We start from the raw sequence: 60948 nt of genomic DNA, 5'->3' as shown, positions 1-60948 counted from the left end.
GAGAAGAGAAAAGTGCGATTTTGAGACTTAAAGACGGCTAGGAGGGCGATTTCTTCAAACTTCTATCAGTTCATGCATGTTTTAATTTCTATATTGATTATGCTATTTGTAAACTCAATTATGAGTAGCTAAATCTCTTAGAGATTAGGTCTGAGATGATTCTGTGTAACCTTAATTGAAACATGTTGCTGTGAAACTCTATCTATTAAAGACGGAAACAGTTATGGTGATAAATTAGCCAATTATATGTTTTATGTAATTTTATTTGGTCGGACATTGCTCCTCGTTGCATTAAGGATGACTTTTTTGTAACATGAATGGGCTTCCTTTCTTTAGATTTCATGAGTGTTAGCGTTGTCTTATACCTTTGAATTTTCATGATAAGATTTTTAACGTGACAATTGTTGTCGTTCCTATTTGTTATCTTGGGTTTTTTATCTATTCCCCCAAACTTTATTTATCATACTCTTTTATATTAATAGTATTAATTAAGGTGCTAGTTGCACTCTAATTTTCGTAAAAAAAGTTAAACTTATAAATATGAAGATGGTTTAGTGTCTAAGGTAGAAATTAAGGAGAGAAGTAACGAATGTGGTCTCAAATTTAATTTACACCTTTATAAACAAACAAATTGACATACTAGTGTTCCTAAATGAAGTAGAACAAATAATTTAACAACTAATTTCTGATATTGTCTATTTTTAAAAAAAAAAAAAACTATCGTTGGTTAAAAAAGAAACAAATTCAAACTTACTTTTATTTAAATAAAAAAATGTAAATAAAATTTAAAACATAAAATGAAGGTACTAGTGTACTAAGACCTGCTGCTCCTTACTCTACTAGTTTGATACTATTTGGCCAAAACTTACTTTCTGTTAGGTATTTTTCTTTTTATATTTTGTGCAAGCAAACTGCAAAGTCTAAACAGTTAACAAAAGACACCGATTGAGATATTGACCAATTTTTTTTATTTTTTTTTATATGAGACATTGATCAATCATCAATACTAATCTCACAATGCCACCCCCCCCCCCCCCCCCCCCCCCCCCCCCCCCCCCCCCCCCCCCCAACCATTTGATTTGCATTGTTATTGTTATTATTACTCAATCCCAACCAAAACTGCGTAGTTCCAATGCTACTCAATCCCAACCATTCAACAAATGCACAATCCGTGCCTCACATACTCTAGCCAATCATAAATTAACAAACCTTTGTTATAAATTCTTAGCATTAGTTGTTATATCTTCAAGCAAAAAATACAACTAGTTCCATGAGTTAGGGCTCTTCCTCTTTCACCTTATTTCCTCATGAGATCAATCAATATCCTTACCTTCACCTTATATATATATATATATATATATATATATATATTTGAACATTGTAGTGGAGATTACTACCAACCAGAACTAAACTATAGTTCATATATTTGATCACTATTGTTAAAATTCCACAAAGAGAGGTACCTTTTGAACCTTCTACTCATTTGTGTGTTTATTGCTTAAGTTCTTAATTTATTTATTTGTTTTTGTTGTTATGTTTTAGAGTGTGGCCTGAGTTGAACGCTATCTCAGTTAACAATAGTAAGTTGAATAAAGATTAGCAAGATCGTACTTAAACTAACAACTAGAGAGGTTCTTAAGAGGGAAACCAAAATAGCTTTAGATGGAGACTAATAAAAAACAACAGCAAAAGGTGTCCATAAACTTTTTTCTCCCTGATCTCCCCAACCTCTTCCTTTAGAATATGGATTTACTGTGGTCCTTGAAATCCCACAATTGTGGTCCTTGATATACAAATTTTTATACTTCTCACACGATATTGTATCTTCTCCCTCTTATTTTTCATGATTTTTTTTTTCTTTTCCAAATCCAACTTATCTCTTTCATTTTAAAGCCTAAAATTGTGTCCTCGTGAGCTTAGCTCAGTTGGTAAGGACAATGCATAATGTAAGCAAGGTTTGAGGTTCGAACCCCGGACACCACAAAAAAAAGCCTAAAATTGTAAAACTTTAGCAAAATTATCAAATTTCCATATCTAAAGACCTGAGGTAACAAGCACTGGTGCTGGAAACTAGTTTACCCCCTTCAGAATTTCATTCAAATAAAAATGCTTGCGATAAATCTATATCTAAAAGGAAAGGGGCATGGATATGGATTTGTTGCAATCATTGAATTCTCAAGTTTTTACATTCAACCCTGTCTGTTTTATCATCCAAGTTCTTCATCGTATCGAAATCAAGCAACCCTTTCCCATACAAGTTTTTTCTTTCGTCACATAGCATTCTACCTGTTTTTTTTTCTAATAAACATAGTATTCTATCTTCTCTCCTATTTGTTCATGTTTTTTTTCATTAACATTGCACGAGGAAGAAGAGAAATTTGTATGTCAAGTATGGGTTGTTATCAAAAGACACCGATTGAGATAATTTTTTTTTAGGGAAGACAATTATTAAGATACCGACTAGCTTTTTTACTTTTGATATAAGCATTTGACCAGTGATCAATGTTGCATTTTGTACTAATGAGCCAAAGTCTCACTAATTTGATTTGCATTGTTCTCATGTTACTAAGTCCCAACCATTCGATTTCTTCAAAAAAAAAAAATCCCAACCATTCAACAAAAGCACTATTCGTGCCTCACTTACTCTTAGGAATGACAATGCGGATCAACCTGATCGATTTATGATCGCCCTGCTATTAGTCCGTCATAAACGGGGTGAGATGGGGTGGTCTACCTTGAGGTTGTGAGCTCAAACATAAACCCAACCCCGTTAAGAGGCGGGTTGGCCCGTCAAACTTTTTTTTTAAATCCTTTTTTTGTGACAAATATCACTAAAAAAAATATAATATCATTATACAAAGTAATTTTTTATTTTTTTCATAATTATTTTATTCTCATTCTAATCTCACTTAAAAGAAAAACAATTGTCTAATAAAGAATTCTTTAATTGTTTTTAGGAAAAACAACTTAAAAAGTGGGTCATTGTTATTTATTAGTACGATAAAAAAAAATATTTTTAATGAGCATACGGGCCATCCCGCCACGGCCCGCTTTTTCAGCGGGCTAAATTGGATGGGCCAACTATAGGAGATGGGCTCAAAACCTCAACCCAACACGCATAAAATGACAAGTTAAACGGGTCAGTCCGACGGATCAGACCAATTTTGTCATCCCTACTTGCTCTAGCCAATCATAAATTAACAAACCATTGCTTTATAAATTCTTATAGTCGATTGTTATATATTTGAACAGAAGTACCTTTTGAGCTGCTCACCTCCCTCTCTCATTTGTGAGTTTCTTGCCTTTGTAAACATAAGCTTCTTCTACGTGTTGTTCTTATTTTGTTCATTTTGCCTTTCTTTTTAATTTACTTATTTATTTATTTTTGTTGTTGTTATGGAGTGTGGCTTGAGACGTTGAACACTATCTCAGCAAACAAAAGTGAGTTGAATAAAGATTAGCAAGTTTATACTTAAACAAAACTAGTAACAAAGTCATCAACAACAACGTCCTAAGGAGATTTTCTCTCAAAATTAGAACAAAATACCTAGAGAAATTCTTGAGAAAGCGAAGAGGGATAAAAAAAATAGCATTATTAGGTGAGACCAACAAAAACGGTAGCAAAAGGTGATGATAAACTTTTTTTTTTCTCCCTTATCTCCTTTAAAAGATAAACTTTTCATAATCATTTTATTCCCATTCTAATCTCACTACAATATTATTGTCGATGAAGTTACGTGGTTGTTGCAGTCACCCAAAACTGTTAGTTCAATTCATTTTAGTTCCACATTTTAACACATCATTCTAAAATGTAAATGTTTCTTCTTCCTCACAAAATATTGTATCTTCTCCTTCTTAATTTTCATGATTTTTCGTTCAAATCCAACTTAAAATGCACTTGGAAACTGGTTTACCCCCTTCAAAATTTCATTAAAACAAAAAAAATGGGACAATGATATAAAATAGACCATAAAAAATTTACACGACGCATGAAATGAAAGAGATAACTTATATTTGATTTTAAAATGAAAAAAAAGCACCATAAAAATAAGATATATAGAATACTATGCGAGAGGAAAAAAGAAAAAAATGTATTCCTTTTGTCCCAAATTATAAGTCGTATTGGACAAATATTTGTCCCAGTTATAAGTCGTTTTATAATACGAATGAAAAAATAATGTTATTTTTCTTATTATACCCTTAATTATTTAATATTTTTTCTACTTTCAATTCTTCAATTTAACTTTCCAATATTATTAATGAAGGATAATTTTATAAATTACTCATAGTTTCTTTTTCCCGTACACAATTGATTATATTTCTTAATCTATGTGAAATAGTCAAAACGACTTATAATTTTGGATGGAAGGAGGATATTAAACTGTTGATTTGAGAAGATGTGAAACTTTGGAAGAATAAAAACTAAGTTGGTGATTGTAGTAACCGGATACTAGCGACCACAATAAATCTATATATGAAAGTAAGAGATTTGGATTTGTTGCAGTTACAGTTTCAGGTTGTTATGGTTACCCAAATGACTATTGTTTTTTTGACTTTTAATGTTTCTAGAAACACATGAAAATGACTAAAAAATTCAGCAGTAGTTAACTACCGCGGATTTTCTAGTTATAAGCCAGCGGTAGTATTTTCAATGTGTTGTTAGGAAGTTTTTCATGTTAGAAAAGCAATTTTCAAGTGAAATTTGTCTATTCAATTCACCCGAAGATCCACATCATCTCAAAATCAATCAACGTTCTAACATAAAAAAAACAAAAACTTCTTCGTCGCATAGTATTCTAGCTTATCTCTTATTTTTCATGGTTTTTTTTTCTTTCTTTAATACTATATGTGGAAGAAGAAATTTTGTGTATTTCTATGTGTGAGTTGTTTCTTGAGATGAAATGTTAAACTCCGGAGCTTTGGATGAATTAAACATCAAATTTGGCTAACTGCGACAACTACAGTAAATCTATATCCTTTCCTTTCTTCATTTTGTTATGAGGAGTGTTATTTGAACAACCATTTGGTGGACAACTTATGGGACAACCATAATTTACAAAGAAAAAGTAGGTATTGGCACGAAATCAAAGCAATAGACAGATAAAGTAAAAAATAATGTGAGTATGAGAGAGAAAGTTGTCGCAAAAGTTGTCAAAAAATTGATGTTCAAATATTATTTCTCTTTTGTTACTATGATGTCTTTGAAACGACCACACACCCACCCCTTGTTTATCTATCTCTTAATATTATTATTTTTTGACAAAACTTCTCTCTTAGGGCCTGTTTGTTTTGGGTGATACTTGAAGAAAAGATTGAGGAAAGGATAGAAAGTGGAAGGATTGGCAATCTTTCCATAGTTTGGAAGTTCCTTAAAATGGGAAGGAAAGATTCTGATGACTGGGTCCCACACAAAAAAAGTTTCAGCTCTATGTTGGATGGAAAGTGTAGAGAAGACACTGTTTAGAGCAAAATTACATAAAAGACCTATATATGCAAATGATTTTCAATGTTATATTAAAGTATATTAAATTAAAATTAAAATACGCTATGTGATGAAGTAACTTGTTACAGTTGCGTTCTATCAAAATAAAGTAAATGTATGATTATGTAGTTTTATTTTATTAATAAAATTACAATTTTAAATCACTTATATATCACTTTCTTATAGGGATATTTTAGTCATTTTATTAAATATAAATCTTTCTTTCCTTCCACTTTCACTCATACCAAACAACTAAAAAATCATCCCACTTTCTATTCACTTCCTTTCCTTTAACAATCTTTCCTCTTACTATCTTTCCTGTCACTTTCTTTGATCTTCCAAACATACCCTTAATGACATTTGCTTTAGTCTTAGGGTTGTCACTCATGATTTTGATTTCCATTATTTTTTTTCATTCTTCAATTATTTACATTTAAAAAAAAGTAATTGAATGAGTTTTGTAAGATAATGTTAAGATTAAGAATCTTTAGATATTCCTTTAATTGAACAACTTCATGTCCTTGTGAGCTTAGCTCAGTCGGTATGGACAATGCAAAAAATATGCAAGGTCCGGGGTTTGAACCCCGGCCACCACCAGAAAAAAATTGAACAACTTCCGAGATTGATTGTTATTACAACTAGAGTATTCAACTTCCTAGGCTAGTGCTTACTAAATAAGCATTCAATGCATTTATAGTAAAACCATTATAAATACAAGGTGTGTGATCTCATTGTACACAGAGAATTTACAGAGCTCACATATTTTAACATGGTATCAGAGCTGATTCTGATTCTGTGTCATTTCTCTGAGCTTCAGCGACATTTTCCACCGGCAACACCACATATTAGTAGTGTTTTGTTCATATGGATGTGTTTATCATTGTGCTCATTGCTTTCGGTGACCTTCACAACCTTTCCGTTGTGCAAATACCAGCTGCCAGAGGTTTTTAACTATCACTGTATTCACCCCTTCTAGGTCTAGTGACCTTCACACCCTTTCTTGTTGTGCAAATACTAGCTGCCACTTTTCCGGTGCGTCTCAACACCAAGCTCCACCACCATAGCGCAGCGTAATCCTTTGACGTGCACGATGACTATTTCTCCGCTGCCATCTTCCGATGAATGCGCCTCCACACACTGTTTTTCCCCTGTGCGTGAGCCCCACTGTCGCCAAATCAACATGTAAAAGTGGGGGTCCAACTATCTGACTAATGGTTTCCAGATCTAGCCATCACATGTCCCTCTTTGCCATATTCAGAGGTGTTTTTCATCATTTGGTGACTCGATGACTATATTCACACAAATGATTATCAATGGTGCATTCTCTTCCCGTTGATGATCACTTGATGGTGAGTTTTAATTTGTTGTAACAAGCTTGTTCATGTATGCTCTAACTTGAGGAGGAGTGTTAAATTTAAGAATCTTTAGATATTCCTTCAACTATGCAACTTCCTATGTTGATTGTTATTACCATTATAAATAGAAAGTGTGTGATCTCATTATACTCTGAGAATTTACGAAGTTCACATATTTTTACATATACTTTTACATATTGTCAACAAAAACAACTTACTTTTACATATTTAATTTTTGTTAACAGGTCTCCATTTTTTCAATTTGGGTTTAATTCCTTGTCAACAATTTTTTAAAACCTTTTAAACCAAAATAAGGTCATGCAATTTAGTCCCAATGTTAATTTCGATGAGCTAGTTTAACTTCTTAAAAGAAAAGGTTATGCAATTTAGTGGTGTGCAATTTCGCAAGACACACCAAAAAGTTGTGCTTTTTTTTTTTTTGGAAGGGAGGAAATGTGAAAACATATTTTCCTTCATTGTGATTTGACTTTTAAGGTGTGGTCAACTTGATTCGGTTGGTCGGCTGGGATCTTCTGTGAGGAGGGATCAAACTTTGATCTATCTGCCGCGAACATGGTTTTGTTGTGTCGTCCGTTGATAGTCTTTCTCCATCGGCAGGTGGGTGGTGTACATGTACGTTCTCCGATGCCCAAGTCAATAGGGGTTCAAGAGTGTGCTACTATAATAAAAGTAAGAAGGGTCAAGGCTAAGCCTGGGTAAATAGTTGCCAAGTAGGGCTTGGGTATCAACCCTCATCCTGCCAGCTGTGTCTGAGGGTACAGATGTGAGAAACTCTCACCTTGATGATGCAACTCTCGTTTTGTATAGGCGTGATCAACTCTCAGACCAATGAGCAACTCTCGCCCCGAACCATAATCAAATAACTATTTAAAAGGAATTTGTGGTTAATACATTATTTGCACTATCTAATACATTCCTTGCATATAATCGACTTTTAACTAAAAATATGGTTTTAGAGACCAATTGTTCGTAACGTATAGGGTTACCCAATGTTTTCTTTGTTTAAAAAACTTTGGTAACCACTTCATTATTTTTATTTATTTTTTAGTATAATTGAGGATATTTAGAGAGGCCAAGTCTAACATAGTTTATGTAACAGGAAAGTAGAAGTCTATTAGCTTATTTTAAATAGTAGTTTTATCTTATGTCAGTTTACTATTTTAACTTTAATGGTTGTATCCTTCAAAAAAAAAAAAAATTTAATGGTTGTATTTAAGTTTGTCTTTGTGCCTCATATGAAATCAATCAATACTATATCACATAATTATTTTCTTCTTTCTAAAACTCTCATTCAATACTATTTTCACATAATTTCTCTTATGTATTGAATTCTATTCTAAATTATTAGAATCTCTGGAGTCTTGAATTTTATCCGTCCATCCTTAAAATCTTATTTTCACGTCTCAGTTTGTTGAGTAAATTTTTTAACTTTGTCTCATTCACTTCTCTTTTGCTTTCTTTTATTGCATCACAATTAATTTTGTGGCCGTCATGTTGATCATCAAGTAATCACATAGAGAAGGATTAAAAAATTAACAACGATAAAACCATTATTCAAAATGTTACAATGCATCTAACACCTCTCTTATACTCGCACACTTCACTTCACAACAGTCAAAACACAACTCAGATTCCATTTTAGAAAGTTTGACCAATCTCAAAACCAACGAATGTTGTCGACTATGGCACGTCAAAACAACAGTTACATGTGTTCAATGAAATAATTTATCCGAATAAATATGCAAGTTGCTAATATATTCTTTTTTATATATTCAATGAAATGTTTAATCTGAGAAATAATTTATAAATTGCACCAAATGTTCAAGCGCACACAATAGAACAACCAGGTTATACATCTATGAAGAAAACAGGTGGATCTAGATAGCTAGCTGCAATCATGTCATCGAATGTTGTCAAATAAGTATAATATTTATTCATATTTTTTAATCATGTTATAGGTGTTAGTAAACATGATATCCATGGAATGAATGTCAAAGAATCTTTCTATTGATAATAAAAGTGAATATTACAAATGATAAGAGATACTTTCTAACGAGGTGGTTACAACTATATATACTACTATATGACTAATGCTAACTTGTAACTAATCTATATCTCTAATAACATGTACAAATTATCCAAATGCTGCGCTGAGACAACATACTTGATTGGAAAATTCTCAAGACTTAAATCAACATGATTTTTTTTCCAATTATAAAACTAAATTTAAACTTGATTGGAAAAAAAAAATTAACTTGACATATATTTAAGATTTTGGGGGACGTAAATACGTGTTTCTTCTCATTTAACTAATTTAAACTTATAAATAGGTTGGTTTAATTTATGGTTGGAATGTGATTCCATGATCATTGATAATGCGTTTGATAACTTATCATTGGAGCCCTGACAAATTTAGAACCGGTGGTTAAATTGTTTGAATTTCATCAAAAGGTTTCAATGTAGAGTTTCTTAGATTTTTTAAGATGGAAACAATTATGCTGATATATTAGCTAATTATATGTTTCAGTGTAATGATTTTATTTGGTCGGACTTTGCTCCTCATTGCATTAGGGATGACTTTTCTACAACACGAATGAGCTTTCTTTCTTTAGATTTCGTTGAGTGTTACCGTTGTCTTGTCCCTTTAAATTTTCATAATAGAGTTTTCTCACATTTTTAAAGACGGAAACAGTTATGCGGATAAATTAGTCAATTATATGTTTCAATTTAATGATTTTATTTGGTCGGACTTTGCTCCTCATTGCATTAGGGATGACTTTTCTGCAACACAAATGAGCTTTCTTTCTTTGAATTTCGTTGAGTGTTACCATTGTCTTATCCCTTTAAATTTTCATGATAGGGTATTTTAGGAGACAATTGTTCTTGTTCCTATTTGATATCTTCAGTTTTATCTAGTCCCCCAAATGTTATTTATCATGCTCTTTTATATTAATAATATTAATTAAGGTGCTAGTTGCCTTCTAATTTTTGCTAGAAAAAAAAATTAAACTTCTAAATATAAAGTATAACAACTAATTTGATTTCTAATATTGTCTACTTCAAAAAATACATATACTAACGTTTGTTAAAAAAAATCTAATTTAAACTTACTTTTATTTAAATAAAAAATGTAATTAAAATTTAAAATATATAAAATCAGAGAAGTTGGGTGTACTTAAAAAAATATAATTTAAACTTATTTAAATAAAAAATGTAAATAAAATTTAAAATATATAAAATCAGAGAAGGTAGTTGTACTAAGACCTGCTGCTCTCTACTTTGATATTTGGCCAAAACTTACTTTTTGTTTGGTATTTTGATTTTTCTATTTTGTGCAAGCAAACTGCAAAGGCTAAACACTTGACAAAAGACACGGTTGAGACAATGACCAGTTTTCATCAATAGTACATTTTGTACTAATCACACAATGCTTCACTCCCACCATTTGATTTGCATTGTTCTCATGCTGCTCAATCCTAACCATTCAACAAAAGCACTGTCCATGCCTCACTTTACGCTAGCCAATCATAAATCAACAAACCCCTTGTTATAAATTCTTAGCATTGGTTTTTATATCTTCAAGCAAAAAATGCTACTAGTTCCATGAGTTAGGGCTCTTCCTCTTTCACCTTTTTTCCTCATGAGATCAATCAATTTCCTTACCTTCACCTTATATATTTGAACATTTTAGAGAAGATTAATACCAACCAGAATTGAATTAGAGTTCATATCTTTTGAACCTTCTACTGCTCACCTCACTTTCTCGTTTGTGAGTTCAATGCTTTTGTAAACATAAGCTTCTTCATCTTTGTTTTCTTCTTATTTCGTTCGTTTTCCTTTCTTTTCAGTATATTTATTTGGCTTAATTGTAGTTTTAGTTTCCTAAATTTACTATTTTGCGAAATTGATCTCTTATTTTATAATTTGACATTTTTAATATTTTAATAAAATATTTGGTCTAAAATATATGATGATATAATATGTTTTAAATGAAATTTTTTTAGAGATATTTCTTTCAATTTCATTGTTGTGGAACTTTTCTCTTCCCCATATCATATACTACCTAATTTAAAATATATTATATCATCAATTTTATGTTCAAAAATATTATTAAATGACCAAAACTTTCAGATTTTAAAATAGAATGGTGAAGGTAGAAGACCAAAATTACAAATAAATAAACCTATTTATTTTTGTTGTTGTAATGTTTTAGAGTGTAGCCTAGGTTGACTATTATCTCATTTAACAATAGTGAGTTGAATAAAGATTAGCAGGATTATACTTAAACTAAAACTGGTGATAAACTCATCAACAACAATCTAAATAGATTTTCTCTATAAAAAAAAATAACAACGTACCTAGAGAGATTCTTGAGAAAAGAAGAGAGACAAAAAAATAGCATTGGAAAGAGACTAATAAAAACGGTAGCAACAGATGACGATGACCTTGTTTGTCTGCCCAACCTCTTCCATTTAGGAAATGGATTTATCCTGTTGTCGTTGATCATGCATTTGTTGCAAGCATTCAAAGTTGTTCTTTCGGTTCATCCAAAAACAACCCACCTTTTTAAATATAAATTGTTCTTCTTCCTCACACAATATTGTAATTCTCCCTTTTATTTTTAATTATTATTGTTTTTTCAAATCCAAATTATATCTTTCTTTTAATGCAGAAATTGCAAAACCTTGACAAATTTATAAAATTTATATCTCAAATGACCTAAGGTAACATACACTTGTGTTTGAAACTGGTTTGGCCCATTCAGAATTTCATTCTGACAAAAATGCTACAAAAAAATTGTCCATGGGAAATTAGTTTTTATATGGAAATAGTAAAATTCAATGGAGATACGAAAAATGGTATTTGAGATGAAATTCTGAAGGTCTTTATCTGAATGAACCAAACCAGGTTACATTACTGGTGCATGTTTCTATAAGTCTTTTGAGATAGTAATTTTGTTAAGGTTTTCCAAATTTAGGCTTTAAAATGAAAATGTAAGTTGGATTCGCAAAAACAATCATGAAAAATAAGAGGGAGAAAATAAATTATTGTGTAAGGAAGAAGGAGAATTTGTATGTAAAGCATGAGTGTGGGTTGTTTTTGAGATGACATGTTAAAATGTGGAGCTTTAGATGAATTAAAAGGTTGCATACCGTAAATTCACGTCCCATCCTTTCTCTATTTTCTTTCTAATATGCATCTGAAACGTCCCCACACCCACCACTTGTTTGTTTCTCCGTTAATCATGTTTTCTTTAGTCTTATCATTTCATTTCTATTATTTTTTGCTATTATTTGTTTATTTATTTAATTGTAACTTTTTTATAAAACATTGGGTAAGTTGTAAGATACCAACTTACTTTACAATATTTATATTTTGTTTTATGGGAGTAACTCCACTCCACTTTTACCCTTTCTTAGAATTTGAGTTTAACTCATTTCTCAACAATTTTTTATTGAGTTAAATAAGCTCTTAATTTCTTTAAATATAGTGAATTTCGTTTCTTATTGAGTTAAATAACCTCTTAATCCCTATAAATATAGTGAATTTCGTTTTTAGTCCTCGTAAAAAAAATGTCATATTTGAGTCCCTACAAAAAATTTAACACGTAGTTTTAGTCCCTATTAAATTAAAAGTTGTTTAATCATAATTAAATTTTTGAATGATTTTTTATAGACATGTTAATTAAGAACATTCTAAAAAACACTTTTTCCCAAAAATTTGAAGTTTTTAACATGTAAAGAATTAAATATGAATTTTCTCAAACCCCAAAATTTCATGATAAAAGTAGTGAAAATTTGGATATAGAAATCATATTTTGAACTTATTTTTTGTGGATGAACTTTTTATAATGTTCTAAACAAGTCTAAAAAAATTCATTTAAAAAGTTAAAAGTTTAAGGATAATTAAACAAATTTGAATTCAACAGAGACCAAAACTACATGTTTGAAAGTTATATAGGGAAATAAACATGACAATTTGTTTTATGAGGACTAAAACTGAAATTTGTTGTATTTATAGGGATTAAAAACTTATTTAACCCCTTTTAGTAAGAACAAATAAAATCAAATAAATTTTAAAAGGAGTTAACTGATTTTTTCATCCTCAAATAAAAAGTTTTTTTTTTTTTTACAAAAACAAAACGATATTCATTCATTCAAATCGATGGATTACATCATTTAACACCGCTAAAAATGTAAAGGATGAATCTGCGAACAAACTCACAGCATCCAAGTTAATAGCATATAACGGCATAATGCCTACAAAAATATATGATAAAATAAAAGTGACCGGAATACCCATGCCTTCGGAACTGCAACGTTGATGTCCAAATCTTTGATTGAATAATTGATCTTTCAATGTAAATCAAATGAACACCGCAACAAAACGGAAAATCAAACAATGCCGCACAAGACGACGAACAACACACCACCACACTCAGATGACGAAATCACAAAGAAAAAACCTAGATCTATGTGAAAATCACTTATTTAAATTGAAATAGAGAGAAAAAGATGAAGAGTGATGATTTCATGTCAAAAATTGACCCAAAATCACCCCTCAAATATAATGTATTTATTAATAAGGAAAAATGAATATGGTTCAAGAGACAATTTTTTCCCAACACCCAATGTTTTCTTTATTTACAAATCTTTGGTAACCACTTCATTATCTTTTAGTAGACGTCCAATTTTAAGCTGCTATAATTGAGAATATCTAGAAAGTCAAATCTAACATAGTTTGTGTTCATATTCGTGGTAAATACCCGTTAACATTTTTGTTTATACATCCTGCAGTAACATCGGCCATTTTTATTTCAAATTGGAAGAATTTTGTGGCATTTATATTGATCATCAAAGAAATCACAAAGACGAGATTAAAAAATCAACAATAAACACAACTCAGACTTCATTTAGAAAGTTCGACCAATCTCAAAACCAACGAACATTGTCAACTATAGCACGTCAAAACAACGGTCACACACGTTCAATGAAATAATGTATCTGAATAGATATGCAAGTTGCTAATATATTCAATGAAATGCTTAATCTGAAAAATATTTAATTACATAAGAATTGTGCAATACCATTGCACCAAATGTTCAATTTCTACGGAAATTTAGAAAAACACACTACTAACAAGCCACACAATTTCAAAATCTATGATTAAATTTCTGTTTGTCTTGCCCAAAAATTCTTGAACTTAACCATTCTTTCATAAGCAACAGGACGGCCCTTAAGCCATTGATAATGCATACAAGTACCAACAAATAGAGGTACATTCAACAGAACCTCCACAGTTACATAAGAAGTGATTTTTTGATAACAAATATGTTGTCGAACACCGTATAAACATACGGTTTTGTGTTTTTTGTTTATCTTCTTTGTCTTTTCCAGACATGTCGACAGTTGTGTACAATTAACAGTACTCTAATACAAACAATGTTGAACAAGTTTCCGGCCTTCACACACTTTTGATGAATATTTGTACACACGGTAGCTTTGTTTATATAATAATCGACCCTCCGAACCCAATTGAGAAAATTAATTTAATATAACCATAGCAAATTATGTTCCTTTCATCTGAATGTATGGAAATACCTGTACTGTGAGCTATCAAATCAAGAAATCGTTCATATTTTGTTTATTCTTATTGATTAAAGCATAAGCATCACTGTATATAGCCACGGCATTTGACAAGACTGCCAAAACTATCATAAAGATGGACAAAATCTTGTCTGTTTTGGTTGCTATGTTGTGTCGATCCCTGTACAAAAAGAAAATGCTTAGTGATAATTGTTGAGTTGATTATCAGAAAAACATGAACACAAAATCTTCTACAAAACAACTTAAGGGAGCAATAACTAAGTATCTTAGAAATCTTAAACCATTATTTAGTGAAACATTTAGTAAGTGTTTGTTTCAAACACCATAATAGATTCAAACTATAAAGCAAAATCCATTTTAGAATGAAATGAATTCGGTGATCAAACTTACTTTAGAGTGATTGCAGCTGGAAATATGAATCCTAAACAAACAGCAGCAGTTGCTCCAGTGAACTGGAAAAGATCCCAAATGCTAGGTATGAAATTTGCTCCCATGTAGATAATGCCGACAAGCGCAATAGTAATTGACGCAAATCTGAAGTTATCAACAACCAAAGGCCTTCTTGATGAGGTAAATATCAGACCATCTATGTTAACCCTCAATGCATAGAAAACTACAGGAAATACAAGTACGAGATGCGCAGCATAGCTAAAACGAACAGCATCATTGAGTGCAGAACCAAAAGGAATTCCAAGATTAGTATCGAAATTGGCAAGAACGTCAGAAAGAGTATCGTCACCAAATAGGAGGAACCCAAAGAAGCTTGTCAGTAAGTAAACTGAAGAGCATAGAGTAAGGGAAGAACGCACGACCCCATGCATCCATGAGGAATCCTCCAGTTCATTATCTATGTTGTGAACTGCAAATAAAGAGCGCACACAATTGAACCACCAGGTTATACATCTATGACGCAAACAGGTGGATATAGATAGCTAACTATAATCATGTTATCCAATGTTGTCAATCTCAGATGATGGAAAATAGCACCCCTATAGCTACTATTTGACCACACTATGTAAGTACTGATAGCATAGCGCGGAAAAATAGCAATTTACTCAAATTCTGCTATGTTATAGCACTGCTATAGCCGCTAGATGCCAGTGTTTATCAGTACTTGGGAATCAGCTTGAAATTTATTCAACCACATCAAACAACCAAGCCTAAACCGCAAAATGTAGGTAATCATTTTGGATTAATAAATTTTAGTGTTCCCAGTTCGGACGACTGGTACACAACCAGAAATAAACAAAATAATTTGAAAAGAGTGGTCAGAAGTCCTTGAACTTTTTAATGCAAATCAATAACCAATTCAGAGTTACGGAAGTTATTAAGCATAAGGGTGTTAAAACGAGAGAAATTAGTTCTAGACAAAGGTCAGAAAATTTTTCTTACCATTGTAGTGACAGATGTAAGCAGTCACCAGCACAGGAACTACAGTGAATAGATCGAAAACTGAAGCTGCGTCTGTAATGACCGGGAAGAGTCTGGGCATCCCAATGCCACCACTTATAATCTTGATGATTGAGATCCCTACGGCAATGATAAGGAAAACAACTGCTAATCCAACTGATAATGCAGATGTGAATCTCAATGAATCTGCAACAACCACGGAGAATGAGTACCGGTATTGGTATAGGCAGTGTACAGGTGTGCCACAAAACATCTAAAACTAAGGTACAAAAACATAAACAATAAGTATCCAAATCCTAATATAAATACTATTTTCAATGTTCTAATTCAAGTAAGCAAAAACACTTGAACACAAGTAGAAGTTTGTTTCAATTTGTAACAAAACCAAACAACCTAGCAACAAAACTCGATTGTAAAGATAGACCAATTTATACTTCAGTGATAAGCTATGGAGCACTGACAGTGTTTCAGTCATCTTCCTATCACTATCGTCTAATTTATAACCAGTAACTCGTAATTTTATAAGTGAGACAACTACTAAAATAGTTCTATTTTTCACATCAACTAATACAAGAAAAGCACAACCACTCACCAATTTGCTTAAAGCTGACCAGAGGTGCAAACACAGCGAGTGTTGTAAAAGTAAGCACAAATGTACGCCCAGTCCACCAGTGGACACCAAACCATCCTTCAAGGATACCAGAATGGTGAATTCCACTTGACGTTGTTCCAGAAACCACATCACCTACAATATGATCAAACCAAAATTGAGTTATAGAACCTTAAGTTCTTGTCTAAAGAGACTTATGGCTAATCAACGAGTGCATGTTTGGATTAGTGATGAGTTTAACGGAAGAGAAATGATATTTGTACAACCATTTTATGACAACTTTTGTACAACTTTCTCTCTCATACTCACATGATGTACTTATCCTCTCTCTTCCTTTTTCTCTCTATTGTTTTTGACCAATGAGAAGAAAGGGAAGTAAGGTTGTCAAAAAAGTTGTCATCAAATGGTTGTCAAAATATCATTACTCTTAACGGAATCTCAGTAGGCCACTGTGATTTTGGCAAAATTTACACTTTGTATCTCTAACAAAATCACAGGTTACCGTGATTTCACCAAACTGATCATTCGTCCAAACCAATGAAACACTGACACAGACACCAAATACCACATTGAAGTAATTGAATGTAATCACATGTAACGGTGTCGTGTCAGAGTCAGTCAACACATGTAAAACACCAATCACACCATCAATCTGAAGCGTCATTTCTCTATAGATCCAAACATACACGAAAACCAAACTAATGATAATAGTAAAATTAAATTTTTAAGTACTAGACTTTTAAGAATATGGTCTTTACCAATAATAATCATGTAGACAATAAGAACACCAACGTTATTGATAACAACACATATCTCTAAAAGTGCTTTTCCATATCTCCCAAAGGCATCCCCCATAAGACTTCCATAGGAAGAAAGATTCCCTGCCCTTGAAAACCTGAGCATGAATTCAACTGACTTCTCTGTCAAAAATGCTGTCAGGACTATAGCAATAAGACCAGGCACCATCCCTAACTTCTTCACACAAGCAGGCAAGCCCATGATCCCAGCACCGATAACTGTTGTCGATAAATTGAAAACAGCTCCAGAAAATGAAGCTCCATTAAATTCATGTAACTCGACATCGGTTTCTTGAGACTTAGGTAACAAAGGCGCATTCTCGCCCACAACCTCCTTGTTCTTCCTTGTTTTCTTCTTCTTCTCAGGTGCAATAGTTTCAATTGTCATTTTCAGCTTTCAAGTTTTCTCTCTCAAAATTTCAAATCAGCTTCTTGAAACTGTCAAAAAAGAACACATACTCATTTCTCAAGTTGAAGAAAAGATTCAAACTTTGGAATAAAAACAAAATTTAAAGCATGATACTAAATGAAAGTTCAATAAAGACAAAAACTATGTTGTATCGTAATTTAGAACATAAAAATATCTATCAAAATAAGCACTGAATCATACAAATCCAAATAGATTTTGTTGGTTGAGTTTAAAGAATCTTACAAAAGTGGAACTAAAAAACCAAATGAAGGAAAAACATAATAATGGCACAGCACAAAGTGGGTGGTGAATATTGATTATTGATAGATATTATTTCAATTCTCTTTATTTTTTGTGAGAATTAGGTGCAAATTTTTGTTTGTAAAGTCAATCAAATAGTCCAACATGTTGGGAGAGTTGACATGACATCATGTCTGTCCCAGAATTCAGGTTTGATTCCTAGTGTCGTCAATTCGGAGGGTAGCCCAACCCTAGTAAAAAAATACTACATGTCCGCTGACGATTTGATGATTAGTCTCATAGCAGGTTCAAGAAGCCGTGAGGATACAATGGAGCACGTACACAAACACAACATAAATACTTAATTGTTGACATTGATAATTTGAAAAAATAATATAATTCAATGTAACCACATGTGTCAGTGTCAAACACTGACATATGCTGGACTTCAAAAAACACATTTTCAATCAAAAGTGTCGGTGTTATATGCTTATCAAAAATCAGAATTAGATGGGCTAACAACAAAATATCAATAGAGAGAGAAACACACATACACACACTAATGATTGAAATTGATGTAACATAAACTACTACTACTTTTTTTTGTTATTCTAATGATGTAACGTAAAGTACTTACTCATCAAATAATATTTTTTTTTTGGGTGAATATTGAAAATAAGGGTTTGCATTATTGGATCCATCAAAGATTCAAGTTGTTACAAAAATATCATAAAAACAAGTCATAAGATTCACGTTTCATTATTAAAATTCATGTCACTTTCAAGGATGAGATGGCAAAGTTGAGTAATAATAACAAAAGCACTTTCATGTCTTATATTTGTGGCATAAAATGCAGGCACATTAAATGAAATGAACAAAGGAAAATGAAATCAACATAATCATGATAATTGGAGTAATTTTAATTTTAATTGCAATGTAATTCGTTAATTAGTAACGAAGAAACCAAACCTGTTTTGTATGGAGCCAAACAGTTGCAGAACAGAACAAGCATGAACGAGCGAGTGCAACGAATACGTTACCATTTTCCTACTTGAAATTGTTGTAAGGATTTGTGCACTGGTCTTTTTTGGGAATAAATTCATGCATTGATCTAATCCATTTTATTTTAGTAAAATTACTCACTTTATTAAAACATTATTACTATCTACAATGTTTAATACTACTATTGATTTGCTAAAAAAGGAAAAGTTTAATTTTGATCCTATTCATGAAAAGTTTAAAAAAAGTTACAACATGGCAATGCTGACAATGACAAGGAAGGTTTTGGTTCGGTTGATAAGGATTAAGTAGTTGACTCATCCACGAGTCGTGAGTTTAACTCGCATCGTTCATACGAGGACCTTTTTTGAAATGTGATTTGTAAGTACTTTATATCGCTTTTTTTAAGTCTCCAACAATGTAGTCGGTCCTAGTTTATTTTCTCTTGATCCTTTCAAGTGGTCGTATGGACATGCGTGAATTTCAGCTGTTCAAATACCCTTGATCGTATGTGATAGCACAAACAAGTGGTTGAGATCAGCACAAGTCGAGCGGCGTGACAAAAAGGGTTCGAGAAGATTTGGGTCTCTAGGTTTTCCCTTTAATTTTCTTCATTTAGAAAGTGTGTTTGGATCATTTTTTTGACAAAGTCGCCCTTCTTCATCTTGTTTCCCCTAATTTTACACAGAAGTAGATTTTTTTTTTTTTGTAATTTTGTCGTCTTGTCGTAGTTTTGTTCGTCATCTTAGTGTGATGTCGTATGATTTCTCGTCGTAGTGTGGTGTTTGTTTGATTCAAATTGATAAATCAACTTCAAACAATTACTTACGCATTCAATTAAATAATTAGATCTATGCTAACTTTACATATAAATTAGTTGCATACTTGTCCGCCTTAGCTCACCAATGTTTTAGCCCTGTTCATCCTAAAAAAAAATGATATTTTCTGATTTTGATTATAAGCAAAAATAAGTAATTTCACAATTATTGAATAAACCATCAAATTGGTTCATTTCCTTGTAATTCATTTTTAAATTAGTCATTGACTATATTAATATTTCAAACTATTTATTATCTTTTACAAAATTTTCTCAATTAAGTATATATTTTATATTTTTGACAATAACAAAGATATATTAATAAAAGCTAGAGACTAAGGGTTTCTAGCTTTAATATTTTTGTCCATTGAGAAGAAATTGTGAATAGAGAAGTTAAGAAGAGAGAAATTGAGGAGAGATGAGCAACATGTCCTGTTTGGAAGGAGAAGTAAGGAAGAGAGAAAATAATATGTGGGTCCCATCAAAAGATTCTTTCTCCTCATTGAAGTGAAGAAAATATATTGTGATTTTACAAACTTTGCCTTCATTGGAAAATGTGCAACTTTAAACATTGCATTTTTTGTGTAAAAAAAGTCAATGTGCAAATAGAGAGATAGGGGGTATTTTGATACTTTCAGGAATAATCAACACTTCTCTCTTATATTTCTCTTATATCTCTCTTATATCAAACAATACATCAAATCTACCATATTTCTCACATATTTTTCTCTTCTCAAACTCTCTCTGACCTAATTCTCTCTTAACATCTTCTGTCCTAAACCAAACACACCCTAAGAGTGATTTAGAGTCCAGATAATATATTTTACATTCATTTCAAAGTGAATCTGAATCATATCGTCTCTTAATTCCCTCACTCTAAACTGAACTTGCAATTTCACATTCACAAACAAAATCAATCAAATTTCAATTCCAAATTCAAAGAAGAAACAACAACAACAATAATCGAAAATCACATTAATGGCCACAAACCCGTTATTTCGGTGTCCTTTTGCGGTGCAGCTTTGGGATTGGCTAGGTTCAAAGTTGCGACGTGTTATAAATGTTACATCCGTTTCCACCTTGCTCTCTCGTATTCCTTCCCCTTGTTCATCTTAGGTTTAAGATTTGTATAATGCAGCAATTATTCACACTTTGCATTCATTATGTGGTGAGAAATATTTTAAGATTTTCTTCTGACAAGGTGTCTATGCATGCTGCGAAGATTAAAATTTCGTATTCGACTACTTTGAGTGGTAACACTTCTATTGGCCATTGTTTGCACTCTGACACTTGGCTTTTAGAGGACTTCATCATTTCTCCGCATTATCGCCGCTTTAAAGATATCTTCACTATTTTTTTGGAATCCTTCATCGGCTCCTTGGATTAAGGTCAATACAGATGGATCAATGGTGGGTTTTCATGCAGCTTGCGATGGTATTTTCAAGGACAACAGAGGTACCTTGTTGGGGATTTTTGCTAGCAATCTAGGTCCTTTTTGGTTTTTGAATTGGAAATTATTTGGCATATCTTAGCATTGGAGCATTCGACTCAAAAGGGGTGGTCGAATGTTTGGTTGGAAAGCGACTCCAATAGTGCTTTACCGGCATTTAAGAATGCGTCAGGTATATGTTGTTAATTGTTATATCTCATATTTTTCCATGAAGGCAATGATTGTGTTGATAAGGTAGCGAATCATGGACACATGGTTCAAGGTGCTTGGTGGTCGGATTCTTTAACAGAGTTTATACGGGAGCCTTTCTTTAGAGACGTTGGCCTACATATAGATTTCCCTAGTTTTATTTTAGTCTTTCTTTTTTCTTGGAGGGTCTAGCCCGCTTCAGGGGGATTCTCAAGAGTGCCTACTTAGTTAGGATGTTTGAGAATTTTCTGGATGCCAATGAGATAAAAATTACAACTTATAAACATTAATATAAAAAGTAATAAATAACGACAAGTAGTGACATATGTTACCATGTTACTATTCATCATAATCATTACAACATGTACAGTATGTATCAAAGTTTATAAACATTATCTTGCTACATTTTGGTTTCGATGTGGGATTATTTTAAAGCCTCTTTCCTAGCTTCTTTAAGATTTACCGAAGTCAAATGCTGCCTAAAAGTTGATATGATAAAAAATAGGGACGGTAATGTCGATGTAAAGAGAAATGTGAACTCAAATATGTCATTGAATATAATTTCCCCAGTCGGGTCAACCAGCTGCAGTCTTCTTGTCAATGGATCAATCTAAATATTTAAATAACATAAATGCATTTCTTTTATAACTTTACAATGAGAAGAGACAATAGTTATATGATCAACCAGCACAATGTTGCTCTAATTATTATGTTCATGACATGAAAACTTGGTGTGGAAAGAGATAACTGCAGTTTGTGGTTCTAAAATGTGTTTTTCTCTTTATATCAAATTAACATTTCTTATGCTTTTTGTTAGGTCTTCGTTAACACGTATATTAATTATGAAACAGAGAACCTCGATTCATAATTATGTTCGGAAAGAGTTACAAACTTGAATTAAAAAGAAATATTTTACTATGAAATTATGGTTCATTATGCGTCAATTTTACAAAATTTCTATCAATCTCAAATTCCGCAAAGTAGTGTTGTGCTGCCAAATTCTGCATAGTGTTGATATTTCTTTACATATGTACTGTCGAATTCGGCAGATGCAAAAGGGTTCTATGATACAAAATAAATGGGACATATATCTCCTTCAAATACAACTCGAGTGTTCCTTTAAATGGAGCTCCAAATTATACCTAATGGAAGATGGAAGCACTAATGGTCAAAGACACTTAAAAGCCACCTAATATCATTTCCAAGAACAGTGTCATTAACATCACATGCACAATATAATATAAGCAATAGCATCCTTCTTATTTGAATTTGGAAGTGGCAAGGTGGGAGTAGATGAGGAATGATGAATCAGGACACTGTAATGGTTGAGTTTTAGGCTGCCTTCATTACACATGTCTTATGTCTCTCACCTTTTCTTGAATAACAAGATACCTGAAATTCAAATCATGCATTGCCCCAGTAACATACAAGCAGACCAATATATTTGATTAATCTTCCGATGAAATAGGAATCATTTGCCAGTTAAAGTACAAAACTATAATCCGTTTAGTGTTGAAGTGATTACAAATTTTGTAAATGTATAATAAACAATACTCTTTGGCCAAAATAAATAATAAACTAGGCTTTCTACTCCAAAAGGTTTGCACTTTAAGCTTCTACCAACGTGAATGATCGTAGAGCTTAAAGTCTTAAACTTAACTATTAATTGTTTGTCGTTAATATCTTTTGAGTCAAGATAAGAAAAATATATATATATAAATTTTTAAGTTCAGAGAGCATTTTGCACATAAGTGCAAAATTTCAAGGGGTATCTGCTCATAATCGTTAAAAAAAATCCAAATTTAAAAGGAAAAAAACCAATTTTTTTAAATAAAAAAAAATTTGAAAAAAATTACCACGTGACGTGACGTGACACGTCAGACAAGCGGCGGTGCCACGTAGACAGACAACTGCTACGTCATGTTGACTAACAGAGGAATTTGACAAAGGATGTAAATTAATTAACATTATACAATTTCAAGGGTAATTGACGAAACTTACAATTTCAGATAATAATTGCTACTTTACCTTACAAAATACATTAATTTCAAAGAGTTAACTAACATACTGAAGGTTGGTTGGGTCTTTACACATTTGCATTCATTTCACAGTGAATCTGAATCATATCGTGGGGTTCACTCACACTCTAAACTGAACCTTCAATCTCACCTTCACAAACAAAATCAATTAAATTTCAATTTCAAAGAACTACAATAATCGAAAAGTGCTTATTCATTAATGGCCACAAACACAAAAGAAACGATTCCAAGAAAAAAGCACTTCTCAACATTATTCCCACTTCTCTCCCTTCTCACATTCACTTCAATCTTCTTCCTCCTCTCCCAAATCCGCAACCCTTCTTCTTCTTCATCCTCCTCCTCTTCCATCAAAGCCTTCTCTTCAATCCACAATTTCCAAATCAAAAACAACAACCGTCACGATTCGTGTGATTACTCTAATGGAAAATGGATCTACGACGAATCACGCGTTTCGCGATACGATGAAACGTGTAAGGAGATTTTTAAGGGATGGAATTGTATAAAGGGGAATAAAAAGAATGGTGGTGATGTTGTTAAGTGGAGGTGGAAAGGGAAGGGATGTGATGGGGTTGAGCAGTTTGATGTTGTTAGGTTTTTGACCAGTCATGCACATTCCAGCATTGGTAACATTCTCTTTTTCTATCTCTCTTTGTTGAAATCTATATATCAATTAGTGCATGTTTGGTTATGTAGTAGCAATAATTGATTTTGAATGATTTGATTTATGGTATGTTTGTTAGTGATTATTAAAAAAAAGTGATTTTGATACTCAATAGTTTAGAGAATTGTGTTTTGTATTTTGAATAAAATTACTTTTGAAAAAAAATTAGTTATCAAAAATGATTTTCTGCACAAGTTACTAAACCAGCTTCTAAAGAGGTTTGTTTTTAGATTTTTTTTCCAATTTTTTGATGATATGTAAGACACTGATGAAAGCTTCTAAAAATGATAATGTGGTTTAAAGAAAGTAACTTTTTCACTATAAAAGCTGTAAAAAAACAGGATTAGTAAAATTGATTATGGTGAGTTGAATGTAATATGGTTTATCTTTGGAAACATTTATGTAAAAGTGACTAACAATAAAAATCAGTTCTAGAATTAGAAGCTCCACGTTCTAGCTTCATGTTAGAATCAATTATGAAGGCAAAATAAATTCTACTTGAGAACAACTAAAAACATATTGTAACCAATTTTACACCTCAAATCAATTTTTGCACATGCAAAAGTCGAACTGAACTTACAGTTCAGTTTAAAAGTGGGTCTATGTGTTACATAACATCGACACATGTGATCACATTCAATCACTTTTATATTTTTGAAGTGTAATTAGACTTTCGGTACTCGAAAGTGTAAGGGTCGAGCAATTTATCTGGTCAATTTAGTGCATCAATTAAACTATCTCTTTTAATCAACATCCTTCATCATCAATAAAAAAAAAACCTACATATTGACTTGAATAGTCTCTTGTTGAATCAAGCTAGGCATAAGTCTTTAAAATCGTGGTGCTAAATTTGGAAAAATGACTAAATCAACTGACTTTGTTCAATTTAAGGGACTAAGTTACTATTTTGGGAATTTGCTGGACTAAAATTGAGCAATCCTTAGTATGCTGATTTACTCTGTTCAAATTACAAAGACTAATATGCTGATTTACTCTTTTTAAGTTATTATTAGTGTTTATGTGTCAATATCGGTGTCGTGTCCTGTTTTATTGTTGGTGTTTCATAGGTTGAAATCAAAATCAAAGATGTGTGCTTTTTGGTATATTTAATAATGGGTGTGTTTCAGTAATGCAGGTTTTGTTGGGGACTCACTCAATAGGAACATGTTTGTATCACTTTTCTGCACTCTAAGGAGCAGTATCTCTGATGGACAAGTTAAGAAATGGAGACCTGCTGGCGCTGACCGTGGATTTACCTTTCTGACTTACAATCTTACTATTGCTTATCACCGTACTAATCTTCTCGCACGTTATGGTAGGTAAGCTAAGCCAAGATTGCTTGCTGTTTTGTTATTCTTATGATTAATGTGAGGGCCTCCACTAAGTATGTTCTATGCATGCTGCTTTTATATATGGTTTCAGAATTTTCATCCATTTTATAAATTTCTCCACTAAGTATATGTAGTGATACTGTTGTTTGTTACACGTTATTGGCTTATTTGTGGTTCTTATTCTTCTGTTTGATTGATTGCAGATGGTCAGCCAGTGAGAATGGCGGTGCCTTAGAATCACTTGGATTCAAAGAGGGCTATAGAGTTGACGTTGATGTTCCGGATAATACATGGGCACAAGCTGCAAGTTTCCACGATATTCTAATTTTTAACACTGGGCACTGGTAGGTAATACTAGAGTGTTTGTATAATATGTCAATGTGTCATGTTTTGTACTTGGCTCCTTCCTTTCTAGTCATCGATGTTGGAAATTACAAATATAATGGGTGGGACACGAGTTCCCTAGGATTTGGTTTGATTGGAATGTCTTCTCGTGTGTATGTTTACATGAATTTTGATTGTCATTATAGGTTTAAATATCTATCACTTGCTGGTTTCAATGGTCCCCTTGATTGTTCTGATTTATTACAAATCAATGCAAATAATGTCTTTCATTGCTCTGCTTGCTAGTTATTTTCCTTTGTTTGAATTGATGTCAGAGTTGTTATTCAACAATTTGAGAAAACTTGAGTTGTGTGATGATTTGGTTTAACCACACAGATAATGTCTTTTGCGGCATATAATATCCTATTCTAAGTTAATGTTTGTAGCTGTTTGTTGCAGAATTTTGAGAAAATTTACCAGAAGAATTTAATTTGGTTAATATGATTCTGTTTGATTCATATTAACAGGTGGTGGGCCCCTTCAAAATTTGACCCTGTGAAGTCACCTATGCTTTTCTTCAAGAAGGGTCAGCCAGTAATCCCTCCGTTACGTCCAGATCAAGGCCTGGATATGGTTTTAGAGCACATGGTAATGTCTTCTCTTTCTATTCCTCTTAATAGGAACTAACTTATAAATTGTTACCAATAGCTCTGAAGTTTACCTGAGACTTGAAAGATTAACAACTACCTAGGTATCATGCTGATCAACCTCATAGTTTTTTCATTGGATCTACTGAATTTTGCGCATTTGGTTCCATTATGACTGTTTCATTGCAATGTATGAAAATAATAACAAGCACAAGCCAGGGGTCTAAAGTTCATATGCGATTGCAACTGGTCTTAAGTTTCCAAACCTAACCAATTCAAAATTGAAAATACTTAAATGCTTATGTATGCCAAACTGAACTGAACTGTGCTCGAACAGAACCAAACTTTTAGCAAACTGTTTACCCTTGAAAAATACTGAAAATCTGATTTTTTTTTTCTTCAATATTTCACCCTTAAACCAAAGTGTGTGCATCTTGAACTGAACTGTTTGCAAACTCTTTACCTTGAAAAATGCTGAAAAGACAAATTTAGAATATTTATTTTGTAAACTGTATTAGAAACACCATTTCAGTTCAAAAACTAACACAGTTCGGTTCTTTGTAGTGTGGTTCGGTTTAGCAGTTAAGTTTGGTTGTTAGGTTTTTTGAACAGTTCCATTTGTAGTTAATAGCTTCATTAAAAGAGGGTTTTGTAGGTCTCAATCATGATACATACGGCTTGTTTATTGAATAATGTTAGGTATCAAGTGGTATTGATAGGGTAACTGGTGATACAGTCAGTTATTTTAATATATAGTTATTTAGGAGCAGTTAGCATTTTGTATAATATGCAGTATTTGTATTGATTAGGAGCGGTTACAGGCAGTTTATGCCCTTAGTTTGTATAAATAAGGCCATTTGGTCACAACAGTAGGGAGAATTCAGAATTATTCAATTAGGAACCTTATTGGTTTTGGGCAGAGAGAGAGAAATATTTCTTCTCTGAGGAGCTTTTGCTCTAGGATTACAGAGGCATAATCTTCTGTAATATTTTCTTTTCAATCTATAATACTATTTCTTTTGTTTCTCTTTAATTCTGGTTCCTATCAAATAACATCTATAGATGACCACTTTATATGATACAAATAGAGGAAGGTTGCACAGAGTATAAATATTGGTCAAGGTCATCTTCCTTTTCAACCAATCAACACACATTTGGGAATTATTTTGAGCATTAGGATTAAAACAAAATATTTTGCAAAACAATGAACATCTAAATTGAGCAGTTTTTCAATTCTGTACATCAGTATTCTGAAACTGTTCGGATAAAATAATTGAACTTTTAAGTTGAGCAATTATTTCTGGGAAACTTATCGTGATTATGATACTCCTAAAACATAAATTTGATAATAATTTCTCAAATGCCACTATGAAATTACAACTAATTGAAGTAGGTATATTGATTGGTCGTTGGTCTACTTTCTGCACGTGTTAATATGATAAGTGGTTTCTTCACAGATACCATATGTAGAGGAAAGAGCACGACCAGGTGCAATCAAGTTTTTTCGTACTCAATCACCCAGGCATTTTGAGGGAGGGGACTGGGATCAAGGTGGTTCCTGTCAAAGGGATCGACCTTTATCGGCACAACAGGTAGGTCCGTTTTAGTTATTAATTATTTTTTCCAAGTATTTCTCATACTAGAACTGTTATCCAAAGAGTGACATGTGAATCCTATTGTAAATCGGATTGATCTGTTTTCTCATTGCAGTGACCTTAAATTCAAGCCCCTGTTTATTTTGTTGCTAAATTGTTGAATGAGCTGACTTTGGAAGTTTGTTGCCCTTTTAGGTTGAAAAACTTTTCTCCGTGAAGAATAACGGGACAAACGTAGAGGTTCGATTGGTCAATGAACACCTCGATAAGGCTCTTAAAGGATCCAATTTCATTGTTTTGAACATCACTTACTTGAGTGAGTTCAGGGCTGATGCTCATCCTGCTTCTGCCGGAGGAAAAAAACACGATGATTGCATGCACTGGTGCTTACCTGGAATTACAGATACATGGAATGACTTATTTGTAGAGCATCTAAATAGTATCAAACATAGGAGTTGATAAAGTGGTCACTTGTGCTAAATAGACAAAAAATTGTACTGTCCAAGTGAATTTTTTTCTGTAGAACTTCTTGTTTAATTGGGTTTTGCAGAGGGTTTTGTTGGGTTAGGTGTAACAAAAATATATAGGTATAGTTTATTGTTTGTCTTAGATTTACACATTTTATGGTACCTTTGTTCAATTTATGTTAATTTTTTCATGTGTCTTTGTCCCATCTGCATGTTCATTTTTTTATTGTTAATGTTAATTCTCTATATACTTCCTCAATGAGAGACCATAAACTGATGATGTAAATAATTTTACACCGCCATTCAATGAGACCATCATTTTTACATGTTCATACCAATTTCAATATAGCTTTATACAAGTGGAATGATGTGGCAAAATGGTGGTTTTTTATTGGATGTTCGTATAAAAATGTTTTACTTATAGAAAGCTAGCGTGTAAACTACCAATCATTTCTTTGTTCACTTCCATTAAATGGTTTAGTAATAACAGAATTACGATAACAAGACCTTCATCATAATCGTACAATCTGCAATTGGATCTAATAGAAGAGATTTGACTCTACAACTTGATGAACAAAAGTTTAAAAGTTTAAATTCTAGCTTGGAGAGTTGCCCACATTGAATTTAAAGAAAAAAAGGATAGTTGTTTAATTAAGGCTAAAATATGGTATTGGTCCCTGCAAAATAGGCCAGTTTTGGTTTTAGTCCCTGCAATTTTTTTTTGGGGAATTAGTCACTTTAGTCCCTGAATGGGGAACGATTCGTCAATTTAGTCCCTGAATGCAGATAATATGCAAAACAGTCCCTGCATGGTCAATTTCAGGGACTAAAGTGACTAACGAAGTCTACATTCAGGGACTAAATTGACTAACGGATTCTGCATTCAGGGACTAAATTGACTAACAAAGTCTACATTCAGGGACTATTTTGCAATTTATCTGCATTCAGGGACTAAATTGACGAATCGCTCCCCATTCAGGGACTAAAGTGACTAATTCCCCATTTTTTTTTTATAGTTTTTGGTCCCTGCAAAAATAGGCCAGTTTTGGTTTTAGTCCCTGCAATTATTTTTTATAGTTTTTGGTCCCTGCAAAAATTTTTGTTTTTGGAAATAGCCCCTGACCCCAGTTATGTGATGATTTGTCACTTTTATAAATTTAAAAATAATTATTGTATCTGTATTATTATTATTTTTTAATTAAAAAATAATTATTGCTATATAAATTATAAAAAATAATATTCTTTTTATTAAGTAAGCACATATGCCACATATGCACAAAAGTGACAAATCATCACATAATTGGGGTTAGGGACTATTTCCAAAAACAAAAATTTTGCAGGGACCAAAAACTATAAATTTTTTTTTTGCAGGGACTAAAACCAAAACTGGCCTATTTTTGCAGGGACCAAAAACTATAAAAAAATTTTGCAGGGACTAAAACCAAAACTAACCTATTTTGCAGGAACCAATACCATATTTTAGCCTTTAATTAAAGACAAATGTTAACTTGTGCCCTCAAGGGCACATGTTAAAGAACTTATTATAGAAATATACGTATTAAAAGCCGTGCAGTAAACTTCTTAAAAGTTAAATTATCATGCTTTCCAATGCAAAGTTGCTCATTTTGGTTTCCTTAACATGTGCCCTTAGGGCACAAGTTAACATGACCCTTAATTAAATTATACGTGTACAATTAATTCACTATCAATAGTATATATATAAAGTAAGGTTTTTTATGCCACATGTCACTTCCACATTCATTCTCAATATTTTTATTATTTTTTCTATTTTATTTAACATAAATATCTCAACAAACTTTTGATCTTATGCACTCAGTATTTTTTATCTCAACAAACTACACATCAATCAATCAATCAATAATATATATATAAAGTAAGGTTTTTTATGCCACATGTCACTTCCACATTCATTCTCAATATTTTTATTATTTTTTCTATTTTATTTAACATAAATATCTCAACAAACTTCTTTTGATCTTATGCACTCAGTATTTTTTATCTCAACAAACTACACATCAATCAATCAATCTATAGTATATATATAAAGTAAGGTTTTTTATGCCACATGTCACTTCCACATTCATTCTCAATATTTTTATTATTTTTTCTATTTTATTTAACATAAATATCTCAACAAACTTCTTTTGATCTTATGCACTCAGTATTTTTTATCTCAACAAACTACACATCAATCAATCAATCAATAGTATATATATAAAGTAAGGTTTTTTATGCCACATGTCACTTCCACATTCATTCTCAATATTTTTATTATTTTTTCTATTTTATTTAACATAAATATCTCAACAAACTTTTGATCTTATGCACTCAGTATTTTTTATCTCAACAAACTACACATCAATCAATCAATCAATAGTATATATATAAAGTAAGGTTTTTTATGCCACATGTCACTTCCACATTCATTCTCAATATTTTTATTATTTTTTCTATTTTATTTAACATAAATATCTCAACAAACTTTTGATCTTATGCACTCAGTATTTTTTATCTCAACAAACTACACATCAATCAATCAATCAATAGTATATATATAAAGTAAGGTTTTTTATGCCACATGTCACTTCCACATTCATTCTCAATATTTTTATTATTTTTTCTATTTTTAAAAACCAATATTTTATTTAACAAAAATCGGGTTTTCGGGTTACTTGATCGGATTGCTCCGAAACATCCCCAGAAAATCAGAAAAAATTCAAGGACCATGACTCCCGTAGAAGGGACTTCTTACGGGACTCCGCCCCTCAAAATCCAAAATTCCATGTTTAGACCCATTTTTCATTTTTATTAATTTTTCATATTCTCAGAAAAATCCGAAAAAATTTCCATTAGTTTTATTTGATTTTTAGAATTTTTTGGTACTATTTTCTATATTTTTATGATTTTATTTGACAGGTTTTTAGCATTTTTTACTTAGTTTTTTGTTGTTTTTAAAAGGAAAACTCAAAACTATTGAAATGTGAGAGAGTCTGATGGCTGATTATACATAAGAATTGTCCGTATTATAAAATCCGAAATAGTAAACATGAATCCAAATTTTAAAATCCGGAATGCACAAGGGCATTTTTAGAAATTTTACAGGGCGCGGGAGAAGGCAATAGGGCGGGAAAGTAATAGTCCATGTTTAAAGGACCCAAAACTATTACCACTTGGACTAATTCATTATTGATTTTGTTACACTTTTTATTCTTGCATTGGACATTCATCTCATCATTTATATTTATTTTTAATTTTTTTTGAAATATTTATATTTATTTTTATGATATTATTATAATTGTAAATTTAAATAAATTCAATCTAATATACTGACACGTGTATTCGTGCACACAAACTTATAAAACTTATTTAATATCTAACCCGGGCAACGCCGGATATCTAAACTAGTATAAAAAAAAAAAAAAGACGTGTACAATTAATTCAAAAAAGAGGATAATTCTAATTGATGTGTAATAAATTACAACTTATTTCTTTGACTTTGACTTCAAAAAAAAACTTCTTTCTTCGACTTCAGATTTTCTTTTCTTTTTATTTAATCTTTTTTTTAATGCAAGATGGTCAAATCTATTTAATCTATTATTCAGTGTACACGTGTACAATAATGATTGGTATATAATTTTTTACCAAACACCAAATCTATATTTCCAATTAATTAAACATCAGATATAAATTAACAATTACATACGCTAATTAAAATTTATAATAAATTATATACCTAAATAAATTATAGTACATGAATCTGTCTAATTTAATTAACATAGTGCATGAATCTCTCTAATTTATGACTTTTTCGGTAACTTTTGTAAAACATCATTTTCATAATAATTTGAATAAACATATATGTATTTCATGTTTATCACTGATTATTTTTATTTAATTAGTTTACATGATTATTTTTAGAGTAAATAACACTCCATCCCCCATCTCTCCTCAAAGAAGCTTGAAGTACATTCACTTTACTTCCGTAATATTATTTTTATTTCTAATAATCTAGCAAAAAAAATCTAACACTCGTCGAAGAAAAATAACACTGCAGGTCCAATTTATATAATGAAAGTTTGAATGCATATTTTTCTCTATTTTTTATTCACAATATCATTAACATATAGTTTTAAACCTATTATAAAATATGAAACAACACAAAATAAAATTTAAAATATGTGAAAAATTAATAAAGTCGATAAATTATGGTTAAATCAAAAGTAAATTTTATGTTCTAAATTATAAAATTAATAACAAAATAATTAAATTAAATCATCATTGATATTTAAATCATTAAGAAATTAATTTATTTTTCATAAATGGTGGTTCAAAATTATTATATAACATAAAATATTTATTTATGACAAAATAGATTAAAGTGTAGTATATATTTAATTATTAAGGGAGAGATTTGTAATTCAAGCATCTCGGAGTATGAATTTTACATATTAAGGGTGGAGAGTGTATATTATAACATAAGAGGGGAGGGGAGTGTAATTCAAACTTCTTTGAAGAGAAGGAAATAATAATTTATTTTTTGTTTCTATTTTGCCTTTAGTTCACATCTTCTTTGAAATCAAGAACATAGTAGTATGGGCCTAAATAATAGACCACGTTGATGTAAGGTCGTAAAATTGGATGTCTGTTTGATATATAGTTAAACTGATTTGAGTTAAAAGTTTAAACAGTTGGAGGTCATCGGTTTCAAACCCAAACGAATGAGTAAATATTAATCTAAAAATAATTACCAACATTTGCCATTAAAATTATTAGACTTATTTTTTCGTTTATTGAAATTGTATTTAGAAAATTAATCAACTCGTGATAAGCCACCATAAGCTTGAGACGTTTCACCGCACTAATTTATATAAGTTCATCTTTACTCCGTTTAGGTTTTATTTATTTACCCAAATTCAATACATAGATGTGACATGTAGCAAATGCTTATACTTACCTTTAACCTTTTAATTCAATCCCTTAGATTTTTCGAGAAAAAGAAAATTATTATTAATAATTATTATTAATAACGGCAACACATTAATGCTGATTTTACAACTTTTATTTTAAATTCATCCTCTAAGGTTACAAACTCAATCTCTTACCATTGAGCTAAAACCTCGACAACAATATCGATAACTTACTAATTATTTTTTGGGAATTTGGCAACGACTCTTACCATCTGTATATACACAATTAATACAACATGAGCAAATGTGCTTATTCTGAGGAAGATTTTGACAAGTACATCTCTGAGTCATGGCGCTTGCTCCATATTTTGCATTGAATACATCAAAACATGTAAGCAATGGAAAGGTACCTTGATCCATATGTAGCTTTGAGGGTGGAGATTCATGGCATTGTCCACTCAATGTCATACTTTGGTGACAAAAATGGATGAGATCATCCTTTTGAATCACACCTACAACATTATAGACATAGAAATATAAATATCAAATTATTTCACAACTCATTTTAATTGAGAACATGGATTTAATTTGACACGCATTTGTAGTGTAAACATATTTTACATTGTCAATCAGTCATAACCGTTATATTATTCGAAACAAATGGTTGTAATCTGCCGACACTATAGAAAAATTTATTCATGCAAATTAAAGCAGTTCAAATACTAAAATTAATAATAAGATGTGATAGAGTTACCAGATCCATAGTTGAGGCTGAAAAGAGCAAATAAAATTCCAACAGTTAAGAAAATGCTTCCTCCTTGCTTCATCATGATGATATTCTAAAATGAAACCCTAAAGGTGTTGGGACAATGTGAAAAATGAGTAATTACAAACACACACATACCCTCATATATATATATATATATATATATATATATATATATATATATATATATATATATATATATATATATGTATGTATGTATATGCATCACTGATAATCACTATATTAATTAATTGATTAAGGTCAAAATTAAAATATCTTTTGTGATTTTTTATTTGTTTATTTGCTTAAGGACAGTGTGAAAATAAAATAACAACTATTTTTTAATGGGAATATATATATATATATATATATATATATATATATATATATATATATATATATATATATATATATATATATAGACACACACATATACACTAGAGTAAGTTAATCCTGAAATTTATCTCTATTAGTGTGTTAGAAGTCAACAGAATAATATAAAAAAATAAATACTAATTTATCTCTATATAATATAATGTAAAATACAAAAAAGCAAAAAAGGAATTGGTTATTAAATTAAAACACGATTAATAATAAATGGATTCAAACTATGTTATTGAAAAAAAATTATTATTCAAATTTTAAAATTTAATTTAAAGTTTTAAAAACATTAAATATATTTTTCTTGAAATGGTAGTCTTTTTTTTTTTTTTAAATGGTAGTTTTGTCATATCTTCATTTATCTTCTTTTTTTGCCAAATAGCCTCATGGTTAGATTCACACATTGAGTGTGGAGAAATGAGAAACATGAGGTTTGAACCTTGACCATTGCAAATGAAAAATAATTGAATATAATATATATTTTCATGTCATGTGCGCACCAAGCACAAGAATCAATAAAATAATGATATTCTATTTCTTATATAGTGTGCACCAAATACTTAATAGGATAAATGAATATAGTGTCACTACCTTATTTTTATTTAAGTCCTTATCATATGATGTCTCTATCTTAGCATGCATACCAAATAGACCCTAAATAGATAAATAAAATCTTCTCTTGAAAATTTGAAGGATTTAATTATAATTTGAAGGATTTACTTTGATGATGTGGCTCCTTTTTTCTTTGCCAAATCAAATGCTTACTAGGATGTATGTGTAGGTTTTTTTTAATGACAAATATTAATATTTTAGTTTTGTTTTCCTGCTTGTGATTACTTGAATCATCCTGACCTTTAACTTACTAACTCTTTTAATCTTGTAACTCAGACGGATCAAAATACGGATGTCCACATAGACGAAGGACTAATATGAACGATATTTTGGTAAACTAAAAGGTTCTTCAAATAATATAAAAACTATTGAGAGATTGCATGATGCCTATTTAAAGGCTAACAAACTTTTTTTTTTTTTTTATAGAAATTTAAGGTGAGAAAAAGATGTCTCGGTCTAAAATAAAAAAAAGACATTAAAACTCAAAGAACACTTACAAATATGTTTATACTTACCTTTCTAAAAATACTAGCAGAGCTCAAACCGGGACCTCAAAAGTTCAAAGCATATCTTTTTACCTTTGGACCTTAAAGTTTTTAAGCTTATACGCTTCTATCAAATAGAAGCAATTTGAACCTGTTAGTAGTAACATAGTTTTCTCCTAATGATCATAATAGCACCGTCCACGGGAACTTTAAATTCACCAAGTATCAAAACTTGAATATTGACTCACGTTTTATATGCATATTCTAATATGTATTAGTCTGTAGATCTCTGCTCAATTTATACATTGTATTTTTATTTTATTTTTTTGTCAAGTAATCTAGCTGCTATGAATTTATATTTTTTAATGTGAACAAGTGGAGAGTCGGGGTTTGAACTCCGACTATTGCATATATTATACAATGTTCCTATCAACTGAGTTAAGTTCAAGAGGATATTGTTTGTAATTTTAGTGCTAGCAAAAATACAATATAAATATTCCACTTAAAAAAGTTATATTTGATTAATTAAATTCTCTGATTAGTTACCAAATAATAAAATTATTTCTTTAAGTAGAAATTAGAATACTTGTTTGTGTGCGACTCTAGATTCATTATAAATCGGTAATTAATAATCTTTTAATCAAAATAGACGTCTTTCAACACTCTTTAACGTCCAGATAGCAAGAAGTAATATTAACCACTAGAAGGGTTATATAATATATTTTTTCGTTATTAGAGCTATGGTCAACTCTTGAGTATGATATTATTGTCAAACTCTAATAAGTTAACTCATTTCTTCTTTCATTAAATTTCTTAGGCTAGGGTTTTCATTTTTTTATAGAGCTCAAACTCATTACAGGAAGTTGGCGGATGCCATCTTTATTAACCATTAACTAGCACCCAAAGGTATTAGGTGTTCAAAATTAAAATAAAATAAATAACTTTTTCATTACTATGATAATCTCAGGTCAAAGAAAAAACCTCTTATGGAGAATTTTCTATTGACAATTTAAAGTAATATTGACTATTAAAATATCTCAATTGAATCAGTTCAATGATCATATCAACGTAGATCTCAAGTGAATCAGTTCAATGATCATATCAACATTTTTTTTGAGAGAAATGATCATATCAACATATGTGTCATCTGTATATGTAATTTAATAAACAAGATCAATTAATCTTTATCTAATAAAGATAATATCACATATATATTGATCTATTCGGATTATTGATGTCCTACTCACAATAATCCTATGATCAAGAACAATTTAGATTAAAATAATAAAAGATATATTTCTCATTATCATAATATATGTCATGATAACAAGTCTACAATTTATTTTTATTTATTTTTGTCAAGCACAAGTCTACAATTTAAATTAAGGACTTTATCAAATTAACTATTTAACTAAACAGTAAATATATGATAATGAAAATCAATACTTTATTGAATCTAAAATTGATTGCATGATTGATTGGATCGCGGACATACTAATTAACTATTATTGAGTGAAATAAAAACTATTGAGTGAAGGCTATTATTGTCCTTTTAATGTAATTACTTAATGAAATATTACAAGATCCACTATACTTAAATATTAATTTATCAAATATTACAAGGTCCACTATATTTAAATATTGGGTCCTGTTAACCGGTGCCCCCGGGGCACGGGTTAAGGAATCCAAAAAAGGAAAATTTGAATTGAAAATAACATTTTTTTTGACTTTTGAAAAGTTGATTACACAATTTTCAATACAAAAACTACTATATTTGTTTCCTTAACCAGTGCCCCGGGGGCACTGGTTAACATTTCCCTTAAATATTTAACAATTATAGTGTACCAACTAACAAAACATATATTCCTAGGATTTTTTGTACAGGTAAAGAAAGTCTTTCGTCCAAAAAAAAAGTCCTTGCTCAAAACTTTACATAAAAGAGAGAAATATACATGAAGCATATTTTGTGTAACTTGTAAGATATAGGGCACAACATATAAATATCATCTAAATTAAATTAAGCATATGATATTTGACATCAAAAGTGTACTGTCTACAATTACACAGCTACAAAACTGTCATCCAAGTATCTAAGTGGCCTATGTACAATACAATCTCTATCCTAGAGCAAAGAATATATACAACACATAGCAAATAGAATTATACAATTATGGGTTACCGATATTTGCGACAAAAGGGACCAACTTTTTCTGGTCTTTTCTCTTGCCTAGTGCACTTCTGTCCAACACCCGGCCAAGAAACAGACGAGTATTCTGCAAACTTACCTCTCTCTGCGACTCATTTGAGACACCGTGACCTGGTGTGGAAACTGGGACCAGTCCTGAACCCATACCATACTGCAAGGGACCGCTGCGAGCTTTGAATGAGGTTTGTGGAGCAAGCAACTTTTCTTCAATTGCACTGATTCCATTCTCAAATGACCCAACATCGTGTGGATGAGAACCGGTCATCGAGCTGCAACTTTGTAGAAGGGCTTCTAACACACTTAGTGCCTCCCAACACAAAGTGCTTTCCACCAATTGGGATACAATTGCATAGATATGTGGACTTTGGGCAGCATCCATTGGAGTGTGCTGGAGGAGAGCCTTAAGCATAAGCAGAATGACGCGTTGATACTCAACCGGTCCCTTTTCAAGCAGCTTTAACAAGTGCCCAAATGCCAAAGTCGAATGTTTTGGAAACCATTCATTGCATAGTAGTGGTGAAACACAAGCAAGGAAATTGTCAATGCTCTTGATCTCACCTCGGGAGTAAATCATAAATACAGTTGCTAATTCATCCAAGGATTTTGCTCGGCACCAAATTGCGATATTGGAAGCAACAGAGCAAGCCTTTTGATATTGATGTTGGAGCGGAGAAGCAGGACCTATCACTGGGTCTTTGCTGAGTTGAAGACAGAGCCAAGGGAGTAACCCTATAATGTGCATCAGGAGTCTTGTTTCAGCATCACCAAATATAGAATCACAAGAATGCACTGTGATACGGGAAAGGACATCAATAGAGACACTGTGACTGACACTTGACAAAAGTCCTTTACTAACAAGAGGTTGCACCCCTTCAAATGCTGGCAAACTCCCCTCTTGTAAGGGTTCATAGCCACTTTTAGATTCTGTGCGTTGAAATTCTCCTATATAATTGGCATCAAGTTCATCCCTAGGCATACTTGAAAGGAGCACATTTTCTGTTGTGCGATCACGGAAAGATAATCGGTCAATCACTTGAGAGAAGAGCTCCAGAACCTGACGGTAGACATGGACAAAATCTGTGTGCATCATAGCAACACAGCCCCAAAATAGCTGAGGATAGAGTATCACCTTCTCTGGCTCCATATTCTCCACCATAACTTGCAATGTCATTAAAATTTCCATAACAAATCCTAAAACTTGGGGTACTGGATTTCCTAGACATCTATGGAGACACCGAAGAAGGGACACACAAGCATCACTTGTTACGCTTGGTCGAAGTGCTCGGTAGATCTGATGTGAACGGCATGCAAGGTGTCTTGATGTGCACTCCATAGCCCACCTGAGTGCTTCTTCTCCCCAAGTCTCACGAAGGTCTCCTTGGAAGAAGATGGCATCCACCATGCTCTGAACTAGGGCAGAAAGAAGTGCTGCACTTGGCAGCTCAGTTCTGACAACTGTCGGATCCTCATTTTCCCACATCATGCTTCCTCGTTTTGATTGTACGTATTTAATCAGACTAACAACCTGCTGCTTGTTCTCTCTGTCATTATTTTCCACCTCATACTGCTCCAAGTGGCGGCCTGCGAGGGAATATAGCAGATTAACAAGCAAATGCTGGCAATGCTCTAGGACAATGTCTTCTGAACTATCCATTGAAACAAAGATGACATGAAAGAGTAGAGGCAAGTATTGCCGGAAATCTTCATCGTTCTCATATGCAATCTCAGCAAGAAGAATCAGCGCTATATCTGCATGTGTAAGTGAATGCTGCTGATGACCCTGTAAGGCAGACTGAAGTTCCTTTGCACTCACGCCATGCACAGCACCCCCTGCATGCAGTCCATCTTCACCCGAGTTTGGAGTATCAACAAGATAATCTCCACTATCCCGTGAAACATGGCGGCTCCGAATACTCCCTGTTGAGCTTCTAACACCAATCAATGGTCCTGACATGTTAACCAAAGAGGGAAGGAGCTGCCCTGATCTCCCAGTACTTACTGGAACAATATTTAACTCTGGAGGCATTGGACTTAGTGGACCCGAGACACTTCGGCCAGTCATACCTGCTGTTCTCCAGCTCAGGCTCCCACTAACATTTCTTAGAGGACCCTCGAGAGAACCTCTTACAAGCAATGGAGACATGTGCGGTTGGTTATCCATAACTGATGCCATTTGGGCCACAGCAGGACCTTGTGAGAATTCTAAGACAAAATTTGCACTGACATCACCCTTACTTGCACCTGGCCCATGTGGCTCAATGCTATCCTCTAGAAGTCGTTGAGACAACTGGAAAACCAGGTGATCTATTGTTCGTTGAGGGCATATTCGTGCTAAATACAGACTCACCCGTTTTGCAACACTGAAGTATGTAGCAAATGCACCACTTATTTCAGTTGATGCATTTGAATCACAATCTTCAATTCCTTTCGTAATCAAGAAATCTAAAACGGGACTGATATTTCTATTTTTGCTAGCAATTGTGCTCCAAAGTTTCTCAATTTCATCGGGAAATTGGTCTCCATGTCGCCATGTTACATAGTAAAGACTTTTCAATAACCTTTCACTCCAGCCTTCCTTGAGTTTCCAGAAATTAAGGTTCTCAATCCATGGAGCCATGCATGTTAAGACCTGATGCTGAGCAATGATATCAACAGCATCCAATTGCCTCTGCATAATCTCCTCACAAAGAAGCTGGCTTAGTTCAGGATGATCTTTGGCAAGTTTACAGGAAAGCTTGTACTGGAATTGTTGATAGGAATCAGGAAGGTTACCGACAACAGCAGCTCGATAACCACCTGAGCCATCAATGCCATCCTCAGCCCACTCACGAACAGAAAGTGTCTCAAGCATCTGAAGGGCATCATCGCGAATTTGTCTTGATGGATCAACAACTTTATAAAGGATCAAACTCAATAGTCTCTGTATTTCACAGTTTGGAATCTCTTGTCGCATGTAGACCTCGGCCAGTACACTGAAATACCCATCGGCTACAGAAGAATTAGAGTAGTAGCACTGCAGAAAATAATGAAGAATTAGAGTAAGCACTGGATAAGCATTATCGTCAATGAGAACAGGTACCTCCCCGTAAAAAATAATACAAGGTAAATGAGATCTGAAAATATAGGAAATCAAATGGACAAAATGTATAGTATCACCAAGTGAAGCATATCATCAGCTCGTAATCAACAGAAAGATATGGAGTGCTTGATTTATGAGTTTATTTATTATATATTCTAGTAAAGGACTGCTTCTAATGCCACTATGCAATTTCCAACTTCAGTTTAAGTAATAAATATAGTGTCATATGCTAAGCACTCAGTAAAAATACACTGATTTACATTTTATACTGCATTGTGATTTTGAGCAGAACTTTGAACCATGGACCAAAAAAATAGAAACTACCGAAATTTTAAAATTAAGAATGATTGTGAATGAAATACAATATATGGTAAATTAATATCCATAAAATACAACAACTAAAGCTTTTTCTAATTCAATTTCAAAATTATATTGTGCGAAGGTATTAAGTTAAAAGGGGGAAGAATAGCTAAGCAAATTAAAATACATGCAAAATTTTCAAGGACCAACCAAATCTCCTAAATTTCAAGCTAATGGGTTGAGGCTCATATTCACCTTTTACACATCTAACATCCAATGCAAGAGCCCTTTGGATTTGATGTGTGGATAATAAAATAGCTCACATATATATATTATGTGCAGAACTTTTATTAGAAGAAAGAATGGGGACAGTAAAGATCATACTATAAACCCCTTCAGGTCAAAGGTCGAGGAACAACTGCTTAAAGGCTTAAGTGCAAGTTAAAGGAGAAAAAAAAAGCTACAACCAACAGTGGATTGGAAATCACATTGACATTGGTAAATGCAATGTGAAAAATCTCAAAAACACATGCTATTAGGCGAAAGTTCATGAATGGCTTTATATATCATATGTCCACAGACATTGTGAGACAATTTAATTTCGTTAGTACTATTCTTAAGCTTGAAAAGGAGTGTGTGTGTGTATATATATATATAATATACACACACACACCCACTCAGTGGATTTTAAACAGATACAACATTTCCATTTCTTCAATAGGAACCATGCATAATAGAAAGTGAAAATATTACTTGATCAATGCAGGCGGGAAATAGGTCCAAATTTGTAAGCAAAAGATTCTTCAAAGCCAATTTTGCTAGAGAAACACGATGATGGCCACCCCTACCCCTATCTCGACCAGTTCCTCGGCCACCTTCCCCTTGATATTTGCTATATGATGGAGTTCTTGGATCAGCTGGTGAGAAACCAAATGGAGCTCTTGCTGTAGGCTCCAAAAACAAAGCATTAATCCAAGATATCACACGGCCACTCATTTTCCTTGCACTGTCATCAAAACATGGTCCATATAAAAGTGATGCTATTGCATTCATGGATGCCCACTGGATTGCCTCAACCTGTTCATTTAATTCTTTGTCAAATGATATTTTATCAACAGAGTCTTTTGATCGTGCATGTTGAGAAGACTTATAACGATCAACTTCTCTTCTATAATCACTGAAACCATCTTGACCCCATGTACTGCCTGTGTCGTCACACCAGGAGAGAAGAAGTTCAAATAGGCGCTTTCTTGTTCTAACATCAAATTTCTCAGATTTTGAATCAACAAATTCAGGGGCTAAGGATCTTATAACACAAGCAAGTGCATAGCGGAATGGTTGCATGTCTGAGAAGCTTTCCAGAGATGTTGTTATTAGTCTGTTCGTTTCTTCAATGAATTTAAGATAATGAAGGCGGAAAACTGGCTTGCGTGCAAGCATGCCAGGCCAAACATTTTCTGCAACGGTGCGATAAATATTTGCAATATGGACACGGAGTTCTTCCCTGCGAGCCTTTTGACTCTGCATACATATAATATAACTTGTAAGTGCAAAACTCCACAAAAATTGGAGAAGCAACAAAAGCAACTATTAATAAAAGGTTTAATTAGATCATGTCTTTTAATTTGAAATATGGAATACTATACTGTCTATAACATTGTTCACTTCACATATGCTGAAAAGGTTTAAGAATTAAAAAAATAATCACAGGTTTCTTTTGCTATCATATTAATCCCTATATCAATAAACAGAATTCTAAAAGTCTTCTATTGATTTCTTTTACAGATCCATAACAATACCTTCCACTTTGGTTTTCCTTCTGTCTCGGAAGAAACCTCGTCAATAAAAGAAGAAAGCTCGCTGAACATGATTTCACATGCTTCCAAGTGTGAGCGGCCAAGAGCCATGGTGGCTGCATTCTATACCAGAAAACTACTTAGTAATAAATAGACATCAAATTTAGCAGGCAAATGAATGACAACAGAAAATTTTAATGCCTTCACATCAATAAAACTGCAATAGTTAACAACCTTCTGTCTTCAAATACCTCTCCCATTAATATTTGATAGAGTAAAAAAGTGATTAAATTTGCGGGTATAGAAAATTATTAAGTAAAATAAAGGAACCTTGAGTAATGAAACTTAGCATCTACACTAATTCACTTATTTGGAATTTGTTTTTAAAATCATAGATTCAATAGGTTTTTCTCACCATCCAATCAAAAGGAACTAAAAATAGCTTTAATCAAATGAAAGCAAGGTTAGAATATAGTAATAGAACAAAAGAAATAGCTTTAAAAATAGCTTATTTGAGTTTGAAAATGTGGAAATAAAAACTTAAATGACTTATCAGTGATGCATACAACACTTGAATCTTCAATATCTAGTCAGTATCTGATGATAGATTTATAGATTAAGTTTAGTGAGGAGTACTTACAACATGTGCATCAGATCCTGATTTTAGTGACGGAAAAATAAGATGGTAAAGATCTTTGGTTGCTGCCATTCCACTCGACTCTCGAGCAACTGGTGGACATGAACAGACAAACATGGCATACATAAGCCACTGATCCAGTTTATTATCAACATCCTGTGACTGATGAGCTTTTCCACCCAATTCAACCGGTGTGATATGAGCAAGACGTTGCATAACTTCTACCCTGCACAGAGTTTTAGTGATATTACAAAATTTTGGTTGGGAATATTAACAACTGAGAGGGGGAGGGAAGCAGTACAAGTGAATAACAATAACTATTTCTCCATAATAATAAAAAAAAATCACTCATAGCAAGTTTTTTATAAAATAAAAAAGAGTATTTGAATGTTACCAGTAAAAAATAAAAACATTAGCTTAATAGTATGCCTAGAACACTTGAATACTTGATAGTCACTTAAATACTTACTTTGCTTCCTGAACAGAACTTGGACAAAGCTCGGCGGCATATTTGAGTAACTCACTAAGGCACCGAGCCCACCTGTTCTTGTCAGGGCTCTCAAAAATTATAGATTGAAGTGTGACATCGGGAGGAATAGCATCAGGTTCTCGTTTCAAATCAAATGGTCGCCCTGAGTCCCAGTAACAGTTCTGCACAATCTCATCCTGTAATACAAGATATTTAAATCTTATTCAAGGCTTAGCTCAATACAAAATGATTTAACTCAAAATAAACAAATTAATTAACGATGAAGAGTAGCCCCAAATAAGGAAAAACGAACATTCTTCTAGAAAGGTAAATGTATACCCCATGTTCTTCTAGAACATCAATAATAAATATTGGTTCAGCTTCGTATTTCCAAAAATGATTTGGTTGCTCATGTATCTTGAGGTCCCTAATATCATTCCTCAATGCTCGAACACAGCGCAATAATTCCAGTGCTGTATGCCTAATTTGACTATCAACAGAACTAAGGAATATGAGGCCAACTGCATCAATCTCTGATGCACGAAATTCAATTGCTTCGCCTGATTGTTGGAAGGAAGACTTTCTGAATCTCTCAGTTTCATGACCTAGAGATTTTGCATCAAGTTGCATCCTATCATCTATCAGACAAGATCTCCAAAAGCGCATGAGCTCCAACAAGCGCCCTAGTGATGTTTGAATGAGAAGAGGAAATTCGTCAGGAAGTCTTAATATGAAGTTGGCCATTCCCTTCATTACTGCAAAACGACGGTGAGGTAGGTATTTCACAATCCGGTTTAGTACTTGAACAGCTTCCTCGCGAACACCAGGGTCAATACTTATGCCATGCTGTGGTATTATTTCAGTAATTTTATCATTTCTTCCAACTTCTTCTATTAGATATGGGATGCACTTTAGCACAGAACGGAACAAATACCCTTGAGATTTTTCCTTTGTGACAGCATCTAAAAAATATTAACGTGTCACATGGCAGAAAAAAATTCATAGATAAAGCAGATACAGATTATTTTAAGTAAATTCAACAACAAAAAATCAACCAAGAAGTAGTTCCCATCTTATTCAAATAATAAATAAATGTTCTGAAAGGAAGACTTGGATAATTGCAATTTCCCTATAACTATTACTTCATATTTGTGAAAAGAGTAATTACCTTCAAGATCACCAATAGGAAAAATAAAATAAAACTTTAATCTATTTCATACATGTATATTTAGAATTGAGTTTTTCACTTTAAAAAGCAACCCAAATTGAAAGTGGAAATGTAGTAAACTTCTCATAGAAGAAACTTCATTTATTCAATTTTTTTCTTCACGATTATTGGTTTGAAAAAATGCCCAGTTCAAATCTAAGACAACGCATACAAGATAAACTATTACGGGAAAAAAGGCAGTACTTAGAGAGGTAGCCTTATTATTAAAGAAACATGGTGTGTTAATGTGCTAATATTATAATTTAACAAGAATAATTTCCTTAAAATAAAGATTTGTATAAAGCCTAAAACAGTAAAAAAAAAAAAAAAAAAACGTAAACAAATGGGGTGCAATTATTATTATTATTATTGTAATAAAGCTTATGCAATTATGTAGTTGCAAGTCAATGGTTTTATTGAGTGTTTACTCCATAATCGCAGTTTATGTTGTGACTGAATGAATGTTATTACAACGAATAGGGTGACTTGATTGCTTTTATGAAAAATGTGGTACCAAGGTTTTAACAGAAACTGACTAGCTCAGCTATTCATAGATACATTAATACCGACAACTTGATTATATAAACCAAGTCTTCCAAAAGTTTGACCTATTCAATCTGTTTATTTGTCATGAATAAACCATTAGAATACTAATTAAATAAACAAAGGTCTTGAAGTTGTAAGCATAATTAAAAGTAAAATAATACATTTTGATTGAATTTATTTAATGAATCATATTGTTTGGGATAAGTATAGTCACTACTTTCCCTCTCCATTTCTCTCACTGTTCTCATTCCTTGTATCCAATATCATCTCTAATCAATGTATCTACCATTCTTATATACTTTTCAAAAGAAACTCACATGCAAGCTTATTTTACATAATAAAATATAGAGAAAATAAAAGAAACATGTTTTCCACGACATAATTTGAGGTTTAGTTCATCATTTTCTATCATCATGCTTCTGCTTGGACTATACCTTCTATCAAGCTAGCATATAATGGGAGAAGCATTTACCTATTGTGGTCCGTGAAGATGTCAAAAGTGCTTGACTATAGGTTCGATGACATGACCTTAGTATTGACTCAATTGCAGCTTTCACTTTTGGAATATAGTGACCAATATCATGACCTGCTCATTCAACAAAATGTCGAGCTTTAGTGCAAAGATAGACCACTAAAAACAATTATTTCTCTTAAATATAACCGTGTACAATTATTCTAGGAATATGACTATCAGTACCTTTAAATATATCCAAACCAAAATACTGACTTGTGGGCAACATCACAATAGCAAGCAAAGCACGAAGACCAATAACCTTTGCTTCACTGGGGCTATCTTGCTTTAGCAATTCTAGTATCATATGGTTCATGGTAAAATCAAGGTTATGTTCAGCTATAGTTACACAGAATTCAACAAGTTTATCATGTTGGACATCCTGAGTAAGCAATCCTTTCCTTAGAACTGCTAGAAGTTGTAGTGTTACACTGTCTAGGTAATCCCATATTCGATTTTGGGCCTGATTAGCTGCGTGGACACTCAAGTAAAACCTTAAAACTCGGTGAAGACAATCCAAAGCCATGAAACGGTGATTCTTATCCTGCATGATCCAACCAGGGATAGAATCTTTATACAATTACAAAACAAAGCGGAGAGAAATAATAAAGTGATCATGAACTCTAGTTACACACTTATAAATACTAAGAGTTTATGACAAATGATCTCCATGTGAAATGAATCTAAACTTACCCTAAGAAGTTTGTAGAGCTGCTCCATGTGAGGACTTAAGTTATGGTGGAATATTTGAGGATCACCAAGACACAGAAGAAGAGTTACCAACGGATACCCAACCTGGACAACAACATGAAATAAAACTTTATCATACTTGACATTAGTAGGCATAGGAATATAATTAAATTGATCAAGACCCACTTACTGCAAGATGTTTGCTTTGTTTATCCATCCAATGCATGAGTTGAACTCTTATACGGCCAACAGCTTCATACCACAAAGTAAGTGCAGGCTCTACACCAGAAGGTGGCCACTGGCCTTTCCCACCATCTGCAAGAGGTGCTAGGATATTTGACAACATATTGCATAGAGCATGGTGAAGTTCACTTTTCCGTTTATGAGGAGCACGGTTTAAAGGGTTTGCTTTTGCCACAAAGGAAGCAGATGCATTCAGACCTCCCTCAGTTTTAACCTGAGAAGGAGCTTATAATTATACCAACATCAGATAATGCTATCCAGTAACCACAACATTTAATGTAATGTAATTTTTATACATACCCCAAGCTTCAGGTAGCGCATCCCGTTAATGATGCTAAGTGTTTCACTTCTAGCAGCACTGGTGTCAATTCGACGTGTATTGAGTTCCATGAAAAACCGCTCAGTAACAGAACTAAACCTACAAATATAAGATTGGAATGACAAGAAATGAAAAAATATTTCTTAGATGATAAAGAAAGCAAGACAAGAATGCCTCAACTTCATACCCTTGTGGCCATGACTTAACAGAACAATCAAAATGGACAGAAGCAGAGGCACCTCTTCAGTTTTAAAATTTAATACACATAAAAACACGTGCAAAACGTAATTATGTAAAATAACAAAGCTTCGGTATTCAGGGAGTATTGGTGTAATAGCAGCATTCATATATGTATCAGTATGGGGGTATATTTATGTGATTATCCGGTTAATAACTGTAATACCAGAGACCATATTCTGTTATGTTGGTTAAAAATCAGTTACTTTGAGCTTCTCAAGAGTGAAGACTCAACCTACAAATAATTGAATTGTGTACCTTACTGAAAGTTTAAGTAAACCATTTCATCAATTTCACTCAACAGAGACTCTTAGGTTTCGGTCTTGGTTTATCATTCTCTCACTTTCCTATACTTCCCTTCACGTTCTCTCAACCTAGCTGGAAGACTGGGATAAAACATGAATAACTTCACAACAGAACTGGAGAACTGAACTATACAATTGATTTCTTCTAAATTAGTAAATAAATAGATTTTATGTACCAACCTAAGACAAAGGCAACCTCAACCTCTGCAAAATTTACCATTCCCCCTGGTACTGTTCTCCTCCCCTTACTTATATTCTGACTCCCATGTTCATCCCCCCATTTTCCAATCTCCCACCCAAATCATCATATGCCACCAGCCACATTTAGTTGTTTTCTTCTCTCTCCCTTATAACAGATTCCCCTACTTCTGTACCCTTATATTCCTCAAAAACACACAGCCTCATGTTGTTAGGCCATCAAAGTTCTTTCTACTATATATGTGTTTCACAATAGTTTAGACAACCAGGTGTGACCTTGCTAGTAACCCTGTTTCTTTTTTGCACAGATTCTATCACCATTTTTGCATTCATAATTGGTATTAAGGAATCAACTATGAATCAGAGCAAACCAATAAATATACCGTGAACACTGAACAGTACAAAGTATAATTCACCAAATGTCTGCATTACAATTCCATTAATGATAAATTATAAAACATCGAATTCCCCCTCTAGAAGCAGTAGATTACATCGGTAAAGATATGATACCTACCCTTAAAAATGTTAAAAAAAAATGTTTTTAACTTAAAAAATGTAAAGAAAACTAAATAATCAAAATAAATGTTTAAAATTAGATCAGATCGATTTATAAATCTAGTATTAAAAATTGCGGTAAAACTCAGTATAAGCATATAAAACAAATGAATATGATGCAATCTTGAAATCTGCCTTAACATCGTAATGGTCAAGCAGTTTCCAATCATACCTGATACGGGATAAAGCCCCTAAAAGTTGAGCAACTAAGTCCAGAAGAAGCCCCCTCAGATCAACAAGTGAGGGATATTCAACCTGACTAACAACCCTGCAACAAGAGTTCACTATGTTCACACCAAAATTTCGTATAAGAAAGAATAAGGAGGAAAAAACCAATGAAAATTTATCATGAATCTTATAATTTATGAAGCAATATCAATAAGTTTGATATGTGACCAATAACTTTTTCAATTTAAATTTAAATCACATTTATAGAAGCTCTTAAAATTTGGGTTTTAGATCTAAGTCAGCCCCAAAAGCTAGCTTAAGAAGTGTAGATTGGCCAAGCCTCAAAGGGACTACATTGAACGTCTGGATTGGAGCATAGACAAATGCAACTGCAATGGAATAACGGTAGGCTCTGAGCCTCCCATACCACCTTAAAATTTGGGATCTAATCTTACCTAAACTCAAACGAATTGTCCAAGAAGTGGGCATGGACCAACTTTATAAGGAATACTCTGGCCATATCTCTAGTCAATGTGGGATCTCAACATAAGGACTAAAAATAAAACAGTATATTTATTCAAAAACTAAGCAAAAGATGGGAATAGAATTCTCCCAAGGATTTTTATTCACAAAGGATCTCTACTTTAACTCTCACAATAAAATGTATAGAATGCATCCCTCTAATTGTTTCTTCTATTTATACAAAATGTTCCCTCTAACTTAACTTATTCTCTAACTGTCCCTGTCTCCTAACAAAACCATATCCAATGTTAAGCACCCTAAAAGTCAAACTGAGAAGAAGAGTTGCTTGAGGATTACACAACCTAACCTTATATATCAAAATCTGAACTGTAAAAAGGTGAACCAGTGTTTGAAGTTGAACAGTGAACCCTATGCTATATTATTCAGATTCAGACATATAAAAATCAAAGGGACCCATTTCTCTAGGACAGATTATAGCTTTTTCAGGAAAAAGAAGCATGATATAGAGCTGCCAATAGCATCTACAACAGCTTAATTTACCTGTCAGCATTTATAAGCCAATCAAAAACAAAATTTTCCAGTCCAGACCATAGCTTCTCTGCAGCATAGAACAAATAACGATTATAAGGGGATAAAAAACTCATTGCGTGAAAAATGAACATGATAATGCATTTTTTTTTAAAACGCAGTTATAACAAAGTACAAACCAGTAAGCCCCTCTTGTGGACAACATTCCACAAATCGGATGCAAGCTGAGCAAAAAATGCATTCCACGGCAAGCTGAATTCCACACACAAATATGATATCATAAATCTTGGAATGAACTAACCGCAGTTTTGTGATCAAACCAAAATTAGAAAATTTATAGGCATTTGTGATTTATTGACAAGCATTTTTATGCGCAAATGTTAATGTAGATAAAAGGGAAGAAAAATATGTAACCTTTCTTTGGAACGTAGATGCATCATTTGCACCCTTTGGAGATTCACTACAATAGTAAAAAAATAAGAGAAAATTTAGTAACTATTTCACTACAATGAGGAGGCAGAAGCAACCCAGATTCAAAACATAAACTATGGATGTTTTTGAATGAACTTACTTACAGCTTATTTGACACAAACACCAATATAAGTGACTGAGAGAGCTTAAGAAAACAACTTATTCCTTCTTTGATTACAGAAATAGCTTACATGTAAACGCTTGCATGATAAGCACTTCAGTTTATTTGGGTACATCTTAATTAATCGCTTAAATATATGTTATTTCTATCATTGAAGTGTGAGTATGGTTAAATTGTTTTCAAATAGTTGTGAGCTATTTTCATAAGCCATCAGGAAGAACTTAATTGAGCTGTTTTATGAAATGCACCCTATATGCCAATTAAGCTATTTCTATAATAAAAAAGTGAGTGTGGTCAAACTGTTTTCATTTAGCTGTAAGTTGTTTTCATAAGTGAATAAAAGGTGGATCCATCTATATGACTAATCCTCAATTTTTTTTACCAAATTCCAACATATATTGCACCTTTTATCATTGAGGAAATGTAGTTTTGTTTCCGTAAAAAAAGTTGCTTTCGTAAGTTATCACTGGTAACTATTTGAAACAAGGTGAATACAACTTGTGAATACAAGTTATTTTTATGCGCTCTCTCAAACACCTCAGTGCTTATATATGTCATAAACTAAGCCTAAATATGATGTAAATAAACCAAGCCAAAATATGATGTAAATAAGCTCTTCCAATTGCACATACAATAAGCTACGCCAGGAACTTATCTAAACAAGCTGAAAACAACATAAAAATATCATAATATGGCATGTTATTTACATAAGCTCTCTCTGAAACCATTATAGATGTCATAAACAAAGCCTAAATATGATGGAAGTATGCTCTTTCAATTGCACATACAATAAGCTATACTATGAACTTATCGAAACAAGTTGAAAACAGCTTAAAAATATCATAATATGGCAAAAGTTATTTTCGTAAGTGATAGAACCCATAAGTCAAAAATTATGCCGTATTGTGATATATCTTTCTCCTAGGCTCTACATGAACAAAAACGATAACCAGAGTCAAAGACACCTGCCAGAGAGAGTACTCTCCTAACCAAATTCCTAACAATCAACAAAAAGGAATCATCCTCTACACAACTATCTCTCCCTCAAATAACCGTAATCCCTGAAATCACGGTGCATGTCACTAACTAACTCATAATCCCTTCTAAGTATTGGGTTCCAATGCTTTGAGCCGAAAAGCTTATCTATCCCTATACAATGCTCTTTCAATAAGCTCTCTCCCAAACACTTAAATCCGTATATATGTCATAAAATAAGGTCTTCAAATCGCAAATACGATAACCACTTCAATAAGTTGTTTTCTCAATCACACCCTTTAATATACCAATAAAGCTAACGGTACAATCAATCATAACACAAAAGCATACATTAAATACAACACCACGGGTACTAATTTGATAAAATTGAAGTGATTTCACATTGGATGTAATAAGCCCTGAACATAAGCTTATAAATGGAGGTAGTCCTTACATTACAAGCCAGTTATGTAAGGATGAGTTACGCCCAATACAAAATCATAATATGTTATCAAAGCCTATTCAAATCAGTTGGACCACACGCTATCAGGTCAACGCTTTCGAACCACTCAAGTTACGCTCTACATGTCTAGTCATGGACATGATGGGGTGGTTAGAGTTCCACATTGGATGCGATAAGGCTTCAACAACAACAATCAAGCCTTATCCCACTAAGTGTGGTCCACTACATAGATCAAATTACGACATAATGTTCTATCATATACCATATTTTGATCAAACTCATTAATATCTAAATCTTTCCTAATAGTTAGTTTTTCTACCTCCTGTAATTTGACTATCCTCCATCTAATCTACTCTCCTTATTACAAAATCTACACGTCTTCTCTCTACATGCCCAAACCACTTAAGCCTATTTTCCACCATCTTTTCTACTATAATAATTAATTGTATAAATGGTAGCAGTAATCACCTTACAAGCCGGTTTTGTAATATTGAGTTAGATTCAACCTAAATTCTAACAAATGTAACTGTATTGTATTGTGTGTATTAGGTGTTTGTGTTTGACACAAACACTTGTCAGACACTCAAACACACCTTCAATCAGAAGTGTCAATAATACTACATAGATTTTATACAACACCAACATTCACACTAGACACAAGCCCTAATTAGATTAACAAAATATTGAATATAACCGCACACGTCTTCGTGTCTGACACATGTCAGACACTCTAACGTAGACACACATCTTCAATCAGAAATGTCAGTACGCGACAATTAAATAAACGACGAAGGTAAGTGAGTAACTGACTGACCTCTCTCTCCATCTCAACAAAGCTTCAAGAAGTGGAACAGGAGTATGCCGTGCAACCATAGCAAGTGAATCCAAAACTTGTTCATAGGCCGGATCAGATGGTCGCAGGTATTGCCCATCCTATCGTACACCCGCAACAATAATAATAATCAATTAATTAATTAATTAATCAATTAATTGAAGAAATTATTCAATAATAACAGAGTAATTAAATTAAATTAAGTAACATACCTGAGCTTGAGCGGTTTCAATACGACGTCGTGCGAGAGGAAGGAAGCGCTGAAGAAGAGCATCGACAATCAACTTCGCAGCACTCCCTGCCTTCATTTCAATTCCAATTCAATCAAAAAACTTTATGATATAATAATAATCCTCATTCGATTTATTTGTAATTTATGCTTATATAAGATTATTATGAATGAGATGAGATTATTATTGTTATAAGATTATGAAATGAAATTGAAGAAGAAGGTTTGATGAGGGTTTGGGAGTTGAAGAGTGGAAGAAGAAGAGGAGGATCTAATTGGAATGTGATTTTTTAGGTTTTTGTTTTTTATTTATTTTTTATTTTGCTATGTATGGAAAAATGGAAATGGAAACCAGCTTTGGCTTTGGTCATGGTGGACCTACGTCTCAACTAAATTAGTCATGATTAAACTCTTGTCTTTGTTGGGAACAATAATTATTCGCTAAATAAATAATACTCTCTCAATTCATATTTACAAGTAAAAAATTATTTATATTTTATTTGTCAAAAAAAAAGTAAAAAACTATTTTTTAAGTTTATTGAATATATATTATACGCCAATATGTTAGATATTTAATGAATTTAAAAAGTAGTTTTTTCTTCTTCATGTAAATGTGATAGAAGTCACTTAATGATTGATTGTTTAAATAGATTATGTAATATATGTGAAGACTGAAAGATTACTCGGTAAAATAAAAGAAATACATGTTCTAACCTTATAATTTGATATTTTTATTATTTATGACCCTGTAAAATACATGAAATCTAAAAAAGTGACATAAAGATTGAATTTTTTTTTTCATGATTTATTTTCAGACATGATTATGACGTTAAAGTATGGTTATACATCAAAAATTAGATTTTTTAACAGGGGAAGAATTCATAAGAATCATGCTTGTGAAAAATTTGGTCATATTTTAACGTTCTAAACATATCTATGAAAAATAATTAAAAAATTCAACTTTTATGTTGTTTTTTTTTACTTCACGTATATTATAGGGTCATAGTAAAATACTAAAGACTTCTTTGTACCAAAAAAAAAATACTAAAGACTTCTTATAAAAAAATGACGATTATTAAATCAGGTTTTGGTAGTCGTATGAACTTATAAACAATAGACTATTACCTAACTACTAACTAGGCTATTGTTCTTAACGAATAGACTCAAAGTCTAAAATATTTTAAAGGAACCAGCCTATGAATTAGAATGTAAAAATTTATCACATTCATAACACTCCTTTAGAAACCCGTGCTTGAATATCCATGATTATAGATGGGAGAAATTAGTTCGAATATGCTCCATTTAGGGTCTCATCCATTTAGTGCATGAATACACAACACAGAAAAAAAAAAAATCATCCACGAGTTGAGATTAAAATAAGTTTTTTTTTAATAAAATACAATAAAAAAGAACAAGAAACATGTTCCTTTTCCCCTATTTCTATGTATTGTGGTTTTGGAGATTTGGACGGATGATATAGCGCGAATTTTAGTATTCACTCGCATAATGATAAGTATCGTGTCAGTTTATCAAAGGGTTGTATCAAACCGAAAAGATCGTGTTTTAGTTCATTTCGTTTTTAAGCTGAAGAAATTCTAAATCAAGTTGATTTTTTTTTTTGACAAAAAATCAAGTTGATTAAAAGTTGTTTTTTTAACCAAATAGTGAATAATGGTTCAACAATAAAGTAGAAAGTTATGTTGGGATTAGGCTTATGTAACTTTTCATCTAATTGTTCCTCTCAATAGATTGTATTTTTTCAGTGATTCAAATATAACTCCACCTATCCCTGATCATATATTTTCATGTCTGACAAACGACGCAAAATCTATTGTATCAATCGACTTTTGATGCATAGCAAAATAGTTGATTGATTCAATGACACAAGACTATGTAGTTGAATATGAATATAAACATAACCACACGTCTAAGCATTAATATCTGTACATGGTGTAAAACAGATCCCTTGCGTAACAAGTTGATGTCTCGCACTTGCAAATTCAAAATATCTTCTGCAGATGTCGACAAAAACATTAAGTAAAGATTTAAACTAAAGATTATATTGAATACACAAATCATATACAAACCATTTAGCTTAAGAGTAATACATTAAATCCTAGCTACTTACGTGGTTCAAAGACACTTTATGTGGTGCCTATTGCACGGGATAATATGTAAATGGAAAATATGTGCTCTTAGATCAAATGAAAAACTCACAAACTTTTTTTTTTTTACTAAAATTTTTGTGATGTCAAACACCGAAAACGAAGCACCATAACCCAAACATCTAACCAAACTTTGCTTTCAGTCAAAGCTCACGTCAAATTTGAAGGTTTGAAGATGCATGGTCGAGATGGATTTCCTCCCCACCTATAAGCTGACTGAGTTGGAGAGACAACTTACCAATTTCTTTCATGAATATGGTGAAAACCATATTGTGTCTCATGTAACAGTCAAGTCCCACTTGTAGATATGAGTTCAGATGTTGACGAATGGACTTATGTTTAACATCCAGAGATTAAGGAAGATTATGACGTACGTTCGGCATTTTCCACTTATGTTCGTTCAAACTGCAAGTGTAGAAAGTATCAGTAGACAGAAATGTCTAAATCTAATTATCCTAATGTTTATCTTAATGTTTGTCTTGGTTTTTGCAATGTTTTTCTGGTTTTAGTGTCATATTTCAATGTTTTAATCTAGTGTTTATCTTAATGTTTGTCCTAGTGTATTTTGCATTTTAATGTTTATAGGAATGAGAGACCTTGTGTATGGGTTCAATTTTTTTTTTTTTTTTTTGAAGAATGGGTTCAATCTTCTTTTGAATAGTCCATTCAACTGAATTAGTTAACACTTTATTTTCAACGATTTTTTTGCGGTATATAGAAGGATGTTGAAGTCCACCCAAAGAAAAATCTCAAAATTTCCACTTGTTTAAGCGACTTCCAACAAACATCTTTCTCATAATAAATTAATTTTAGTCAATGAACCCAAATGTGAAAAAGTGGTAGTGGGATCCTATTGTAGATTAAGCTACGTGACTCACACTTAAGAGAAAAATTATTAGGTTCAAGTGTGGGTGGTTAGTCCTACATCGATTAGGAATGATGGAAATATTAGATATACAAGAGAGATGAATATACCTAATATCTTATGGTTTTAGGTAAACATATATAGTGTCTATGTCTCTTAGGGATCTTGGCTATTCAACTCATTGCCGCTCTCGATGTTCCTCAGAACTCCCTAACACGTGAATTTAAAATAGAACCAAGACTAAAAATGAGATAAAGTTGAGAGACCAAAATTATATTAAATCATTTTCTTAATTTCGATTTGGTTTACCAGACAAAAGTCTTGCTCATCATAAAGTCGAGGGACATGTTTTGATTAAGATGCATATACAAAGTCTTGCCTAATGGTTAAGTTTATTTGACTTTAAGCCAATTAAGAACAACGAGTTTGAAATATGGCACCCGAAGAAACAACATGGCTAGACATTTTCAATAATAGAAGACGGAAACATTATTTTGCTGTATATAAATTAATATGACACTTGTTTATCTTTATTACACTTTACAATTCAGTTAACTTCTCTATCTATTTGATTCGAATTTCCACAAAAAAAATCCTTGGGAATTGAGTTATCACAATGCTTCATTGTGGGTTCAATTTTCTCCTTTGTGCGGTGGCAATTCTATGCATCAATTTGTTATGTGTTGAAAGTTTTAATCCGAACAAGTGTGTGGAGACTGAGAGACAAGCTCTCTCCTCAAGTTCAAAGATGCTCTTATTCACAGAAAACCCAACCTTACTTCATGGAAAGGTGAAGAATGTTGCAAATGGGAAGGAATTTCATGTGATAATTTAACTGGTCTGTTTTATCTTGGTTTTCGGGTGTCAAACATTGATTACGTTTGAACCTTTTAAACCGGTGATATCTTATTTCTTCTTGGGAAGGGAAAAAGTAAGCAAAACCCTTGAGAATCGAGGTCCGGGAGTTGTTTTCGCTACGGGAAGGTGTTAGGCACCCATAACGACTATAGTAACCTATAGGAACCGTCTTTAATTTCTACGCGCGCGCTTTATTTTTAAATGCTATTTGAAAATGTTATTTACACCTAAAAGTTACTAAGTGAAGAATTGGAGGGAGAAGAATGTTTTTGGATTTTCATTTTAGTTGAATTGAAGGAATTTTGTTCTTTGCCTACGTACCCGTTTAAGGGATCAAATCCACCGTAGTTCTCTCTCAAAAAATGCTTTTGTTTTTGTTGGTTGATTTTAAGTTTGAAAATGAAATTTTGAAGAATAGAAAGAGGCCTCAAGGGCATGAGATTGGAAAATAGTGAGGTTGAATTAGTGAATTGCAAAATATGGTCAAAGTAGGGTTAGAGTTCATTGAAATTTGATTAAGAAAATGGAAAAGAAAATACAATGGGATGTTGGATCCCAAGGTTTATTTGGAAAAGCTTTGAGTGAAGTTGTTCACATTTGTTTGGAAAATTGGTTTTTTCTAAGTAGAAGTCCTAGGCATTCATCTAAACATACAATCCTAAACATACATCTAAACATGCATATTCTAGCTATATAGTGATGTGTGTGCGTGTGTCGGTGCTTGTGTCGGTGTACATTATTAGAGTCCATTGTCCTTTACATCATACCCTAGATACATTCTATGGCGTCTTTGCCAAGAAAATTAAAAGCATAGGAAGAATATTACAAAATTTCCTAAGTGTTTACATTCTAACTTTGGTACAAATTAAATTGCAAGAAGAAAATAGAGATGAATATGGGATGGAATGAAGATGCTTATGAAATGATGGAACATGAAATGAAAGGAGTTAGTAGGACATGACAATATCAAAGAAGTGAAGTAAGAGAAATACTAGAATATAAAGGATAGAAAATAAGTGCAAACATGGCTAAAATTTGTTCATAAAATGCAAGAACCAAGTGACCTATAATTCCCACATCCCAATTACATTTTAAAGGTTTAGAAACAAGTCTTGGAATGGGAATTAAGGCTACAAGATTTACTTGACATTTTAAAACAAATTTGGAGCATATTTACATTATTTAACTACTTAATGACTTGTAAGCTAAGTAACCTACCAAAATTCACAATTATGCAACAAAATTAAGCACAAACAGTGGCTAAACTTCTATGAGATCAAATGGTATAGGTCACCAAAATTCATCAAGCAATTTGGATCGAAATCAAGCAAAGTTCCACTTATTTTTTGACGAAAATACCAAGAAAATCAACACCTTATTTTTTAACCAATTTTTAATATGCAAAAGATATCACAAAATACTACAAAACTATCAAGAAGCTTATATGAATTTTTTTAGGAATTTTTTTTTAGGGTTCTTCGGACTAAAAAGTACAAGAAAATTTACTAGTTTTAACAAAAATAAGAAAAAAGGCTTCACATATTTTTCTCAAGTTTTAGCACAAAAAATTGTCACAAAAATGTTAGAAAAAATGTCAAGAACACATAGGAAAAGATTTAGAAATTTTTGTGAAGAAATTGGACTGGTAAGGGTGTAAATAGCAAAAAACAACAAGGAATATGCAGGATAGGGGGGTTCACGTAGCAGGCATGGCACAGAACAGCTATTGGGCTTAAAACGCAGGGAATGGACCGGGTAGGGTTAAAGAACGGGCTGAACCGGTTGAGTGAGCATATATAAGCAAGAGAAACCGGTTCAGGCTCATTCTTGCCCTTCCGTTCTCTCTCTAGGGTTCGTTTCAGAGCAGGATGCTCTTCCTTCTCTCTACAACTCCGGCGGATTTCACCGCCGCCGGCGACGGCTCTGTCGCCTTCAACCTTTGTAAACCCTAAACTCTTTGATCTATAACTCATCTTACTCATCTCTTTACAACAAACACGAATCCAAGGCTTAAAAACACAAGAGCTTAACAAATCAGCGTAGATCGGGTTCAAACTCTTACGGTTTCAAAATATTTCCAGTTTTTTAAGATCTTTTTCGACGAAAGTAGTTCGAACTCTTTCGATCTATGCTGATCTATGAACATACGACATGCATGCGCTTTTACTGAGATCTTGGAAGAAAGAGAAAGATGACGAAGTGTTTACCTGTGGTTGGATCGGAGGAAAACGAAGCGAAATGCTTCAGAAAACTTCACAGAAGATTCTGATTTCTCTGGTGAGTGATTTGTTGTTGTCAACACCGAAAATAAATCGGTGAAGTTCCGCTTTCTTCTTCTCTGGTTCAATTCTTCCTCGTTGCTTTTTCGATCCTCTTCTTCTCTTTCTCAAACACTTCTTGTGATCGCGTCGAATCCGTCCAGTTGTTGATGGATTTGCGCTTGAATTGCAAGGAAACAGGTTCAGTGATGAGGATTCTTGCAGAGAATCACTGAGAACTTGGATTCGAAAAAAACTTGTCGAATTGTGAACGTTTTTGTTTCGATTCTCTGAAAACTCGCATTGATTTTGTGTATTTGAGGGTGAATTTGATGATTTGCGTTTGTTTTTGTGTATCTGGAAAAACGGTTAGGGTTTCAGAGGATGAAGTTCTTCATGAACTTCATCGTGTTCTTGGTGAAAAGTGGCCTTTGATTTGTTTTTCTGGAAAAATGAAAGTGGAATTGTGTTTGTGGTGATTTGTGATGAGTTGTACGATTCTGAATGGAGTAGCAATGATTGGAACCTCTTATATAGCTGACATGTGGACATATGCCCCAATAGAAAATTGACATGTGGACAAAACCCTAACTGATTCGGCCTTGGCATAATTTTGGACATTTGGACCCTTTCTGCAATTTTTGAAAGTTGGAGGACCATTTTACAAAACTTTGGACAAAAAAGGACTTAAAAAAAAACTCAAAAAATTCGAAAATAATGAAAAACTTAAAAATAAACGTTTAAACTAGAAAAAGGGCCTATATGCAAATTTTAGAAATATTGGGACTTAAAATAAAAAAGTAATAAAATTGACTTAAAAAACGTAATTTGAAATAAACGTAAAGCGAAACGACTAAAATTTGACAAAACGGACTAAAAGGAACCAATGGCCTAAATGAGGTACTTTAAAGTACCTCTCTGCCGAAAATTCGTGTGAAATGACTAAAATGCCCCTGGGGCTGAAAATGACTAGAAATGACTCAGATGCAGTTGAAAAATGGATTTTTGACAGGGATTGAATCAAAGACTCATACAAGCAAAAGTAAAAGACTCAGAGACAGTTTTTAGGATTTAAACAGTACTTTGACACTTGAAAAGACTAAAATGCCCCTAGGGGCAAAACTGACTCAAAAATGACTTCAAATGCAATTTTTTAAAACAGATTTAGAAATAGAATGAAACAGAGACTTATTCACACTACTTGAAAGGACTCAAACAAAATTTTGAAAGACTGAAAGAAATTTGACACAGGAAATGACTAAAATACCCTTGCATGTGAATTTTTGCAAACAATATTGAAATGAAATGCAGAGAAAGATGCAATTGATCAGAGACAGTTCAAATGACTTATAATGCAAGAAAAGAAAAATTGACTAGTATTTTTAGGTCCAAAATTAGGGTATAACATGGTCATGTAACCAGTTTGGATATCAAAGCTTTTGATTATACTAAAGCATTGCGAGGTATGTTAGATTCTTCAATATGTGAACTTCAACATCTTACTTCTTTAAATCTTGGTAATAACTACTTGGAAGGAAAGATACCAAAATGCATTGGTTCACTTGGTCAACTGGTAGAATTGTCTCTTCAAGGTAACGAACTTGTTGGTGTC

At 32.6% G+C, this 60948-nt stretch overlaps 4 protein-coding genes across 7 annotated transcripts in view; 2 read left to right on the top strand and 2 right to left on the bottom strand.

Annotated features, from left to right (window-relative positions):
• Positions 1 to 13844: 13844 nt before the first annotated feature.
• LOC146912807 (amino acid transporter AVT6A-like) lies at positions 13845 to 19001 on the bottom strand. Of its 4 annotated transcripts, none has more exons than XM_085716141.1 (6): positions 18901 to 19001; positions 17244 to 17720; positions 16468 to 16620; positions 15858 to 16061; positions 14856 to 15324; positions 13845 to 14625 (listed from the first exon to the last, which is right to left on the bottom strand). In XM_085716141.1, exons 2-6 carry the CDS (start codon positions 17668 to 17670, stop codon positions 14475 to 14477), a joined length of 1404 nt encoding a protein of 467 aa, XP_085572267.1. In that variant the 5' UTR covers positions 17671 to 17720; positions 18901 to 19001; the 3' UTR covers positions 13845 to 14474. The 4 variants fall into 4 exon arrangements, with proteins under 4 accessions (XP_085572267.1, XP_085572266.1, XP_085572265.1 ...); XM_085716140.1 differs by lacking the exon at positions 18901 to 19001 and adding an exon at positions 17893 to 17992; XM_085716139.1 differs by lacking the exon at positions 18901 to 19001 and adding an exon at positions 17935 to 17992.
• A 4538-nt stretch (positions 19002 to 23539) lies between these two features.
• On the top strand, positions 23540 to 28641 carry TBL13 (TRICHOME BIREFRINGENCE-LIKE 13). The gene is made up of 6 exons (XM_085716137.1): positions 23540 to 24048; positions 25222 to 25405; positions 25621 to 25761; positions 26269 to 26389; positions 27846 to 27980; positions 28179 to 28641. The coding sequence occupies exons 1-6, from the start codon at positions 23625 to 23627 to the stop codon at positions 28440 to 28442; spliced, it is 1269 nt and encodes a 422-aa protein (XP_085572263.1). The 5' UTR covers positions 23540 to 23624; the 3' UTR covers positions 28443 to 28641.
• Positions 28642 to 37605: 8964 nt separating this feature from the next.
• LOC146912805 (ARM repeat superfamily protein) lies at positions 37606 to 53474 on the bottom strand. Its single transcript, XM_085716136.1, has 17 exons — positions 53174 to 53474; positions 52944 to 53062; positions 50514 to 50559; positions 50279 to 50351; positions 50112 to 50169; positions 49093 to 49188; positions 47607 to 47724; positions 47254 to 47520; positions 47067 to 47168; positions 46560 to 46917; positions 46335 to 46448; positions 44449 to 45071; positions 44110 to 44306; positions 43644 to 43866; positions 43007 to 43126; positions 41961 to 42728; positions 37606 to 40841 (listed from the first exon to the last, which is right to left on the bottom strand). Exons 1-17 carry the CDS (start codon positions 53267 to 53269, stop codon positions 37791 to 37793), a joined length of 6429 nt encoding a protein of 2142 aa, XP_085572262.1. The 5' UTR covers positions 53270 to 53474; the 3' UTR covers positions 37606 to 37790.
• A 7336-nt stretch (positions 53475 to 60810) lies between these two features.
• LOC146912804 (receptor-like protein EIX2) overlaps positions 60811 to 60948 on the top strand; it is a 2723-nt gene continuing 2585 nt past the window's right edge. Inside the window, exon 1 of the mRNA XM_085716134.1 lies at positions 60811 to 60948. This exon is cut by the window's right edge and continues 2585 nt beyond it. The gene's annotated coding sequence lies outside the window, so the exon portion shown is untranslated.

The sequence above is a fragment of the Medicago sativa genome, chromosome 6, assembly GCF_051527215.1.
Source record: "Medicago sativa cultivar Bolivia chromosome 6, Bolivia_mono, whole genome shotgun sequence".
Taxonomy (NCBI): Eukaryota; Viridiplantae; Streptophyta; class Magnoliopsida; order Fabales; family Fabaceae; genus Medicago; species Medicago sativa.
Note: the sequence above shows the minus strand (reverse complement) of the source record. Positions and strands in the feature narration are given on the sequence as shown.

Coding starts and splice junctions, on each gene's coding strand:
- LOC146912807 (XM_085716141.1), bottom strand. CDS start 17,670: ATGACAATTGAAACTATTGCACCTGAGAAGAAGAAGAAAACAAGGAAG. Junction 16,621..17,243: donor TGTCTACATGATTATTATTG/GTAAAGACCATA, acceptor ATCATATTGTAG/GTGATGTGGTTTCTGGAACA. Junction 14,626..14,855: donor CCAGCTGCAATCACTCTAAA/GTAAGTTTGATC, acceptor CTTTTTGTACAG/GGATCGACACAACATAGCAA.
- TBL13 (XM_085716137.1), top strand. CDS start 23,625: ATGGCCACAAACACAAAAGAAACGATTCCAAGAAAAAAGCACTTCTCA. Junction 24,049..25,221: donor TCATGCACATTCCAGCATTG/GTAACATTCTCT, acceptor TCAGTAATGCAG/GTTTTGTTGGGGACTCACTC. Junction 27,981..28,178: donor GACCTTTATCGGCACAACAG/GTAGGTCCGTTT, acceptor TTGCCCTTTTAG/GTTGAAAAACTTTTCTCCGT.
- LOC146912805 (XM_085716136.1), bottom strand. CDS start 53,269: ATGAAGGCAGGGAGTGCTGCGAAGTTGATTGTCGATGCTCTTCTTCAG. Junction 49,189..50,111: donor TGGCTTATAAATGCTGACAG/GTAAATTAAGCT, acceptor CTCTTGTTGCAG/GGTTGTTAGTCAGGTTGAAT. Junction 40,842..41,960: donor TTCCCGCCTGCATTGATCAA/GTAATATTTTCA, acceptor TATTTTCTGCAG/TGCTACTACTCTAATTCTTC.